Raw genomic sequence first — 54,217 nt, 5'->3', positions numbered from 1 at the left:
GAGGATGGGGCAGGAACCAGGCAGAGTTTTCACAAGGTGGGAATTAGGGACACAGAACGACCCCAGCAAAGTGGGAGGCCGAGGCAGGCGGCTCTCTGGATGGTCGACAGTTATAGGATTCAGCTGGGGCTGGTCCTGCTTTGAGCAGGGGGTGGGACTAGATACCTCCTGAGGTCCCTTCCAGCCCTGAGAGTCTGTGATTCTATGATATGGACTGGGGGTGGGGGAGAGCGGCTTTGTAGGTGCTCAGATGGGCACTCTGCTGCTGCCTGGTCAGGTAAAGGGCCCGGCCCAGTGGCTCCATGCCCAGGCCCACATTTCAGAGCCAGCGTCCAGCGCGTGACGCACGTTTTAGCCTGACTCCTCCAGCCTCAGCGTTTCTCCTAGAGCCAGAGGGCCAGCGACACCCGACAGTAAAGTCGCCAGGAGAGCAGGGGGCTCCGTGCACAGAGCACAGTGGCCGAGCTGCTCCCCAGCACAGAAACCCAGGCCTGGCTGCTTGGGCCCGCGGCGCCCTGCCTGGAGACACACGCGGCTCATTCCCCGCTGCCGTGTGCCGGGGGGAGGTGCCGCTGCAGCTGACGAGCACTCAGCATGGCTGACGCGAGGGTGGGTTAAAGTCTTGGGCTCCCCCTGCAGCGGGCTGGGGCCCTGTCATATGATACAGCCGCTGCCAGGAGTCCCAGGCGGCCCTGAGGGTCTGTGCTGGCGGCTGGGGGCAGCGAGGACATGGCAGCCACGTTCCCTTTCCGCAGTTCACACCCCAGGATAGAGGGTGGTGCAGGAGCCACTGGGATGGCTCTTGCCCACCAGACAGTGCCCTCCCAGCCGGCTACGCCTGCACTGGAGGGAGGGTCTGGCTCAATGTGGTTCTTTATTCCTGGGCAGCCAGTGGGACACGGGTGTAAAACACTGTTAGTCTGCCGGGAGGGTGTCCGTCACTCACTTTGTCCAGGTGCAAATGACAGCGCCAGGCAGGAGGGAACCAGGCCTGTCATCATTATGCTTCAGAGTCAACACTCCAATGAGCTCTCTAGGGCCAGCCACACCTCCTGGCTCATGTGTACAAACTGAAATGTGTGCAAAATGCAATGCTTTGATTGTTCCCCTCTCACCTGTCCCCTTGCAGGGTAAACTCACTGGAGGTTGGAGCTCTGTCAAGAATACTTTGTTCTTCTCTGGTGCCTTCCATCCACAGATCCCGGCCCCTTGGGAGGCAGCATGGCCTAGTGGCTGGGGCAGTCGGGAGAGCCGGGTTCTGATCTTGGCTCAGCTGCCAACCCGCTGTGGGATCTGGGTCCAGGCCTCTGTGCGCCTCTATTTCCCTTGAACACATTGACTGTAAACCCGTCAGAGCAAGGACCATCTCTCTCTCTCTCTCTCTCTGTCTGTGCTGTGGCCAGCACAACAGGGACCTGCTCAGCGTTGGGGGTCTCCAGGTGTTACTGCACTGGAAAGAACAGTGAATAATACTCCAGATCCCTGTGCCAAACTCAGCCCCTGGTTTGGGGGGCTAAGTTTGACCCCAAACGTCTTGAGATGCGTTGCAGGCACGTCCTGTCCTGGGAGGTTGCAGTTCTTGTGCCACTAGAGGGTGCCCAGACTGCTCTGGGAATGCGAGAGCAACCAGTGGAGGGCTCATAAACGCCGCGGGTTTATTGCACATTCAGATTGCTGCCCCTGAAAATACTTTCCTCTGTTCTGCCGAGAGACAGAGCAACAAAGGAATCCCGAAGCCCGCAGCTTCCCGCCCCAGATGGGCACTTGGGAGGCTATTACAACGCTCTAGCCGGCCTGAGGTCCGTGTGGGCCAGTGAATGGGCACTCGGGAGGCCGGGCAGCCCTTTGTGACTGGGAGGACAGGGAGTAGCAGTAAAGAGTGCCGGACAGACTGCTCAGCCTCCTCTGCGCCTCCTTTGTTCTGCCCCCTACTCTGAAAGATCAGATCTTGGCTTGCTAACGCCACATCCCATAACTAAGCAGTACGCAGGGAGGCAGTGTGGTCTAGCAGTTAGATCACATAATGAGCACTGCAAAGGTCTGGCGGTCTAGTTGTGTCCCTGTCACAGCCTCTTGCTGGGTGACCTTGGGCCAGCCTCAGTTTCCCCATCTGGGGTAATAGGAGTTGCCGTCATGAAAAAGTGCTTAAAAATCTACAGCCAAAATGTGATTCAGACGCGCTGAGCTTTACTAGCGGTATTGATAACCAGTACGTCGTACCACCCCCATGCTCGTCAGTCATGATGGTTTTATTCCAGCTCATTAAAACACGGCTGGTCTGAACAAACACAGAGCATTTCCACAAACCCAGAAGCCTGCTGACCTCGCCCAGGGCCGGCACAGTTCCTCTGTGCTGACGCCACAGGAACAAAGCACAAGTTACTTGGAGCATTACCAGGTTGCACAAAGGGCCAAATTCTGCTCTCTGTGAAATGGGGGTAAATCTGGAGCATTGCCATTCAAGTCAGTGGGGTTACTCCGGTTTACGCCAGTCTACATGAGAGCAGTTTAGTCCCATGATTGCAGGGTCTTTGAAATTCAGCCCCATGCAAAGGCCCAGGGGAAGGTCTGGGCCCCACTTAATTCGGTGAGGGCTTAACATGCCTAGGCCACGGGCTGGGCTTCGACACCAGGACCGAGCTCACGCTGCGTGAGGATCCCTCCCCAGCTTGTCATAAATCCCAAGGCCAGAAGGGACTGCTAGTGTGACCCCCTGTATGGCACAGGCCAGAGACCTGCCCCCAAATCATTCCTACAGCAGAGCGGTTAGAAAAACATCCAGCCTTGCCAGTGATGTAGAATCTGCCATGACCCTGGTAAATTGTTCCCATGTTAAAAAATTGCACCTTAGAAACTTCCAGTCTGAATGTGTCTAGCTTCAATTTAGACCTTTCTCTGCTAGATTGAGGAGCCCGTTGTTCAATATTTGCTCCCCACGTGTAGGTACTTGTAGGCTGTAATCAAGTCACCCCTTAACTTTCTCTTTGTTAAGCTAAATAGATTGAGCTCCTGGAGTCTATCACTGTGAGGCAGATTTTCTAAGCCTCTAATCAATCTCCTGGCTCTTCTCTGACCCCTCTCCAGTGTATCAACATCTTTCTTGAGTTGTGGACACCAGAACTGGGCACAGGATTCCAGCAGCCATCGCACAAGTGCTAAACACTCTGGTAAAATAACCTCTCTGCTCCTACTTGAGATTCCCCCGTTTCTGCATCTCAGGCTCACGTTAGCTCTGTTGGCCACAGCATCACGCTGGGGGATCATGTTCAGCTGATTATGCAGCATGACCCTGAAATCTTTTTCAGAGTCCCTGCTTCGCAGGAGAGAGTCCCCCACTGTGGTAGCGAGACCTGCAGGCTTTGTTCCTGGATGGAGACAGGCACATATGTTTGTCCAAAAGAAGATCGAGAATACACTTGATCACAGTGTATAAGTATCTTCCAGGGCAGAAAATACCAGACGCTAGAGACCTCGTAATCATAGAATCACAGAATATCAGGGTTGGAAGGGACCTCAGGAGGTTCTAGTCCAACCCCCTGCTCAAAGCAGGACCAACACCAACTAAATCATCCCAGCCAGGGCTTTGTCAAGCCTGACCTTAATAACCTCTAAGAAAGGAGGTTCCACCACCTCCCTTGGTAACCCATTCCAGTGCTTCTCCACCCTACTAGTGAAAAAGTTTTTCCTAATGTCTAACCTAAACCTCCCCCTCTGCAACTTGAGACCATTACTCCTTGTTCTGTCATCTGCCACCATTGAGAACAGTCTAGATCCATCCTCTTTGGAACCCCATTTCAGGTAGTTGAAAGCAGCTATCAAATCCCCCCTCATTCTTCTCTTCTGCAGACTAAACAATCCCAGTTCCCTCAGCCTCTCCTCATAAGTCATGTCCTTCAGCCCCCTAATCATTTTTGTTGCCCTCCGCTGGACTCTTTCCAATTTTTCCAGATCCTTCTTGTAGTGTGGGGCCCAAAACTGGACACAGTACTCCAGATGAGGCCCCACCAATATTGAATACAGGGGAATGATCACATCCCTCGATCTGCTTGCAATGCTTCTGCTTATGCAGCCCAAAATGCCGTTAGTCTTCTTGGCAACAAAGGCACACAGTTAACTCATATCCAGTTTCTCATCCACTATAACCCCTAGGTCCTTTTCTGCAGAACTGCAGATGTCCTGGAGAAAGACAGAACAAAAGCCAGTGGCTGGAAAGAAAAGCCAGACACATTCACATCAGAAATAAGGCCCAATGTTAAACAGTGAAGGTGACTAGCCATCGAATCAAACAACCCAGGGTAGTGGTGGGATGTCCAACTCTTGCTGGCTTCCGAGCCATCCTGCAAACCTTTCTGGGGGACCTGCTTTAGCCAGACACAAGCTCTTGAGCTCAATGCAGGAGTAACTGCATGAAAGTTACTGGTGTGTGACATACAGGAGGTCAGACTGGATGGGTTAATTATCCCTTCTGGCTTTAAACTCCATGAAAGCCTTGAATGCCCATAAGTCAGGCCAGGGCTTCAGGGTTTCAGTTAGCCCAGTAAGAGGGCTCAGGAGCAGCCATCTAGATGTAAGGACCATCTGGAAGAGATAAATGAAACAATAACATTTGCCATGTTCATAGAGCATAAGCAGCTGTCTAAGTGGCAGTTCTGCAGAAAAGGACCTGGGGATTACAGTGGATGAGAAGCTGGATATGAGTCAGCAGCGTGGGGTGATTTGATAGCAGCCTTCAACTACCTGAAGGGGGTTCCAAAAAGGATGGAGCTCGGCTGTTCTCAGTGGTACCAGATGACAGAACAAGGAGCAATGGTCTCAAGTTGCAGTGGGGGAGGTCTAGGTTGGATATTAGGAAACACTATTTCACTAGGAGGGTGGTGAAGCACTGGAATGGGTTACCTAGGGAGGTGCTGGAATCTCCATCCTTAAGAGGTTTTTAAGGCCCGGCTTGACAAAGCCCTGGCTGGGAAGACTTAGTTGGTGTTGGTCCTGCTATGATCGGAGGGTTGGACTAGATACCTCCTGAGATCTCTTCCAACCCTGAGATTCTGTGATTTTGTATTAAGAAATCAAAAGACCACTTGATGTACAGACACATGATTAAAATCAATTGCTACCCCACATACGGCCTGGCCTGAGCTAGGGGGATTATACCCTGGCCGAGAGCTGGTATGGGGGAAGGCCTGTGTGGTTAAGGCATAGGACTGTGAGCCTGGAAGTCTGGGTTCTCTTCACAGGTCTGACTTGGGTGAGTGGGCAAGTCAATGCCCCCCTCCGTGCATCGATTTCCCCATCTGTGAAATGGGGGTGATCATCCACCTACAACCACAGGGGGGTCCTCATCTACCCCGGCTCCCTGGCCATGGCTGTGAGGTGTGTGGCGGGCAGGTGATGCAGAAGGGGAGAGAAGTCGGTTTGTCAGACCTTGGCTCTGGTTGGTGAGGATGGGACAGTTCCTTTGCTTTCTTGTGAAATTAGGCCAAGATGTTCACCTCAAGGGGTGGAGGGGTGATTTTCAGATTGTGCTGAGCACCCACCTTCCTAAAGTTAGGCCCCTTTAAGGTTTACCAAACTCAGCTCCCTGGAAGTGGAGCGTCGCTAATCACCAGCCACTTCTGCATCCCCTGCTTTTTCACTCAATAAATCAATCCATTGATCCATCCGCCATTTGAATAACAGCAGCAGCTGTGGGTGAGCAGCAGTTTCTAGTGGAGCCCGGGGCCTCTCGCTTTGCAAGCCCTGGTTCAAATTTCAAATGGCTGAAAAATATTTGGGATGTTATGTGAGAACCCTGCCTCAGCAGCTCGGTTTCTGCTGCGTCAGAATTCTGACACAGCAGGAAAAGCAGCAGTTTCCAAGACAGGGCCTTATCTGTGCCGCAGTCACTTTCCTGTTCACCAGGCCCTGTTATCACCCTGCCCCAGCCGGGCAGCCCTCGAACCCGGGCGGTGTGTTTGCGGGGGGGGCATGACTCAGCAGATCAGGGAGCCAGCATTTGCAAAGTCATGGCACACTCCGCCCACACCCTGCAGAGTGGCTGGGGAAATCAGAGCCAGCGAGCCTCCAGCCCAACCTCTTGCAAACAAAGAGCAGCAATAAATAAAATATCCCAGTGCAGAAGGAGGAGTGAGTCGTGAGCATCACTGGAACGGTCCAAACTGAGTCTCCTCGGCCGGAGGCACTGGCTCCAGAGTGACATTCTCCCCATATAACCTTTGTCAAGTCCCAGGATAAGGTGACCATCTGGCTTTATGCAGGATGGAGTCTGTGGGCCAGACTCTGTGCCCAACCTCGGCTTAAGTGGGGACACAGAGATTCACATCGTGTGGGTTCTGGGGAGAAAGGGGACCCTCTGGGATTGGCTATTCCCAGCAATCAGAACCATCCTTTGGGGCTGTGGGCAGCTGGGTAGAAAAGCGAGCAACCTTCAGGCCATTCCCCAGTTTGCCCCAAGATCTAGGGACCACACAGACGGTTAAATCTCCCATCCATCACGGAATCATAGAATCTCAGGGTTGGAAGGGACCTCAGGAGGTCATCTAGTCCAACCCCCTGCTCAAAGCAGGACCAATTCCCAACTAAATCGTCCCAGCCAGGGCTTTGTCAAGCCTGACCTTAAACACCTCTAAGGAAGGAGATTCCACCACCTCCCTAGGGAACCCATTCCAGTGCTTCATCCTCCTCCTAGTGAAATAGCGTTTCCTAATATCCAACCTAGACCTCTCCCACTGCAACTTGAGACCATTGCTTCTTGTTCTGTCATCTGCCACCACTGAGAACAGCCGAGCTCCATCCTCTTTGGAACCCCCCTTTCAGATATTTGAAGGCTTCTATCAAATCCCCCTCACTTTTGTCTTCTGCAGACTAAATAACCCCAGTTCCCTCAGCCTCCCCTCGTAAGTCATGTGCCCCAGACCTCTAATCATTTTCGTTGCCCTCCACTGGACTCTCTCCAATTTGTCCACATCCCTTCTGTAGTGGGGGGACCAAAACTGGACATAATACTCCAGGTGCCAAATAGAGGGGAATGATCATGTCCCTCGATCTGCTGGCAATGCTCCTACTAATACAGCCCAATATGCTGTTAGCCTTCTTGGCAACAAGATCACACTGCTGACTCATATCCAGCTTCTCGTCCACTGTGATCCCCAGATCCTTTTCTGCAAAACTGCTGCTTAGCCAGTTGGTCCCCAGTCTGTATCAGACTTTCTGCAGGTGCAGCTTAGCCAGTCCAGGGGATCTAGCCTCAGAGTTTATGAAGATTTCATCTGAAGGCCTCCACCCGGAGTTCAGAAAACCTGAGAGTTGGACAAGGATATTCTGAATGCTCTCAGGATGAGACCCTGGGACTCCCAGTCGGTGTGACGTGCGTTTCAAGGCCAGACACCACTCTCAAACGCCTGTTCCGTGGATTGCAGAGTTTCCTTACAATCCATGGTCAGACAATTCAATTAGCAATGAACCAGGGTCACACAGGCAGGGAATCGGGTTTACTCTTTGCCTTCTGAGAAACTCCAAACACAAAAGGCCAGATCCAGCCATTTGGAGCATTGATGGAAATTGGGTCAGTGCAGTTAATGTTTGTGTTTAGAGATTAGGAGGAAAAGCCCGTTCTCATTTACACTGATCCAGAGTAACTCCACTGCTCTCTCTCTTGGTGTTACTCTGGATTGACAGCAGTGTCAGTGACAGCAGTTTTGGACCCAAACTCCCAGAGGGCATGGGCAGCAGTTATACATAGCCACCTAGGAATCACCAAACCGGGTGAGACCAGGGCTCCTTTTACCCCACACCCTGTTTCTGACCGGTGCCAGTACCAGCTGCTCTAGATGAGTAGCCAACAGTCCTTCAGTAGGGAATTATGGGCTAGCTGCCCTATAAGGAAAATGATTCCTGACCCCCAGGAGTGAGAGGTGGGCTGGTGCCCTGAAGCATGAGGGTATGTGACGTAGATTCACAGAGGTTCTTATGTGTTGCAGTGCTGAGTGTTGTAGCACCCAACCATATGGCTCCCCTTGTCAGGTGCCTGGGATCCCAGAAACCAACCCCAAAGCCCTCCCCAGACTCAGCACTGCAGCTTCCCCAGCCCCCAGGATAGAACCCCTCCCGCTGGTGGACACAGCTCAGCCTGCTGTGGGGAAAGGTGGCTTTAACGAGCAAAGGGCAGCTCATGGTAGGGCTGGAGGACACCGCTCAGAAAAAGATTTAAGCTCCAGGTTCATGGGAAAGTGCGCAGAGCAGGCAGCCCGTAGGGGCTCTGCGTCCGATAAAGGGTGCTAGACTCTCCCACAGGGAAGCCGGGCTGGGATTCAGTCTGCCTTCTCCATCATGTGCCCCGGTGCACCTGTGCAAAGTGAGTGTCAAATCCCAGAGCCCTGGTGCTCACTTACATCATGGCCCCTTTATGCTGCTCTGCCTTTAGGGTCCGTAACGTGGACACGTCTGGACATCGCCAGTGCAAAGGGGCCTCGGGGTAAATGGGCCCCAGACCCAGCCCTTCTCATCTGGTAATGTCATACCCTCACCTTGCACTGGTGTCAGTGGTGCAAGGTCATGGTGAACGAGCCCCTTTGAGCCTACCTGTCTAGCCTTGGCCATCTGCCCTCCATTCACCACCAACAGACTAGAGCCATAGAGCCACAGGGCCAGAAGGGACCCCAGGGGTCCCCTAGTCTAAGCCCCTGCCAAGATTCAGGGCTTGTTGTGTCTGAGGAATCCAGAGGCCAGGGAAATAGCAGGGCCCCCTGTGCCACCCCATATCTACACCGGTGTAACGCAGCTGGAAACAAGGGAGCCAGAGCCCCAGGAAATGACCCCAGCCCGCAGTGGGTCGCCTGTCTGCGGACGAAGCCGGGCTCTGCTGGCTTGTGAAGCCCCCGAGCAAACAAACGGGCCGGGCCACGGGGTATCTCCGAGGGCAGTCGTGCATCTTCTCCCAGCACCTTTATCGAAGCAGCCAGTTAGGGCGGAATGGGGTTCGCGCTCTCTGGGGGTGTGGCCCTGCTGTGCTGCTCCTGGGAGATAGGGAGGCAGCCAGAGAACGTGCAGCCCCCCGGCCAAGACTTCAGGGTGTGTTCCAGGGCTCTTTGCAGCTGATAGTTTGTCTGTGTTGCTAAAGTCAGGCTGAAAGGAGGCTGCTTTGCTGTATGCCACAGACATGGCAATGACAAAGGGGCCAGGAGGGGTATGGGGCAAGTGGCACCAGCTGAGAATCTGGCCCGATCTAGCTGCACCGTGCTGAAAAGAAGAAGCCTTTCCTCAGAAATGTTAGAGAAGGAAAATCCTATTGGGGTTCCCAGCCTTTTGTCCCCTTGGGAACATAGAATCATCGAATCTCAGTGTTGGAAGGGACCTCAGGAGGTCATCTATTCCAACCCCTGCTCAAAGCAGGACCAACCCCAACTAAGTCATCCCAGCCAGGGCTTTGTCAAGCCTGACCTTAAAAACCTCTAAGGATGGAGATTCCACCACCTCCCTAGGTAACCCATTCCAGTGCTTCACCACCCTCCTAGTGAAATAGTGTTTCCTAATGTCCAACCTAAACCTCCCCCTCTGCAACTTGAGATCATTGCTCCTTGTTCTATCTGCCACCACTGAGAACAGACGAGCTCCATCCTCCCTCACTCTTCTCTTCTGCAGACTAAATAGCCCCAGTTCCCTCAGCCTCTCCTCATAAGTCATGTGCCCCAGACCCCTGATCATTTTTGTTGCCCTCTGCTGGACTCTCTCCAATTTGTCCATATCCCTTCTGTAGTGGGAGGACCAAAACTGGACACAGTACTCCAGGTGTGGCCTCACCAATGCCGAATAGAGGGGAATGATCACTTCCCTCGATCTGCTGGCAATGCTCCTAGTAATACAACCCAATATGCCATTAGCCTTCTTGGCAACAAGGGCAAACTGCTGACTCATATCCAGCTTCTCGTCCACTGTAATCCCCGGGTCTTTTTTTGCAGAACTGCTGCTTAGCCAGTTGTTCCCCAGGACAGGTCAGGGCTTGGCCTGAGCTAGTTTTAGTAGATTTCCAGGCACTGAAAAAAACCAAACAGTTGGGTGGACATTTAGTTATGCTGGTTCTCAGCCCAAAGATGGGATCGCTGGTGGAATCCCACAGGCCTGGGCCCCCTACTTGTACCTTGTCTCATCATTCACACCTGTGCAGAGTGCAACACACTGTCCTAGCTGAAGGGTAAGGGCTTTCTGCGCCCTTTGCACAGGTGTAAACGATGACACAAGGTGCCAGGCAGGCGGGAATCAGCCCCACGAGTAACACAAAAGTGGCTTCATTTATTAAACCCAAAACCTGCCCCCGAGAGCACGTCCGGGTCTTTATTTAAACTTGCTGAGGGATCAGTTCTCAGCCTACTCAGGTGTTTGACACGGTGAAGGGAGTTTGGGTTAGGTCTGAGCACAGCCCGGGGAGCCCCTGCGGTCCAGGAATTCACACGTGGGGTCAAGTCAGAGCTTTTGTGGGTGCTGCTTCTCATGTGGGCCCTGGGTTCATAGTCAGTGGGAGCTGCGGGTGAAAATCAAGCCATGTGTTTAGGTGCCTGAACAGGGGCTCAGGCCAGAGTTGTCCAAGTTGGGTGCCTGAAGATAGACACCGAAATAGAAGCAAACCAGGGCTTCTGTTGCCTTCAGTGGTAGGTAGGAGGATGCAGGATGGGGCCTGAGCATTGCTCCTCCAAGGATCCATTGTCCTCTGATCGGCCCATCAATTATTAACATGTGGCACAGAGGACAGCGGCGCTTTCATAGCTCTGGTATCCCCTGGGGTGAAAACAGCCAAGCAAACGTCTCTGACCGTGGGATTAGTAAAGTCCTCAGCACTCTCTGGGCTTCAGTGGCAGCATGGGGCTGGCCTGGCGCTTTGAAGAACAAGGAAAAAGCATCATATGACAAGTCAGACTTTGTGCTGAAAGAATGTCGCTCCCGTGCCGTGCGTCGGTACTGACAATTGTGGGCTGTATTCTGCTCTCAGTGGCACCCCTGCAGCCCGGCTGCCTGCAGGGGGCTGGGACTGAGAGTTACATTGGGTCCCGGGTGTTTTGGACTTTAACTGCAAACTTTATACTCCTGCCTTATTGCTGAGCAACAAATACGGTGTGAGCAGCCTAGTGGGGAGAGCAACGGGCTTGGGGCAATGGTTGAGAACGAAACCTCTCTGCACACTTGCTGTAAGGCAGAGCCGATTCTGCTCCAACTCTGCCACAGGCCTTTCGCTTTTCTATCTGTCCCCCTTCCCTGCAACCCCCCACCCCCAACAGTATAAACTGCACCCTGAACAATGCCGCTTCTCTGCAATGGCACACGTTAGTAACTAAAAAGAAAACGCCTTGGCAGCGGAAAATTCCTTGAAATTGTGATTGTTCAGTGTTGCCTGTTGCGTTATTCTGGACTGGACTGGGGCAGACTGGTAGCAGGCTCCATTGCACACATTTTGCAGGGCTCTGCTATGAAGCCAGGGCACAGGACTGCAGCCCAGGGTGAGCTACAGCTGAGTCCTGGAACAGCCACATGCAGATGTAACACGGACAGACCCTGGTCGTTGGCGGGTGGGATCGAACCCGGGACCTCTGGAGCTTAGTGCCTACTGCATGAGCTAAAAGCCACCTGCTTGCTGGCTAAGGCAGTGGAGCACATGCATTCATCTCTCTCTAGTGGTCTCGGTGCACTGGCTGGGCAGAACACCACACCCAGAGGTGTGTGGGTCACGCAGAGTGTGTAGACCACTAGCATTTCCAGTCGTGTTGGTTAGCTCGGATTAACTGGCAACTGAATGAGAACAGGACATGAGCGCTGGTCTAGACAAAGCCACGGAGCCCTGGCTGTGAGAGTGGACAGCAGATTTGATGTGAGTCTACTCGGGCTATATACACAGAGCTATACATGGCTGTGACATGACCGGCTGGTTCCCCCCTGCATTATCCCAGCTTTACCAGTGTCACTCTGTTAAGAGATTAAGGAGCCCGTAGAGGGACAGAGGCCTTATGTAGCTATGGAGGCATAGCCAGGTCTCCGCACACAGGTGAATTTTCTCCAGAGACAGCCATGAACAAGCTACAATCAGCCCGGCTCTAGGCACCCTTGGAAGGAGATTGTCAGCGAGGCTGCACATGTATCGCGGAGCCCAGCAGCTGGACCTCCGCTCCCATCTCTACCAGCCACCCAGCAACTCCCAGGGGCCCCGATTCAGGAAAGCACTTCAGTGTGTGATTACCTTCCAGCATGGGCCTTCCTCCGCCAGGGCCAGCACGGGGCCCAGTCAGGCCACCCTGCAGACATGGCTAATGCTGGTAGCCACAGGCTGTGAGCATTAGGGGTGGGGAGAAATGTGTGTGTGTAGGTCCCTGGTGCTTGTGCAGTTCTCTCCCCAGCCCTGTTTGCCAAGCTCCCCTCCGGGACGTCACCTGGCTCATGAGACGGGGAGGGGAGGAATGGTCACGTTACCAACCCAGCAATATGGAACAGAGCCTTACTGAGCAACTGGGGGACGTTACAGCTGCCCCGCCTCCTTCCCGTCCCCCTCATGCCCCCCGCTTGTTGCATCTTAAGAGCAGAAGAGCTGCCCCACTGAGTCGGACCAGGGTCCATCTAGCTCAGAAGCCTGTCTCCAACGGCGGCCCGTACCAGGGTGTCAGGGGAACGTACCGAGCAGGGCAATCATGGATGGATCTGCCCCGTCTCCCCCTCCCAGCTTCCAGCGGTCAGCAGGCTAAGACCTCCCCGAGCCCTGAGCCTCTTGGCTACCAGCCAGGTTCTCGTCTGACCGTGGTTTGAATGCTGAACAGAGTCCCCATTCCCAGAACTGAACCAGACCCCTCCTGGAGCGAAACTTGGGCTCTGGGGCTCAGGCTCTGCGCACGAGGGCAGGAGCCGTGGCTTTGCCTGGCATGTTTTGGGGGCACTGCAGAGATTCACTGCGACAGTAATAAGAGCAATTATTAGGTTACTAATCTCCTTTGTGTGTGTATGGGAGAAGCAAACGCCAGGGAGCAGAAAGGGCATTTCTGGCCTGATTCGAACCTAAACGCCCCTCTGTCTCCCTCACCTCATATCCCTCCTAGAACTTTTGAACCCAAAGGCAGGAGCAAACCCTGTTACCTGGCAGCTTTTAACATTCAGCTTTGGGGGGGAGGGGAGATATGAAGCCCTTTAAAGTGCTGTCACAGCTCGAATTCAGATTAGGAAAATGTCTAATAAACGATAGATTCAAATGTCTGGGCTGATCTTTGATTTCAGTGGGAGCTGGCAGCAATCACAGGATGTTAGAAATAACAAATGGAACCCCCCGGTCCCGCTGTCTGGTCCCCATGGCGAGCCAGGGATGGGTCCTCACGGTGCAATGCCCAGGGTGTAGTCTAGCGTTCTTTACAGGGTGCGGGCTGAGGGCGGGTGTATGTCCGGGGTTGTGTTGAGAAGTGCCTATATAGGATTTAACTCTCTGTCTCCCAGGTCTTATAAAAAACACGGTCCTCTGAAGCCCGCAGGCCCCCTTAGAGTGTCAGGCATGTGTGTACCTCAGAGCTGGAAAACTCCAGCAAGCTCTGGCCAGCGGCTTGGTCGATTTATCTGCAATGTGCAGCCGCGGCTCCTCGCGAGTTATCAGCCCAATGGGACGGGGCTGAGCTGTTCTCTGAAAGGGGCCTCTTGAGCCGGCTCATGGGGCCCAAGTAAAATGGAGGGGTCCCTGGGCCAGCCTGTTCGTTAGGAGTGTAAGTCGGACACCATGTGAAATAGGCCAGGGGCTCAGCTGAGCTCAGTCTCAGCAGCTCTGCTGAGCTCAGTGGAGCTAGGTCAATTTGTGCCAGAGGAGGGTCTGGGTTTGGGTCTGTAGTCCCCAAAATACCTCTATGAAGAGCCAGATCCTGAGGTCTTCCCTGGGCACCATATTCTGCACTCGTTGACCCTGGGTTAAAGCCAGAGAAACACCACAAACACCCTGTGCCAGGGAATCAGCCTGGCAGCAGAAGGCCACCTGAAATTTTCACTCTCCCCTAAAAATACATTGAACCACTCAAAATCATGGGCCTGACCCTCTCCTCCCCTGGGCCGTCACTTGCACCTTTGTCCCGTAGGTGCAAAATGTGATCACACTGGTCTATCCTGATTTCGTGACCCATTCTCACCACACATTGTGTAAGGGAATGGAGAGCCCAGCCCTGTACTGGAAACGGTGTCAATGGGCCAGATCCTCTGCTGGTGTGAACGGGCGCTTCGCCGTCCACCTCGCCGGCACCCATTGACCCCACGGGGGAGCGGACACCAGGCCTTTGCATCCGCCAGAGGGTCAGGGCCAGTCACATGTCTGCGCTGCTAGTATGGCACACAATCAACCCCGTAAAACCTGCTCCACAGGCGAGCGCATCCCTTAGTCAGCCCCCTGCCAGCAGCGTCCCATGTACCATACCCGCCCGCAGACCCTCCACAGGGTCAGTGCTGGCCCCCTGGGATTCACCCTAATGCACCTAGGGCCAGATCCCTCACTGGACCCTTTTGAGTGGCACCTCAGAGATGTGTGGGGTTTGGGTCGCCCCTCTGGGCAGGGATGACTTTGCCCCCAATTTACAGATCCTGTCTGGCACCATCTGCAGGGGTCAATATCCCCCTGGGGACAGGGCCAAGGGTGGGGGTGGATGTGTGTGGTGAAGGCAGGAGAGTCCCATAGGTTGAATTTAGCATGTCCATTGAGCCAGCCCTGGGACCCAGACTCAGCCCCCTCCCCACACACACACACGGAGTGGCCTCTCCCCAGCCAGCGCAGACCCCACCCCAGGGCTGACCAATGGCCGTGTCCACAGAGAAGGGGAGGAGCTGAGGCTGGGGGATAAAGGTCTGGCCTGGGGTCTGCCGCTCAGCTACAGGTTCCTCCCTCAGCTGCATCTGCAAAGGCCCCTCGCTCGTCGCCATGGTGCACTGGACAGCCGAAGAGAAGCAGCTCATTACCAGCCTGTGGGGCAAGGTCAACGTGGCTGAATGCGGCGGCGAAGCCCTGGCCAGGTAGGCCAAGCCCCACGCCATCTGCCCCACTGTCCCCTCCCTCCCCCCAGGCTGGCAAACCTGCTGCTTCTGCAGGGAGGCTGCAGTAACCCTGTGTGTGTCTCTGCTCCTGTCTCCCCCTCTCTAGGCTGCTGATCGTCTACCCCTGGACCCAGAGGTTTTTCTCTTCCTTCGGAAACCTCTCCAGCCCCACCGCCATCATCGGCAACCCCAAGGTCCGTGCCCACGGCAAGAAGGTGCTGACTTCCTTCGGGGACGCCGTGAAGAACCTGGACAACATCAAGGCCACCTATGCCAAGCTGAGCGAGCTGCACTGCGACAAGCTGCACGTGGATCCCGAGAACTTCCGGGTGAGTCGGGCTCTGGGTCCCCCTCTTCGATCCCCCAGGACAGGGCAGGGCTGAGTGGGGTTCTCCCTTTGGGCCATGGAGGAGGCCACCAGTGAGCAAGCTCCCAAAGGGGCACTGGGCCACGGGTGAGAGAGAGAAAGTGACGCTGTATAATCCAGTACAAGGTGCCAGGCCTGGGGGGCAGGCTCCGGGGAGATTCTGAAGATGGCAGGATCCAGTAAAGCAGGTGGAAATCTGCTGAGATCGCCTGGGCCCGGGATCCGGTGTCAGGAGGGATGCAGAGAGGGGGTGGCATGCTCTGAAGGGGGGAGGGGGGGGTGATATGGGTTTGGTCCAAGAGACGTGAGCGGGAGGCTAGGGGGAGGGATCTGTGGGGAGAAGGGCACGCTCGGGCAGACCAGCCCCTTTGGTGGGTGCTAAGTGGGATGTCCAGGGAGTGAAAATGCTGCTCCCCCATGATGATCCCAGCCCCACAGCACTGTGTGCACAACCCCCCTTCCCGCCCCTTTGGGCAGAGGGAGGAGGGAAGGTGCTAAGGGTCTGAGGGAGGAAACCACGGGGCAGGCCAGGAGCGAAGCCAGAGAGGCGCTAGAGAGGGGGGATCAGCGGGGTGGTGTTAGAAAGGTGGAGAGACGCCAGCGACAGATGGATCCAGCGTAGAGGGCAGGGGGTGGAGGGGTCAGGGGAGCAACGGGGGCCGTGGGGAGGTGGTAGGAGCAAGGGGAAGGCTGGCAAGGGGTGGGGGCCAGGAGAGGGGAAGGGTTTGTGGGAGAGGAACGGGGTCAGAGCCAGGGAGGAGAGAGCTGGTCAGAGTGACATTCCCCTGCTGCAGGGCACACCCCGTAGGTCCCACTTAAGCCCTACTGTGAGGATTTAAGTAGCATATAGGCCTTGTGCTGGCCTGGCCCTGCACTCAGAGGGGTGGGGGGCCGGGAGGGGGGTCACCCCACAGGAATAGAGGAGAAGACGCGAGGAGCTAAGGTCAGAAGGACACAGAAGGGAGAGAGCAGGAGCTGGGGGATGCAAAGAGAGCAGAACACACGGATGAAACAGGTCCTGGGCTGGGGAGAAAGTTTTCTGGCAGTGCCAGTGCAGATAAAAGCTCAGAGCCCCAAACTCCATCATCCATTCATCAATCCACCACCCTGTCTCTCTCTCTCGCCCCCCCAGCAAGTATCTCCCTATCTCTCTCCCTGACCACCATGGTCGCTGAGCAGCAGCCCTTAGCGGCTAGAGACGTGGAGAGGTTCAGAACCCCACTGACGGGATTTTCCTCCTTCTCCCCTGCAGCTCCTGGGTGACATCCTCATCATCGTCCTGGCCACCCACTTCGGGAGGGAGTTCACCCCTGCCTGCCAGGCCGCCTGGCAGAAGCTGGTGCGCGTGGTGGCCCACGCGCTCTCGTACAAGTACCACTGAGCCCTCGGCAGGGACCCTGCTCCGTTCCAGGCGCACCCGTGTGCCTGGAAATGCCCTTTGGGTACCAATGGCTGTAACAGTCAAATAAAACCCGTCCACTGCAGTTGCTCATGGTCCGTGTGTCTGTGCTCATGGTGCGGGATCCTGGGGGACGGGGGCTGGGAGATTTTATAAATGGGAAAGGGTTTAGCTCAATGGCTAGTTTGTCTTTCTTGTTCTCTAAAGAGTGCTGCTGCTGGGATTTCCTGGCATTCCAGCTATCACCTTGTCATGCCAGAGACCTCCAAACTGGCTGTAAAATGGAGTTGTCACTCTCTGGACAGCTCTAGTCACCTGTAACTTCTTAAAAAACGGACATTTACGGATTTAGCCAGTCGATCCTCATGTACCATTCCCAGTTCCTCGCCCTTTGTCTGTTCCTTGGCCTCTTTGGATTCCAAGCCAGCAAACACGTCCCCACACAATTAGCTCTGGGCCTCTGGTCTTGGAGGCTGTGGATGTGTGAGTCCCCTGGTTCGTTCCCTCCCTGCATGGGCCATGGGGAAAACAGGATGGTTTGCATTTCCCTCAACAGCTGATAACACTTGCAGCTCTGCACTAAGACAATGACTATAATTCTCATGCTTCAGGGTTTCAGCCTGTCACCTGAAGAGGTCAGGAAGGAATCTCCTCCCCTTCCCCCATACTCAGTGTACCAGATATATTTTGGGGGGAGATTCACCTCTTTGAAGCATTAGAGATCAGCCACAGCTGGATGGGGTGGACCAGTGATCCGAGGTGGCCTGAAAAATCCTTTCTAGATGCCTGGCTGGTGGGTCTGGCTCACCCGCTCAGGGGCCAACTGATGCCAGGTTTGGGGTCAGGAAGGAATTTTCACCTAGGTCATTTTGGCAGATACCTTGGCAGGGGGACTTTTGCCAAGGCCTGGGGAACGGGGTCACCTGCTGGGATCATCTGGGTATCGCTCACCCAATCAATTCGCTGCCATTATAGGGGGCCTTGGGCGTTGGGGGGTTCCTTGGTGCATCCTGTTCTCGGTTTGGGGCACACTGCAGTAAGGACGGAAATGCTTTAGTCTAGCCCAAGTCAAGGGGCTCAGTAGAGGGGAAATGGTGGAATTCTCTGTGTGTGCAGGGTGATCTCCTGGTCCCATCTGGCCGTAAGCCCTGCGACACTGTGAAACCACCTCCTGGTGAGAGCGGGTGCCAGGCACATGCGTCACATTACACAGCTGTGTCTGCAGCCGCAGGCTCGGACCTTCAGGGCTCTGCCCTGCACTGAGGTGCAACAGCACAGGGTGGGCTGTCCCCGTGGGAGGGCCGCTTCCTTTACGGGTGCACGGTGTCCTGCACCTTTCGGGTGCTAAACATAACGACTAACCCCCACATGAATACGGGCGCCATTCCCTCCAACAGGGAACTGCGGGCCAGATGATCCCAATGGGCCCCTCTGCCGGGAAATCGACGGCTGGGATTGCAGGATGTGCCTGGCTTTCAGGCACCCTTGTGCCCGTGGGACTCCGGGGTGGTCAGGGACTGAGGTGATCCCTGGAATATCTAAGGCCCTCTAGGGAGTTCTACGTTACGCCAGCCCTCGCCAGGGGGTCTCCGAGCAGCTGTGCACCCCAGAGTGGCTGCAGCAACCCCTGACTCTAGCCTCCTTCTGCACTGGAGGTGGCCGGGGGCCTGGCTGTCCCTGGGTGGGGGTGGGGATTTTACAGCCCCTGAATACGACTGGAGGGACACACGGGGGCTGCAGCAAACGGGACAGTCCCTCCCTCTGAATCACAGAGCTGGAAGGCAAACAGCCAAAGGACTTGGGTTTGGGCAGTTTATGACCAATGCTCCCCTCCCCCACTTCCCACTGACCAGGCTGAGAGACAGGCCCCGCACTGACATGCCAGAATCACGAGTCAGGCCCTCCAAAGTTACAGGATTGGCTTCGAAATCACGAGATTTTAAAAATCTCTTTTGGATTCTTTCCCTTTGCCTTCAGGGGCTTGGCGGTTTCCAGGTTTTCTCTGCAACAGGGCCAGGCTGGGAACTTCTCATTTTCCTTTTAAATAAAATTTGAAATGTTCAACACCCCGCCACCCCTCCGCTGCCCAAAATGATGCTGGGAGCTGGGGCTTGAAGAAAAACACCAAAAATCAACAAACTGGGCAATAAAACAGAGAGACTTGGCAACCCCAGTCCAGCGCCCCGCTTCACACCTCACAGCTGGCCTGCGTTTTGAGGGATGCCCAGTGCCCCTACATGCCACACAAGTCTGGCACCCGCCTCAGTTTCCCTGCTCTTAGCAATCCCTCCCAGCCTTACCCGTGAAGCGGGACCGCAGGGCTGGGGGAACACAGGGCGCTCCCAGTCAGAATGGTGGCTGGCACAGAGCGGAAGGCTGCACTCGTGGGGAAGGTGCTGGCCTGGCCTCAGCTCTAACCAGGACCTTGGGCAGCCCATTTCATCTCGCTGGGCCTTAGGGCTCCCTCTGCAAACTGTGCGTCTTTTCCCCCCCTCCTGGTCCCGCCTAGCCAGAGGCCAAGCTCCTTGGAGCAGGGGTGTCACCCGGCCTGGTCTGTGTCAGTTAGACGTGCAAAAGAATCATGCTCCAACCGACAGAGTCATGACAGCTGAAGTCCCAGTGTAGACACATTTAGGCTGGTGAAAGAGCGCTTTCCCCGGGGTAGCGTGTTTTGTGTGGGGAAGTGGCATAGGCGATGCTGGCTAAGGTTGTCTTTGGCCGGTTTAAGCTGTGTCTCTATTGGGGGGTTGCCGATGCAGCCAGACCAGGGGAGCTCTATTGGCAAAGGCTTTCTAGTGCAGACAAGGCCTTGCTCTGCCTCTGGACAGGGGCTGGCTCAGCCCTGCTCTTGGCTGTGGGCCCTAGTAGCCAATGTAATGCACATAATTAACATGCTCCTCGTTAGGGGGGTTGGCAGCGCACTGCTGAGAAGGACCTGGGAGTCGGGGTGGATCACAATGTCAACAGGAGTCAGCAATGCGAGGCTGCTGCAAACAAAGCAAAGGCAATGTTAGGTTGCACTGACAGGCATAACATGAGAGGCACGGGAGGTGACAGGCCCGCTCTACTCCTGCCTTCAGCGGCCACAGAGATCGGGCCTCTTTAGAACCAGCTGAGAACTGTTATCCTGTCCCCCCTCAGCCCTCTCTTCTACAGGCTACACAGGGCCAGTTCTTTCAACCTTTCCGCACGGGTCAGGTTTTCCAAACCTCTGAGCAGTTTTGTTGCTCTCCTCTGGACTCTCTCCAACGGTCCCCATTTTCCCTAAAGCGCGGGGCCCACAGCAGGACACAGTATGCAGCCGAGGCCTCCCAATTATCTGCCTTGGCCTACAGGCAACACTCTTGTTAATCCGCCCCAGAATGAGGTTTGCCTTTTTCGCAACAGCATCACACTGTTGACTCGTTTCATTTGTGATCCACTATAGCCCCAGATCATTTTCAGCAGAGCGACCACCTAGCCCAGAGGTGGGCAAACTACAGCCCATGGGCCTAGGGTGACCAGACGTCCCAATAACATCGGGACCGTCATGATATTCAGTCATTTGTCCTGCGTCCCAACAGATGTATGGCCAGGACGCCATTTGTCCTGATATTCTGGCTTGGGGCTTTTTTTTTTGTTTTTGGCTTTGGTGGCGCTCCAGCTTGGCTTTTTTGTTGTTGTTGTTGTTTTGGCGGTGCTACAGACCTGGCCCCCCATGTGTCCCGATATTTTGTTCATGTCATCTGGTCACCCTATGCGGGCCACATCCAGCCTGCGGGACCCTCCTGCCCGGCCCCTGAGACACTGCCCCAGGAGGCTCGCCCCCCGGCCCCTCCCCGGCTGTCCCCTCTCCCCCGCAGCCTCAGCTCGCTCACTCCACCGCCGGCGCAAGGCTCTGGGCGGCAGGGCTGCGAGCTCCTGGGGCAGCGCGGCTGCAGAGCCCGGCCTGCCCCGGTGTCTGTGCTGCGCTCTCCACTCTCTTAGCCAAGTCATTCATGAAATGTAGAACAGCACCAGACCCACAACTGACCCTGGCAGGACTCCACTAGATACGCCCTCTGTGACGTTATTGATATAAATTGGGACCATATAGAACATGGGTTGCAACCAAGGTCCTGTAGTGGCACCAAATCTTAGGTAAAGGGGGTCATATAAGGTGTCTAAGACCAGGTTATGGGTTGCTGGTTATGATTATGCTGTCTGTGTGCATGTATCATTTTTAGTTGAAGATGTATATTGGCTCTATACTGTCTGTATTTCAAGTTGGTGATGTGCTTCTGGGTGATATCCCAGACAAGTTGGTGTTAGCTCTGCTTAGCCTGCTTGATGGCCCATTAAGGACCATCAGCTACACAATTGACCCATGGAGAGAAGGCAGACACGCCTTGTGACTCAGCGAAGTATGCAGGGACTGGCCCATGTGACTCCAGACTCCATTTTGCTGTAATTTTCCACAGTAAGGACAAAGAGGTTCTTACACCTGAAAAAGCCTATATAAGGCTGATGCCTCATCTCCATCTGGTCTTCAATCCTGCTTCTTACCTCTGGAGGGACTTTGCTACAACCTGAAGCTCTGCACAAAGGACTGAATGACCCATCCCAGCAGGGGATGTTCCAGAGACTTGATTTGAACCTGCAGTTTATGCCATCACTGCTGCAAGCCTGAACTAAGAACTTTGTCATTATTGTATGTAATTAATTCCATTTAACCAATTCTAGCTCTCATCTCTACCTTTTTCCCTTTATGAATAAACCTTTAGATTTTAGATTCTAAAGGATTGGCAACAGCGTGATTTGTGGGAAAGATCTGATGTGTATATTGACCTGGGTCTGGGGCTTGGTCCTTTGAGATCGAGAGAACCTTTTTCTTTTATTGGGGTGTTGGTTTTCATAACCATTCATCCCCAGGATGAGTGCACTGGTGGTGATACTGGGAGACTGGAGCAGTGAGCACAGTATCCAACGGGTGGTGCACCCACCATATAGTAATGTCATGTGACCGCACAGCCCTAGTTGGCATAGGAGAAAGTCATGTAGGAGTGTGGCAAAAGCCTCACCGTAATTGAGATCGCTCCTGTCTACTGCTTTCCCCAGCCACGAGGCCAGTTACTAAGGGGCCAGTTGAAAGACCCCCGCCCGTTCCCTCCAGCAGATGCAGGGGTGGGAGGGGTGATGTTAATTGCCACAACTCACAACCCCAGGCTTCGGAAGTACAGCTGGTGCCCTGCCCTGCCCGAGGATATCTGCACACACCCTTCCCTGCAAAGGGCTACAGAAGAAGGTTAGGCCACAGGTGAATTTTGGGATTCAGACTACATCTGGCTCCAGTTCCTGGCTCTGGCCTGTAGTGCAGGCGCTCCCGAGTTCCCATTCCAACTCTGACACACTCTCCCTCTGGGGTCTTGGGCAACTCCCATCCCTGCTTCGTGCCTCAGTTTCCCCAATAGTACAGTGGGGTGAAGGATCCTGACCCGCCTTACAGGCAGGGGAGGGTTAAGAAATGTGGCTTGGAGGAGGCCTATTGTGCCGCTGCCTTAAGTGACTAACTTACGATGCCATTAGCAACAGAGGCTGACACAAACACAGCCCCTGCGCCTCACGTGCCCCGCTGGCTCCCCAGACAGACCCAGGTTCCCGTTCTCAGGCCCTGATAACGCACCGGCCTGGGGCTCCGGAGAGAGGCGTCAAGTCCCGCTGCGGAATCCTGGGCAAGTCACTTTGGATTTCCCACCAGTTCAATGTTCAGTTCCCACCATGACACTGCCCAGCTGCCTCCTTCCCTGGAGAAGCAGCCGTTTCTGCAGGGAGGATGCTTAACCATGGGCCTGTCTCTGCTCCTGTCTCCCCATCTAGGCCAATGACCATCTACCCCTAGGCCCAGAGGTTTTTGGCTTCCTTCAGGAACCGCTCCAGCCCTACCGCCAGCCGGCACAAAGGTGCTCAGTTCCCGTATCTATGCCAGTGTGGGATGAACAGCGCACCCACGAGAGACAGCTCAGGGGAACTGCCAAAGACACGCTGCCGGTGCCACCCATGAAAGGGGTCGATGGCTGCAGACAGGCTGACTGGAAGAACCTGCTGTGCGGCGGGGACAGCGGAGGGAGTTGCAAGAGTGGGAGAAATCACGAGTGGAGGAGGAAAGGCGGCAGGAGGGGAAGGGAAAGGGGGAGAGCGAGGGGCCAGGAGGTGGTTAACCTCCAGGGCAGCGAAAGAGGAGGGGGGATGAAAAGTGACAGCCAGCGCTGGCGAAGGAAGAAGCGAGGAGGGACCGAAGCAGCCGGCGCTGGAGAGGGAAGGACAGCAGAGGCCCCGAAGGAGACGCTAAGGGGAACTGAGGAAATTCAGGATCCCGGTGAGTGCCCCACAGGAAGGGTGATGGCAGACCCCGGGGCTGTGACAAAACCGCTGCCAGCATCCACCGAATACTTGGATAACTAGAGGCTCATTCTTGTGCTGGCTCGGGAGGGGATTTACCACCCTCCTGAACAAGTCTAGAAGGTGCTTGAGCCCTTGTGTGATTTTTGCCTTTCCCTGCCTGGGAGGGAGGGCGAAGTCGAGGAGACAGAAAGGGATTTAAAGGGGGGGTATTTTCTTCTTCCTCCCCTCCAGCTCCCGGCTGACTCCTCATCGTCACCCTGATGGTGTTCGCTCCTGTGTGCCAGGCAGCCTGGCGAAAGCTGGTCCGTGTGGTGACCCACAAGGGCCACTAAACCATCCGCAGGGAGGGACCCACAAGAGGAGGACAGCCTGCACCTGCCAGGCACAGCTCCCCGCAGGGAAATACCGACGGCCGAACAGTCAAATAAAAACCAGTCTGCCTGCTGTCCCCTAGTCTGTGCGTGCTGCGGGGCCTAGGGCCCGGGGAGAGGCAGGCACAGGGGTGCTTAGACATTTCATAACCAGGAAATGGGTTAGCTCACGGCTTCTTTTCTAAGGGCTGGGGGAAATGAGAATTCCCCGCACTCTGAAAGGCAAACATCCAAGGCAGCGTTACCAGGGAGTAGTCAGGCCTGCCACAACTGAACACACACAGAAATACACACACACACACACACACACACAGAAATACACTCTCTCTCACACATACACACACAGAAATACACACACACAGAAATACACTCTCTCACACATACAAACACAGAAATACACACACACACAGAAATACACACACACAGAAATACTCTCTCTCTCACACACACACACACACAGAAATACACTCACACAGAGAAATACACACACAGAGAAATACACTCTCTCTCACACACACAGAAATACACACACACACTCAGAAAAATACATACACACAGAGACACACATAGAAATGCACACACAGAAATACACTCTCTCTCTCACACACACACACTGAAATACACACACACACAGAAATAAACTCTCTCTCTCTCTTTCACACACACACGGAGATACACACACAAAGAAATACACACACACACACAAATACTCACTCTCTCTCTCACACACACACAGAAAATACAATCTCTCACACACACACAGAAATACACACACACACACAGAAATACACACACACACACACTGAGATGTTTTAACGAGACAGTGCATAATACCACACAGGTGTCATGCTGCAAGACTGCTGCTTCCGCAGGCACCAGGGGGCTGCTCACGTGTGTAAAGTTACTCGCACGCACGAGTGTTGGGGGGACAGGCCCTGAGACTGGGAGGGGAGTGCTCCTTCTTTCATGTGTGCCCCAGCATGGTCAGCTGAAGAAAGACATCACTGAACGTTCAATTTACTACCCATGAAAATACCCAGGGGATGTTCACTGCACCCGCCCGTGACAGACGCTCCCTCCCCCTCGCCCCTGCAGATGCCTGCCCGTTAACGTAGCACAGAGACAGGCAACGGGGCAATCACCAGTCCCCAGCCCCCCTCTCAGCGCTCGCTAGGCCATGGTAAGGGGGGACGGGGCAGTGTCCGTACCCCGTAGTGTGCACGCTCTTCTCCGCTCCGACGCAGACACACGGTAATCGGCCGAAGGGACAGATCACCTGGCCCAAAAGCAGGCCCTGAAAGTAGCTGCACGTGTTTAAATAAGTGAATCACAATGAATCCTGTGCTGCCGTCTCCCCACAGAGCCTGAGCCCTGCCTGGCTGCCCCCAGCCCAGCCTCTCCTTCGGAGCCTGACCCAAAGAGCAGGGCAGCCACAGGAGAGATTCCCACTGACTCCTGCTGGCTCTGGGTCGGCTCGCAGCCGCTGTGTCTCGGGTGATCCAAGGCCCGTGCCTGGGGCTGGATGGAGGTGGAAGCAGACGCAGCCCACAGCTGGGTGCCTAGTTTAACACAAGCATGTCCGCCCTGTGCCCTGCCCCGTCCATGGCTCAGGGCAGCACGCAAGGGCGTTGTCCTGCTCGCCAAAGCACTTTACCAGTGTGGCCGGGGCCACCCAGAGCCGGGCTCTCACTGCGTGGCCCCTGGACGGCTCCACTCCAGAGGTCAGACCCAGGTGCCAGTGAGCAGGCCCCGGGACCGGAGCAGCCCTGCCACTGGCTGTGGAGAGACGGGGTTGTTTTCAGTTCTGCTACAGACTTTCTGGGTCACCTTGGCCATGTCCCTTCCCCTCTCTGTGCAATGGAAGTGCCGATCCTTCCTGTCTCCTGCCCTTCATCTGTATTTAGCGTGCAGGGCCTGCTCTGCCCTGCCTTGCCGGAGGGGCTCGCTCCTACCCTGCCTGGCAGGACAGGCCCCGGGACTGGGCAATAAATCATAACTCATCTGACTGGCGATGATACGAATACGAGACCGCGGTGTGCCCAGAGCCAGCCGGGTTCAAATCAAGGGGGAAAGCAAACGTTTTCATCCAGCCTTCCCCCGGGACTTGCTGCTCAGGGTGAGCCTTCCTTCGAGGGGGTGAGCGGGGCGGGTGTGGTCCTTTGCACCACTCTTTGGCAGCTGGGTATGGGAGCTGCCTGGCCGTAGCCGGGACAACAGAAGGAAGGGGGCCTGAGCTCTCCTGCTGCGTTATCCCTGGGCACTTTGCCCCGCAGACCACACCCCGACACACAGTGCCTCCTCCTCCAGGCTGCCCGGGCAGCGTTGGCCCCGGGCCCAGCCAATGGCCGTGTGGGCTAAGATGAGGAGGAGCCTTGGTTAGGGTATAAAAGTCCCCGAAGGGGACTTCAGCTCAGCTACCGGTTCCTCACGCAGCTGACGTGCCGAGCAGACCCACTCTTGCCACCATGGTGCACTGGACAGCCGAAGAGAAGCAGCTCATTACCAGCCTGTGGGCCAAGGTCAATGTGGAGGAGATTGGTAGCGAAGCCCTGGCCAGGTAGGCCGAGCCCCACGGCAACTGCATGGTTGCTTCCTGGGCTGGAGAAGCCGCTGCTTCTGCAGGGAGGCTGTGCTAACCTGGTGCCTGTCTCTGCTTGTGTCTCCCTCTCTCTAGGCTGCTGATCGTCTACCCCTGGACCCAGAGGTTTTTCTCTTCCTTCGGGAACCTCTCCAGCCCCAGCGCCATCCTCCACAACGCCAAAGTCCATGCCCACGGCAAGAAGGTGCTGACTTCCTTTGGGGAAGCCGTGAAGAACCTGGACCACATCAAGCAAACCTTTGCCCAGCTGAGCGAGCTGCACTGCGAGAAGCTGCATGTGGATCCTGAGAACTTCAAGGTGAGTCCGGCTCTGGGCTGACCCCTCTTCCCAGCCCCCTTTCCATCCCCGGAGCATGGCCAGCAGGAGCAACCATGGCCAGCCTTGGTTCTGGGTCAGCCCCTTGCAGGCAAGCTCCCAGGAGAGCAGTGTCAAAGGTGGCCTCCTGGGCAGTGGCGTCAGCAGCTCCTTACCATCCAGGGAACTGACACCAGGCTTCGATGATCAGGGTCTTCACCAGGGAGGGCTCAAGGGGAAACTCTGAGTCGTCTCAGGTTCAGGGACCCCTGTGACAAATCCACGGATGCCACGTGCGGGAGGGGACTAAACGTGAGAGGGATTCAGACGGGGAGGGGAAAGCTCTGAGTGGGGGAAACGTAGAGAGGTGGTGAGCAGGTGAGGGGACGCGCCCGTGGGAGGGAAATCTCTGTGGTCAGGGCATGCGCAGCCTGCTGGGTGGAGTATCCGTGGTGGGTGAGGACTGCTGTGCCACCATGCGGCCAGGGCTCTGCGCGGCTCCCTACTTAGCACTTCTCCTGCGGGCAGGAGGTTCACGCGCGTTGGCAGCAAAAGCCTCAAGGGACGGGGTGAGGAAACCACAAGGCGGGAAGGAGAGAGACGAGGGGAGCATGAAGCAACGATATGGGAGGGGGAAGAAGTCAAACCACGTTACAGAGTTCGAGGTGCAGGCAGGCGACTGGAGGAAGAGGAGGCGTGGAGGCAGGAGGGGAACGGAAAGGCAGCGAGGGATGGCGAGGAGGTGGGTAAAGTGAGGGCAGCCAGGAGGAAGGGGAAGGAAAAGTGAAAGCAGCTGTGGGAGCCATGGGATGTCAGGAGAGAGACCATCCGTCTGGAGGAGACAGAAGGACAGTGTAGGAGTCAGAGACAGGAGAGACGCAGGAGGAAGGAAGAGTGAGATTTGGGGACAAGACAACCCAGGCGTGCCGGTGAGTGGCAGGAGCTTTCTGGGGTGAGGTGCATTTTGGGGCAAGCTTTGGTCTCTGGTAGCACAAATCCCCACTTCCCTGAATCCTGATATTGCAGTAACTGGGGGCTTGCTGCCTGGCTTTGTGCTCTGGGGTGGGTGTGGGAGGTGAGCCTCCCTGGCTTGGCAGGCGTCCTGAGGCTCAGAACCTCACGGAGCATTTTGGAAGGTGCCAGGTGCCCAGTTTCATGTCATTCTGCAGAGACACGCAGGCTCCTGTGAGCAAGGAAGGGCAGTGAGAAATTCCACTGGCCGAAACAGCCCAGCGCCAGAGTCCCCCCAGGGTTTGTAACACCAGCGAAAGAGGATGGTCATGCTGGGGTGAGGCCAGTGTGATGCAATGGAGGCTCAGGCCAACAGTCCATATACTCTATATAGGGCCCCCAGGAGTGCCCTTGAGCTACAAAACCAGGTTGCAGGTTAATTTTCTTTAATGGGCTCTCCTGGGGAGGGAGGCAAGTGAGTTTATATTGCAGAGTTGAAGGGAGCACGGTCTCCAGCTAGTTTTACAAACCCCCAGAATAGAGAGGGGTGGGAGTTCAGAGCGGTGCTGACCCAGGTGTATCTTCTTCCTTCTCCTCCAGCTCCTGGGCAATATCCTCATCATCGTCCTGGCCACCCACTTCGCGAAGGAGTTCACTCCTTCCGCCCAGGCTGCCTGGCAAAAGCTGGTTGGTGCGGTGGCCCATGCTCTGGCCCTCGGGTACCACTGAATCATCTGGAGGGACCCACCAGCGGGAGGTCTCCAGCTACCTCCCAGGCTCCTCTGCACCTATGGGAATCCTCTCCTGGGAGTGACAGGCTGTAACAACCCAATAAAAACCTTCTGCTGAAGCTTCCCTGAGTCCCTGTGTCTGTGTGCGCGTGGGGAGGGTGGGTGAGGGCTCTGGGTGGCGAGAACTGGGGGGTGCTTGTAGATTTCATAGAGCGACCATGGGTCAGCACCTTCGCTGGTTTGTCTGTCTGCACTTAAGGGCGAGTGCCCTGCGCTCTGAAAACTCGCCTCACAAATCCCCAGGGCCAGGGGACCTACAGGCCTGGCACAAGTGAGCACACTAAGAGAGAGTGTCACACACACACACACAGCTTTCGTGGGTGAATACCCACTTCGTCGGATGCAAGTGGGCATCCGGCGAAGTGGGTATTCACCCACGAAAGCTCATGCTGCAAAACGTCTGTTAGTCTATAAGGTGCCACAGGATTCTTTGCTGCTTTTACAGATCCAGACTAACACGGCTACCCCTCTGATACTTCACACACACACACACACGCCTCACTAAGGAGCACCTTGAATGAGAAGTCGCATAAGGTGCCCAAAGCAGAAAGCCCGGAGTGAGTGGACCCCCCTGGTGTATTTCAGTGCACTATTTATTGATTGATTTATTGTATTTCTAGCAGTAGGAGCAAATAAGAGCTCCCCCGCCCCCCAGGGAAGGTTTTTATCAGCCCAGGCTCTCTGCTGGCATGCTGCCTCCCAGCAGTTTGCTGACTCACACCGGCTCAGTCCAGGCATGGGTGGGGGCAGTTTTTAGATAAATGGTTTAAAGGGAGCTATCAAGACCTGGCCAGACTTAGTTCAGTAGATCCTTTGCCAACACCCTTTGGCCATTGCGTGGCCTCCTGGAGCCTGATCCTGACAACCGTTATGCGTATGAGTAAAGATGCAGAGGAGTAGCTGCCATCAGGTTCAAGAAGCCCCCTCTCCCCTGCTGCTTCCCTCTTCTGTGTGAAGTTATTCACATATATAAGCGTTCACAAGATGGGACCTGTAGGCTGTAAATAAATGCAAAGTAATGTAGTTGGAAAACATAATCCCCACTGTGTCAAGTATCAGAGGGGTAGCCGTGTTAGTCTGGATCTGTAAAAGCAGCAAAGAATCCTGTGGCACCTTATAGACTAACAGACGTTTTGCAACATGAGCTTTCGTGGCTGAATACCCACTTCTTCGGATGCAAGTAGTGGAAATTTCCAGGGGCAGGTATATATATGCAAGCAAGAAGCAAGCTAGAGATAACGAGGTTAGTTCAATCAGAGAGGATGAGGCCCTGTTCTAGCAGCTGAGGTGTGAAAACCAAGGGAGGAGAAACTGGTTCTGTAGTTGGCAAGCCATTCACAGTCTTTGTTTAATCCTCAGATGATGGTGTCAAATTTGCAGATGAACTGAAGCTCAGCAGTCTCTCCTGAGACAGTCCCGCTGACGCCCAGGAGCATGGCATATAAAATGATGGGATCCAAATTAGCTGTTACCATGCAAGAAAGAGACCTCAGAGTCAAGGCGGAGAGTTCTGTGAAAACATCTGCTCTATGGGTAACAACAGTCAAAAAAGTGAACAGAGTTTTAGAACCTTTCGGGAAGAGAGAGATAATATGACACAAAATATCATATTACCTCTGGATAAATCCATGCGATTTCCAAAACCTTGAATACTACATGCAGAAGTGGTTGCCCCATTTAAAAAAAAAAGATGTATTGGAATTGGAAAAGGTTCAGAAAAAAGCAAAAAAAAATGATTAGTGGTACGGAACAGCTTCCATATGAGGAGAGATTAATAAGACTTGGACTGTTCAGCTTGGAAAAAAGTTGACTAAGGGGGGATATGATAGAGGTCTATAAAATCATGATGGGTGTGAGAAAAGTAAATCAGGAAGTGTTATTTACTCCTTCTCATAACAGAAGAACTAGGGGTCACCCAATGAAATTAATAGGCTGCATGTTTAAAACACACAAAAGGAAGTATTTCTTCCCACAATGCACAGTCAACTTGTGGAACTCCTTGCCAGAGGAAGTTGCAAAGGCCAAGACTATAACAGCATTTAAAAGAGAAGTTCATGGAGGACAGGTCCATCAGTGGCTATTAGCCAGGATGGGCAGGGATGGTGTGCCTAGCCTCTGTTTGCATGAAGCTGGGAATGGGCCACGGGGATGGATCACTTGATGATTCTCTGTTCTGTTCATTCCCTCTGGGGCACCTGGCATTGGCCACTGTCAGAAGACAGGACACTGGGCTAGATGGACCTTTGGTCTGACCCAGTCTGGCTGGTCTTATGTAACCTGGCCTGGGAGCGGGACAGCACTTTCCTTCCTGGCTGCACAGGGCCTGCTGCTTTCAGGTGAATAACCATGGGAGTAACAGAGACAGTCTTTACTGTCAGGGAGAACTGGAAAGAACAGAGGAAAATGGCATCCCATAGCAGCAACATGCAATGGATATTCCCCCCACCTCCACCCCCGCCTCCCGCCAGCCTCCTTCCCACTACCGAAGGTAGGAGACACTTACACCTGCCCCGCCAGTCAAACACAGGGAATAGACTAAGGGGTGGTTGCCACCCACCAGCCCCCTATGGCAGTGAAGGTTGTCGAGTTCCCTGACTTCCCCAGGAGGGGGCAGTCAGACCCTCCTCTGCGCCACGCCCTCCACACACCATGCCGACGTCCGCAGTGGACGCATTGACACGATCAGGCGATATTAGCCGAGGTGAATGTCGCCCCAGAGGCCAGAGTGGCTGTGGCTGGGGGACTCCTTGTGTGAAGAGGCCAGGATGAACCCCAGGCTGACTGGGTATGACATACCCTTCCAAGGCAGCCTTTGTCCCGAATCAGTGCTCCCCAGAGTCACACGCCAGTGCCCGCGGGAACCCAGCTGGTGCGATGGACTTTGCGGGCTCCGGGATTTCGAGCAGGCGGTGAGAGGGTTGGTGTCAGCAGCGCTTTGCAGAGGGGAGAGCAGGACTGACGGCCAGGCCCCGGTAGCCGGCAGCATGGGTAGCTGATGGGCTGCCATGAGGCCCTCTGGCACCAGCAGGCAGAGCGTGGTGAGGGGGGAGCTTTCTGCCCACGCTGAGTGGAGCCGGGAGAAAGGGGGAAATTCCCCGCTGCACAGAGCAGCGGTGCCTGCTTATGCCTCTTTCAGAGGGCTTAGAGAGCCCGTGTGCTGCGCCTCGGGGCGGGGGGTGGAGAGAGGTTATTGACAGAGAAATTCACGGTAAAGGGTTCCCCAAGGGTCCTAGGGAAACTCGTCCCCGCAGCCACGACTTGTGTGAATGATTATTGCAGGGGAGCAGGTTTTGCTGCTCGCGTCGGGGTTCTTCTGACACAGGCTGTGCCGGCCCCTGGGGCATTCGCCCCTGGCCCAGGCCGAGCGCAGGACTGGCCACCAGCCAGCCCAGTTCTGAAGGGCTAAGTGGGACCGAACTGGTGCCTATCCTTCGGGCCAGCTCCCTGCCCGGGGTCACAGCAGTGGGCTGCAGGTATAGAGAGTGGGGCCTAGCGCAGAGCCCTGCCCCCATCTGGCCTGGGGCCCCCTCCTCGGAGATCACACCCTGCCCAGACCGTCCCCACCCCAGGCAGCGCAGACCCCGCCCCAGGGCTGACCAATGGCCATGTCCACAGAGAGGGGGAGGAGCGGAGGCCGGGGGATAAAGGCCCCGCTGGGGGTCTGCCGCTCAGCTACAGGTTCCTCCCTCAGCTGCATCTGCCAAGGCCCCTCGCTCGTCACCATGGTGCACTGGACAGCCGAAGAGAAGCAGCTCATTACCAGCCTGTGGGGCAAGGTCAACGTGGAGGAATGCGGCGGCGAAGCCCTGGCCAGGTAGGCCAAGCCCCACGGCATCTGCCCCACTGTCCCCTCCCTCCCCCCGGGCTGGCAAACCTGCTGCTTCTGCAGGGAGGCTGCAGGAGCCCTGTGTGTGTCTCTGCTCCTGTCTCCCCCTCTCTAGGCTGCTGATCGTCTACCCCTGGACCCAGAGGTTTTTCTCTTCCTTCGGGAACCTCTCCAGCCCCACCGCCATTATGGGCAACCCCAAAGTCCGTGGCCACGGCAAGAAGGTGCTGACTTCCTTCGGGGACGCCGTGAAGAACCTGGACAACATCAAGGCCACCTACGCCAAGCTGAGCGAGCTGCACTGCAACAAGCTGCACGTGGATCCCGAGAACTTCAGGGTGAGTCGGGCTCTGGGTCCCCCTCTGCCCAGCCCCCTAGGGACACGGGGCCGCCCTTTGGGGCAGGGAGGCATCGCTTAGGGGGAAGCTCCGGGGCAGGGTGGGGGGACGACACTGAGATGCAGTGAGTAAATAATATGGCAGAGAGATGCCAGCCTGCCATGAACGGCGTCTCCTCCGAAGAGGGGGAATTTGCAGCGCCCCATGGTCAGTAATCGTGCAGTGAAGGGGTCAGGTATTTGGGCAGGGCAAAGGGCTAGGGGGAGCAGAGGGTTAGGGGGAGCAGCAGTGGGGTGGGACTCCGGTGGGAGAGGGCAGAAGGGATCCTTTGAGGAAGGGAGGGATTGCCACAGCGTGATGGGCTCAGCTCCAACCCCACTTCCTCCCACCCTGTGTGATCCAGAGCAGATCTCTGCTTAGTCCCAGCTGCACACCGCTGGCAGCGGGAGCCAGGCAGTCTGGCTGCGAATGGCCATTTCTGGTTCTTTTTCATGTTAACTTGGTTCCAAATTTGCCAGGTTTCCATCAACAAAAAACAACCCAAACCAGATTATTTGTTAAAAACAGACCGTTTTCAGTTTGGCCCTTTGAAAATCTTTCAAAAACAAAACAAAACAAAAATATTTTCAGCCAACCCAGGTTTTTTCCCCCTCCAGAAATGTCCGGCTTGTCTGCTGTAAAACCACGTGGGTGGTATTTTTTTGGACCGGCGTCAGGAAGTGGCACCAGAATGGGTCCCCATAACCGAGCTGCAGACAGGGGGCCAGTCGGGTTGGCCAGGGAAGCGGGGGGCTGTGGGAGGAGGGTCTATGGAACAGAATCATTGAAACCGGGGAAGCCCGGGTGGGTGCAGAGAACCAGGGGAGAAAGGCAGGTGTAGGGTGGTGGGTAGCAGGTGAACTAGGGCCAGTAGGGCTGGGGGATGCAGAGAAGCAAGGGGTGGAACGAGGCATGTGAAGAGAACACGTGGCTCTGGAGGGGGCCCCCTGGGGCTCACGTGGGACTTAGACACAGGGACAGGAAACGGACTACTGCAAACAAGGCCCGCGGTCTATATGCCCTAGAGAGGGACCCCGGCTGGGCCAGCACGTGTCTGACGGGCTCCTGTCCCCCTAAGCCATGGCCCGGGCGGGTTTGAAAAGAGACAGGAGATGAGCAGAAGTGACCGAGGAGAAGAGTTGGGAACCCTGGCACACGGGTGTGCAGCGGTTCAAGGGGGTATTTTCTTCCTTCTCCCCTGCAGCTCCTGGGTGACATCCTCATCATCGTCCTGGCCACCCACTTCGGGAGGGAGTTCACCCCGGCCTGCCAGGCCGCCTGGCAGAAGCTGGCCGGCGTGGTGGCCCACGCGCTGGCCCACGAGTACCACTGAGCCCTCGGCAGGGACCCGCGGGACGGAGAGAGCTTGCTTCGTTCCAGGCCCCTCCGCACCCCGGAGGCCGGCAGGCTGCAAGAGTCAAATAAAAGCCTTGCACTGCAGCCTTCCCCATGTGTCTGCGTCTCTGAGTGCACCGGGGCGGGGGGGACACACACGGGAGGTCTGGGGGCAGCTGCTGTTGCCCACTGATGAGTTTGTTTCTTGTTCTCTAAGGGTTGGTGCAGCCAGAATTCGCTGCCCCGCGGCACCAGGTCTGTGCAAACCGAGCCCCACTGACCCCCTCCCTCCATGCCAAAACACGGCAGCTCCTCAGGACAGGCCAGCAAAGGACCTGGCTGATGCTGCAAATCAACAGGACTGACACAGAAACAAACCCAGTTCTCCCTCGCCCTGGGGTTCATCAGCAGATCACTAGGGATGCCGGCTACTTTACAGCTGAATTGCAAGGACAGCCAGCAGCTCAAGCGATGCACTCTACGAACCCAGCCCAAGGGCTCTCAGCTGCTCCCCCACCCCTCAAACCAATTCACCCCAGTACCTCGCTGATGAGCGTCCTGCACCCCTTGGAATCCAGACCCAGGGGCAGCAGGCACCCTCCTCCCCACCCCTCAGCAGTTAGCACCTCACCCTCCCTTCTCTCCAGGTCCATTTGCTCCCCAGCCGTCCTGAGGAGCAGTCACCTCCCCCACTACCCTCTGCCAGGCTAACCCCCTACAAATTGTGTCGGGCCCAGGACATCCTCCAGCCCAGGGATGTCCCCCGCTGTGCTCTGTGGGTCATGCATCCAAAGCAGGGAATTTTGCTGGGGCCAGGCAGGCTGCGACCTACCACAGGCGCATCCAGGCGCTTCCTTCTCTGGGACGCTGGGGCCAGGTTTTATTTTCTCTCCCCTCCATTGTTTTAGAGCTTTTAGGATTTTCGTTTGAAAAAATGACCATAGCAGAGCCGCTAAGGGGCCAGCGGCTGCCTGTCACCGCACCTGCCGGGCAGGGAGAGGGGTCAGCCGGGCAGCCCCTGGGGATGGGGAGAAGGCCAGGCCTTGGCTGCGTGCGGTGGTCTGGCTAGCACTGGAGGTGGCCGGGCTGTTAGCAGCTGGCCCTCGCTGTCTGCACGGGAGGAGAGAGCTGCTGTGAACGGCACTGGTTCCCCTGATTCTTGGCCTGCAGGCCGCTGGCGGCTGCTTGGCCCCAGGGCAGGGGTGCTGAGTCGGGCAGGGCCGGGGCGGGTGTGCTAACCCGCTCCTCTCCTGCTCAGAGCGGGGCCTGGGGCTTTGCATGTGGGCAGCTCCAGCCCCTCAGGCAGCCTGGAGGACATTTGCAGCTGCTTTCCCCCAAGTACCCTTTGCTCCAGCCCCTCAGGCCTGGCAGAGGGGCTGGGGGAGTCCCGGGCTATCCCATCCCCCCAGGACCTGGCTGGAAACAGAGAGGGGTTCTCCCCTGGAGAGCAGAAGAGGGAAATCACCCTCGGTGCAGCCTTCTTTCCTAACTTTCTGTTCGCTTTTTTGACTGATGCTGCACACTGAGCGGATGTTTTCAGAGATGTGTCCACAATGACCCCAAGATTTCTTTCCTGAGTGGTAACAGCTAATTTAGACCTCAGCATTTTCTGTGTAGAGTTGGGATTATGTTTTCCAACGTGCACTACTTTGCATTTCATCTGCCATTTTGTCGCCCAGTTTTGTGAGATTCCTTTGTAACTCTTCGCGGTCTGCTTTGGATTTAAGTATCCGGAGTAATTTTGTATCATCTGCAATTTTTTTCCCTTACTGTTTACCCCTTTTCCCAGATCATTTGTTGAATAAGATTGGTCTCAGTACAGATCCCTGGGGGACACCACTATTTACCTCTCTCCACCATGAAAACTGACCATTTATTCCTACCTCTGTCTCCTGTCTTTTAACTTACTTTGCTTAAGAGCCTTTAGTGAGGGACCCTATCAAAGGCTTTCTGAAAGTCTAAGAGCACTATAGCCCCTGGTCCCCCTTGCTCCGCTGATTGACCCCCTCAAAGAATTCTAGTAGATTGGTGATGCGTGATTTCCCTTTACAAAAGGAGGAGGAAGAGGGTAAGAATGGCAGGAGTGGGCAGGAAGCTGACTGAGTGGGTGACAGGCTCAGAGGCATGGGGAGTAGTGTGGGGGAGCTGGAACTTTCTGGGGGAGGGGACCCTGGGGGACCTGAGGGAGGGGATCTGAGAGATCTGGGGCCTGTACTGAGCCCACCCCACATTCTGTCCTTGCCACCTCCCTTCCTGGTCCAGCCCAGCAGGGATGCAGTGAGTAGGGAGGCTGCTGATTCAGCAGCCAAACGGATGGAGAGCAGGTTCAGGGCTATGCCTGCTGCCCAGTGAGAGGGCAGAGGTCCCTGCTGGGCTCGGGGGCGGTGTGGTAGGGTTGCCTGGTGACAGTGACCTACAAGATCCCAGAGTCTCGGAGCCCTGTGTCTTCAGAGGATGAGGGACCAGCCCCACAGTCAGAGCTGCTGGCTGAGGGGCTGGCTACATCTAGGGAGCACCCAGCGAGCCGCTGGTTGGTTTCCTTGACGTCCGCCTGGGCCTGTCTTGACGGGGCGGGCAGGGCCAGCCCCTCGACGGTGTACATTATCCAAATCCACAGCGGGCACTAACGTGACAATTGACCCCGCCCAAGAATTCAGCCTAGTGCTCAGCAGTGTCCTGCAGGGAGCAAAGCAAAGCCAAGAGGCCATTTCTGTAAACGGCCTCACCCAGCGGCCTCCCCCCTGGTCTGTCTCCCCCAAGCACGCCATCCTGAGAGCCTCTGTCACCCCCTTCTGCCCTGCTCCCCCTTCGGGAAAGGCAAACCGGCTCCCTCCTCTCGAGGGAGACTCAGTGGGGACAGGGAGGACAAAGAAGGAATTTTTACCTAGGTCATTTTGGCAGGGACCTTGGGGGAAGGACCTTTCCCAGGGCCGCCCGGGGGGGGGGGCAAGTGGGGCAATTTGCCCCAGGCCCTGGGCCACGCAGGGGCCCCCAGGAGAGTTTTTCCGGGGCCCTGGAGCGGGGTCCTTCACTCGCTCCGGAAAACTCTCACGGGGCCCGGGTTCCCGGAGCTTCTTCGCTCCAGGTCTTCGGCAGCGGGGGGTCCTGCTCCGGGGCGGAAGGACCCCTGGCCGTCAAATTACTGCCGAAGTGGGACCCACCGCCGAAGTGCAGCCCGGTCTTCGGCGGTAATTCGGCGGCGGGGGGGTCCTTCCGTTCCGGGACCCGCCGCCGAAGGGCCCCGAAGACCCGCAGTGGGGACCCCCCGCCGCCGAATTACCACCGAAAACCGGGCTGCACTTCTGCGGCGGGTCCCGCTTCGGTGGTAATTCAGCGGCGGGGGGGGCCCCCGCCGCGGGTCTTCGGGGCCCTTCGGCGGCAGGTCCCAGAGTGGAAGGACCCCCCACCGCCGAAGACCCCAGGCCCCCGGAATCCTCTGGGCGGCCCTGCCAGGGCCTGGAGAGCGGGGTCACCTGCTGGGATCATCTGGGTATATCTCACCCAACCGATTCGCTGCCATTATAGGGGGCCTTGGGCGGTTCCTTGGTCCATCCTGTTCTCGGTTTGGGGCACACTGCAGTGAGGACTGAAATGCTTTAGTCTAGTCCAAGTCACTGGGCTCAGTAAGGCTGTGCCAGGACGCGCTGTCTCTCTCAGCTCTTATAATTAATGCTCACAAGCCAATGTAATTCCCCAGACCTTACAGCTGGCTTTGCCCTTCGCAATATCACCCCAGCGGAGATTCCCATGTGACTCGGTGACTAGGGCTGGGAATTTGAGCCGGCATTATAAACACTGACTGTCTGCCCTGCACGTAGGAACGCACAGGCAGGTACGAGGTGTTTTATCGCTTTGATTCTTCTCTTTGGCACTTGGGGACAATTTAGACAAGTTTCTAGCAAGGCAACATGTTTCAGTTCCGTTCCAGGTCACCCTTCAGTGTTTTAATTATAAAATGTCATTGTTTGACGTTTGTAATGAGGAGCTGGTTTGGGGTTAGAATCTACCTACCTGCCACCATATCTATCTATCTATCCCCATACACCCCCTCTATCTATCTATCTATCTATCTATCTATCTATCTATCGCCATCCACCCCCTCTACCTATCTATCCCCATACATCCCCTCTATCTATCTATCTATCTATCTATCTATCTATCTATCTATCTATCTATCTATCTATCGCCATCCACCCCCTCTACCTATCTATCCCCATACATCCCCTCTATCTATCTATCTATCTATCTATCTATCTATCTATCTATCTATCGCCATCCACCCCCTCTATCTATCTATCTATCCCCATACACCCCCTCTATCTATCTATCTATCCCCATCCACCCCCTCTATCTATCTATCTATCTATCTATCTATCTATCTATCTATCTATCTATCTATCTATCTATCTATCAAATTAACAATGAATGTTAAGATCCATGAACGAGGGAATGGATAGCTCTATGGATAACAAAACAAGAATATCTAGAATCAGAATGATTTTTTGGTAAGGGATATAAAACCTCATGGTTCAGGTCTTCAATCAGTGTCTTACTATTAGGGATTAGCCTGAGACCTTCATGGGCAGGGGAGGGAAAGAATCTTATCCCACATCTGTTGAGCGTTTGTTGCACTTGCCTTTGGAGTATCAGCTGTTGGCCACTGTCAGAGACAGGAGACTGATGGAACACGGGTCTGACCTGGTCTGACAATTTCTAGGTTCATTCTGATTCTAAGAGGTTATGCTGCCAAGCACAACCAAGCAAGGATGAAATTATTGTGACTAAGGGCTCTCGATCTTCACGCTTCTGGGTATATGCTGGTTTCCGGCGGAGTCCAGGAAGAAATCCTGCTCCTCTCCTGTGGTGCAGCACTGCGCAATTCCACACTTTAGCTGGGCTGGGATGCACTGCTCACGCATCTCACAGCTGTCAGGAAGAAGTGAGCGCGAGGGGAGAGACGCGTACTATCTCCTCCATCCCCCTTCCAGTGTTCCAGCACTGGAATAATCAGCACTGGCACAGGATCAGGGATGAGCTAGACCACTGGGCTGTGGCAGTGCATTTGTGTCTGTGTTTCTTAGTGGACATCTGAAAATTAACCTAGCCTATGCCTCAGTTTCACACATATTCACCCAGATCAGAACCAGTGACCTCCTTGAGGCACAGAAGGGCATTGACAGGTAGGGGAGCTGAGCCTCTCACAGGGTTTTCCAGCCTGGGTACCAAAAGTCAAGACCCCAAAATCCATATTTTGGCACTGAAATAAGTAGCCTGATCTTCAGAGCTGCTGCTATTGAGAAGTCAGCGGGAGCTGCTCAGCCTGCCCTGGACATCAAGCTGCCTTAAGCTTGGGGCACAGCCGGGTTGGAGTTTTTTCAGAAGTGGTGCAGGAGTAAATTGATTAATTCCATTGTCCATCCCAAGTGAGCCAATGCAGTCACAGGCCCTGAGGTCAAACAATGCCACTTTGCCATTCTTATACGTCCAGACCAAAGGGTGAGTGCAGAGCGCGAGAAGCTCCAGAACACATGTCCTGGACGTACCACAAGCGGTTGTTCTGGCTCTCCCCAAAAGTGTTGGAACGGCACTCTGGAGTGATCCAGCATGCCTTGAGTGCTGGTCCAGGCGCAATAATTAACTCCTTGTATGGTAATGGCTGGTAAACGCTGACTTTTTAATAACAACTGCAGTTAAACCAGGCAAATCTGTCTCTCTCTGTGGAGAAATAGAGCTTAGAGGCTCATGGAGGAAACAGGAGGTTGGTACATGTTCACACCAGACATTTTAATCTCCCACAGTCTGTATAGGAATGTATATGGTGTCCTCACCATAGACTCTGATCAGCTCCCAGCTACTAATGGATGTTTGCTTGCCCACCTCTGTGAAGTAAATCAGGATTCTTAGCTCCACTTTCACATGGGAAACTGGGGCACAGACAGATTAAGTGACTTGCTCACATTCATACAGGAAACCTGTGGAAGAGATGGGAACTGAACCCAGATCTTTTGTGTTCCAGCCAATGCCTTGATTGCAAAACGATCTGTTTTCCCCAGCAAGAGAAAAAGACTCTGACTCTTTATCCTGCTCTGTTGCATCTAACTGGAGCTTTAAATGTATATTTCTCCATTACTATTTCAGGAAAGGGAGATTTGAACCCAAATGGGACAGAGTCCATAGCACAGCATGTCAGCAGCAGATGGTACCAACCTCAGCAGCACCTCAGTGTTCCTCCTAACAGGCATACCGGGACTGGAGCATGTACACCACTGGTTTGCTGCTCCTTTATCTTTCATGTACGCTATTGCAATTTTGGGAAACGGCACCATCCTGTTTGTTATAAAAGCAGATCGATGGCTCCACCAGCCCATGTACTATTTCCTTTCTATGCTGGCCTCCACGGACCTGGGTCTGACTCTATCCACGCTGCCGACGGTGCTGCATGTGCTTTGGTTCAACTCCCGAGAAATCAGCTTCAGCGCCTGCCTCCTCCAGATGATCTGCATCCACTCATTTTCCTTCATGGAGTCCTTGGTGCTTCTGGCCATGGCGTTTGACCGCTACGTGGCCATTTGCAACCCTCTGAGATACACCTCCATCCTGACCAGCCCCAGGATTGCTAAAATAGGACTGATGATTGTCTGTAGATGTACGTTGGTGCTGGTCCCATTAATCTGTTTTCTTACACTTCTGCCATTCTGCAGGTCTCGTGTGCTCTCCTATTCCTACTGCTTGCATCAGGATGTAATACGACTGGCATGCTCAGATACCACCTTCAATAGTATCTATGGCTTAACTCTAATCCTGCTCATAGTGGTACTAGACCCATTGCTGATTATCCTGTCTTATGTTATGATCATTCAGATGGTCTTAAGCATCACGTCCAAGGAAGAGCGCATCAAGGTCCTGAACACCTGCGTCTCCCACATCTGCGCCGTCTTGATCTTCTACATCCCCATGGTTGGCTTGTCGATCATTCGCAGGTTTGGGGAAAATGCCGCCCCCATCATTCACGTTCTCATGGCCAACATCTATCTTTTTGTGCCCCCGGTGCTCAACCCTGTCATCTACAGCATGAAAACCAAACAGATTAAGGAAGGGATCCAAAGGATCTTGTGTCAAAAAAAGGCCTGACCTGGGCATGGCCAGTGGCTTAGGTGTTATTCCAGGATATGTGTCCTAAGTCTTCACAGAATGGTGAGACTGGGTGATAGATAGATAGATAGATAGATAGATAGATAGATAGATAGATAGATAGATAGATAGATAGATAGATAGATAGATAGATAGGAATATAAGATCGGCCATACTGGGTCAAACCACAGGTCCATCTAGCCCACAATCCTGTCATCTGACAGTGGCCAATGCCAGGTGCCCCAGGAGGAATGAACAGAACAGGTAACCATCAAGTGATCCATCCCCTGTCGCCCAGTCCCAGCTTCTGGCAAACAGAGGCTAGAGACACCATCCTGCCCATCCTGGCTAATAACCATTGATGGACCTAGCCTCCATGAACTTATCTAATTCGTTTTGAACCCTGAGTCGTGGCCTTCACAACTTCTTCTGGCAAAGAGTGCCACAGATTGACTGTGCGTTGTGTGAAGAAATACTTCCTTTTTTTGTTTGTTTGTTTGTTTTAAACCTGCTGCCAGTTAATTTCATTGGGTGAGCCTTAGTTCCAGTCTTATGAGAAGGAGTAAATAACACTTCCTTATTGACTTTCTCCACACCAGTCATGATTGTATAGACCTCTATCATATCCCCCATAGTCATCTCTTTTCCAAGCTGAAAAGTCCCAGTCTTATTAATCTCTCTTCATATGGAAGCTGTTCCATACCCCTCGTCATTTTTGTTGCCCTTTTTTAACCTTTTCCAGTTCCAATATATCTTATGATCTGTCTTAAGATAGACAGATAGATAGATAGATAGATAGATAGATAGATAGATGGAGTGGATGGGGTTAGATAGAGAAGGGGGAAGGAGATAGATAGATAGATAGAGTGTATGGGGGGAGAGAGAGAGATAGATCTAAGAGAACTTCCTCTGTATGGTAGCAAGTATTCATCCTTATACAGCCCCTTGATTTTTATGCTTCACGTGACTGATTAAAAACCAGAGCTGTGGCTTAAAATATTGAGTGCTATTTCCCTCAGCTACTGACTTCAGTTTCCAGGCACTCGCAGGATTATGCGGCAGAGGGCAAGGCACAGGGCAGGCAGTTTCGGAGCAGGTGTGTAGCAATTGCTGCCGCCACACACTCTCCTCCTCCTTTGTGCAGGCATAACGCCCCCAGGAGCCCCTGTCTCTCTCCCCTGCCCCCCAGCTCTGGGTGGCTCACAGAGCGATAGCCGAGCCCGGAAACCCTGCGTGGGTTGCAGAGATTGGCAGGGCTGTGGCTCCCGATAAGGAGCGGAGGGAAAGGCAAGTCAAGCCCGCGGCCCTGCTCCTTAGCCAGGAACGGGGACGGCAGCTTGGTTAGTTTGTGTTAACAAACCACACCAGGCACCGTTAAGGCATTTGAAAGTCCCAGCTCATCTGTGGGTCTCACCCTGACCATAAATGTGATTTCTTGCCCCTGGCTTCCTGGCACAACGTCTTGCTTGTTTAATTATTAAACATTTGTTGGATTTTTTAAAACCAGTTGCTTCTGGGAGCCGCTTGAGGTAAGCACCACCTGGAGCCTGCATCCCTGCCCCCCTCCCGTGCCCCAACCCCTGCCTCAGACCTGATCCCCCTCCAACCCTCCGAATTCCTCAGTCCAAGGCCAGAGCACCCTCCTGCACCCCAAGCCCCTCATCCCCAGCCCCACCCCAGAGCCCACACCCCCAGCCGGAGCCCTCATCCCCTCCCTTCCCCACATCCCAACCCCCTGCCCACCTTTGCTGTAGTGCCTAGGCCATGGACCAGGCCCATCCTGTGCTAGGTGCTGTACAAACAGAACAGAAAGGCTCTGGTGCATTTCCCCTTCCCTGAAAAGCCTCAGCAGTGAAAGGTGAAGAACAGGGACCTTGCTGGCTGCATCCTTGCGCTTGGGGCTAGCTGCAGCCCAGAGATCTGTGCACAGCTGAGGAGCCAGGTCGGTGGAACAGCTTTTGGCAGGAGCCAGCAAGAGCATGGATGTCACTCAGGTGGGACCGGGAGGTCAGTTCTCTTATTCCAAGGTGCAGCCCCAGTGCTGTGGGAGATGGGGAAGGCAGGAGGCTCCATCACTCAGATACAGAGGGGTCCCTGTTTGTACTGTGTGAGGCTCTGCTGCTTCCAACCATGTTTTCTTGGTTTCAGCCCAGGCTGATTCTTGTCTCTGCATCTTGCTTTGAGTTTAGATGTTGAATAAGCTCAAACCAAAACCACCAAGTTTCCCCTGGACCCAGCCTCGTAGAAGTGTCACATAAATGTCCGAGCTGGGGCACAAAATCTTCTCACCCACTTTCGCACAATGATACATCAAAATGAGCAAACTAAGTATACTTTACTCCCCGCTCAATAACCAATTACTCAGCCCTGGTGAGAGAGGAAGGCTCTTGTAGTTAATTAGCCACCAGAACTGTAGTGTGCAGATCATTTTGCTGTGTATTAGGAAACCATTATCTCACATCATTGGGATCAATTCTGAACATGCCCCATCCATTAGGCCTTGTCTTCAGGGAAGGGCAGGGACGGTTGCTTTCTACATGTGTTTACAACATGTAAAGGAGAGGAGAGGCTGAGGGAACTGGGGTTGTTTAGTCTGCAGAAGAGAAGAGTGAGGGGGGATTTGATAGCTGCTTTCAACTATCTGAAGTGGGGTTCCAAAGAGAATGGAGCTAGGTTGTTCTCAGTGGTGGCAGATGACAGAATAAGGAGCAATGATCTTAAGTTGCAGTGGGGGAGGTCTAGGTTGGTTATTAGGAAACACTATTTCACTAGGAGGGTGGTGAAGCACTGGAATGGGTTCCCTAGGGAGGTGGTGGAATCTCCATCCTTAGAGGTTTTTAATGCCCAGCTTGACAAAGCCCTGGCTGGGATGATTTAGTTGGGGTTGGTCCTGCTTTGAGCAGGGAGTTGGACTAGATGCCTCCTGAGGTCTCTTCCTACCCTAATCTTCTATGATTCTATGATTCTATGAACACCGAGCATGATGGGTTCTGACCAGATGTGGTACTACAAGAAGAAGAATAATAAACTGATATTCTTCCTGCGTGAACAAAATACTATAGGAGCATTTCCCCCTTTCTTTCCTGCATGGTTTTAAGGATGAAAATGGAATATAACCCCCGCACACGCATTTCCTCATTAAACCCAAGATAACGATTTCTCCTTATGAGTTTCTCCTGTACCTGCAGCTTGTAAAACTGTGGGAGAGAACCTCATCATTCACCCGTGCGCCTGTTCTGATCGGTGCACTCACCGCAGGACTCCTGTGGAAATTGACTCCTTTGTCACCTCAACCGTGAGGAATGGCGTGGTGGGACCTGCCCAAGTGGTTCGCTCCCAGCCTCCCACGGAGGGTGCCTTTATACTGCAGGCATATGAAACCCCATTGGGGTGACAGGGTTGCATGGGGCTTTCTGCTGGTCTGGTGTGTAACAGGAAATAACTGGCTTGAAGCTCTAGAGGCCGGACGTTCACCAGTGACTATAACGGTGTCTGGATTGGCACCAGAGTAGCTCAGATCAGGATCTGTCTCTGTGCAATAGATGTGGGCTGGACTGAACACGCCCTGTTCGAGGAAGAGGCAGTTCATTGCACCGGGAGTGCTGGAGCCAGCCCTCCTGCCCCACCTACCCACAGTGACTCCGCTGCTCCTGTGGGTCAGTCCTGCGCTGGAGAGCCCACCACGAGGTGGCAGAGAGTGGACAGGGCTCCAGGCCTGCTCAGTTCTTGGTCACCTTCTGCAAATCCTGCCGACACAGCGGTGTGCCTCGTCCCGCAGCGGACATAGCGTTGTAATCGCTTTGAGATGAACAGGCCTCGGGGGGTAACACTCACCACGGGCGCACAGACGCCGTGGCTCACTAGGTTAACCATGATCCCCTCAGGGTCCCCTTGCCGTCCCCACCGACCGGCTCCTCCTTGGGCTGTCAGGGGGCGTCTCTTGGATCCCTAGGCAGGGGATTGACTTGGCCACATGAGCTACCTGTCCTGGGGCTGCGATCGCTTTTGCCACCTGGGGAGGTGAGTTGAAGGAGGCCCATTACCTCTTAAAGGGCCAGTCTACCTATGTGTTGTCTTCCTATTCCACGTGAGTACAGTGCCTAACGCAGCGGGCTTCTGACCCCGACTGGGGTCTGCCACCTCTCACGTGCGTGCCCGGACCACAGGGCTATGGGGGATCTGATGTGGGCACCCACAGGCTCTCCTCTTGAAACTGTTCCACCTGAATTCAGTAATTGAATATTAACTGGACCGGAGACCGAGTTAGAATGATGCCACCTCCCGGTGGTTGGGGCATTCACCTGAGAGGTGGCAGATCCCCAGTAAAATCCCTTCTCCCCGTCAAGAAGAGAGAGGATAAAACTTGGGGGAGTTCTCCTGAAAGCTGACTGAGTGCTGGAACCACTGGGCTAACGGTTGTAAGGGAAGGTGCCTCCCCCTCTCCCTGGCAGCCTCGGGACACACCCACCAGATGGACTTAGAATCGCACCGGCACTTCCCCGTTCACAGATTGTGCCAGGAGTTAGGTGCCTGGGCGCCCAGAGAGAGGCAGCAGCAGGCCTGTACTGAGGCAGAAACATGGGCACCGAGGAACTTGCCATGCAAACACTGAGTGAGTTTGGGCACCGACTGGGACAGGCCGCAGCCAGAGGCGCATTTTGGGAACCACAATGGCACATCAAAATGGGACTCAGGTGCCTACGTCTGGGGGTTAGGCACAAAGGACCCCCCGCTTTGGAAATTAATAATAAATAATAATAATGAATAGCAGCCTCATGGCAGGAAAGCAACCCTGCCGAGGGACGGGCGCAGGTCCATTCTGTGTTGCTGTAGCCGTGTGGGTCACAGGACATTAGAGACACAAGGTGGGGGAGGGGATATCTTTCACTGGATCAGCTTCTGCTGGTGAGCGAGACCAGTATGTGCATAACTTTAGCATCCCATATAAGCCAAGTGCTCCTGTGTTTCCTGAACGGAGCTGGGTTTAAACCTGAGCTTAAGCATTTTCCGAAATCAGGGCTCACAGTCATCCTAATTCTGTCCCATTTGCTGTATCGCCTGCCAGGCTGTTTGCTTTTCAGCCTGCATCCTGTGTCTTTTGTCCTCCAGGGGTCCCCCCCAGCCTCAGACCCCCAGCTGGCCTCTGGTTCCCAGTGACAGCCAGGCCAGAGCCCCTGCCTGGGCTGTAGAGATTGCCAGGGCTGTTACGCAGGATAAGGAGTGTCGGGGAAGGCCAGGCAAGCCCCACGCCCTGGGCTGGACCCATGCCGGGGGCTGCCGAGTTGTTCAGTTTGTATGAAGAAAGCGGAGCTGGTTAAGGCATTGGACTGTCACAGCTCGTGTTTGGGGCCCAGCAAGAGCTTCCATTTCGTGCAGCTCCCTGCTTTTTTCTGGTACCTTGTGCCTCGGTTATTCGCCGCTAGCTTGTTTGTTGGGGGTGATTGAACCATCTTGAAAAATTATCATGCTTTCTATTTTGTCTTGCCATAGTGCCCGAGAGCCCCAGCCCTGGGCCAGGCCCTCACGGTGCTAGGAGCTGCACAAACCCAGAACAGAAAGCTGGTTTCTGCCATAAGAACATAACATAAGAACATAAGAACATAAGAACGGCCGTACCAGGTCAGACCAAAGGTCCATCTAGCCCAGTATCCTGTCTACCGACAGTGGCCAATGCCAGGTGCCCCAGAGGGAGTGAACCTAACAGGCAATGATCAAGTGATCTCTCTCCTGCCATCCATCTCCATCCTCTGACGAACAGAGGCTGGGGACACCATTCTTACCATTCTGACAAACTGACAGGCTAAGCATAGGACGAGAGACAACAGATGGCTACAGATGGATGGGGGAGTGCAAAGAAACCATGAGACAATATTGGTCAGCGAGATGGCCTATAAACCTGCTGTACGTCTGCAGTAGGTTGTTCCATGCAATGAAATCAGGAAGGATTTTTGCATTTTTAAATGGTTTATGTTTACAAGGGTCCCGCTGCAATTTTATGGTACACGGTGTCCTGACATTTTATTCACGTTCTGCTCCTGGGCAGTCACCCTGGTGCTGTCATGTAGTGCAGCACATGGCGCGATCAGCATATCACAAGAGTCGGCGGCTGGAAGAAAAAGCCAGGCAAATTCAAATTAGAAATGGGGGCGTGGGGGGGAGGGAGACGTGAGCGCAGCCTAACATGATCCGTGAATCGTCCACGGACATCCGACTCCCACTGGGCCCTGGCTGTTCTTATGTTAGCAGTGATACGATTCTAGTAGCCGCTAAAGGCTCCAGCTCAGATCAGGGCCCCATTGTGTAGACTCTGCAGAGACAGTCCCTGGCCAAAAGGGCTTAGAGTGACTATTATCCCCATTGTACAGAAGGGAAACTGAGGCACGGGCAGGGGAAATGACTTGCCCGGAGGTCTGTGGCAGAGCTAGGAACTGAACCCAGGTGTCCTGCATTACTCCAGCAGTCCCGTAACCAGACCGTCAGCCTCCTGCTCAGCAGGCAGTCCCCTAACTCTTTGCACTTACGCACGCTTTTGTAACTGGGCCGTCACTGCCTCGTGTCTCGGTGAGCCACTCCGCAGAACAGAGCCAGCGCCTGCCTCACAAAGGTGCTGCGACTGGAGAGGTTCAGTCCAGCCCTGTCTGTGAAGGGCTTTGAGATCTCCAGATGAAAGGGGAGGAGGCTGGGTGAAAGGCATGAGTGTAAAGCTGCCCCAGGGTGCTTTACTTCAGTGCTTCCCGCTACGACAGTGGTAGGCGGAGATCGGGGCTGACCCAAAGCCATGGAAGTCACTGGGAGCCTTGTCCCTGGCTTCTGGGAGCTCTGGCTCAGACCTCGGCTAAGGTCTGAATAAAGTGCAGAACGGGGGCCCCGTTTCCATGGCAGTCAATGGCAGAACGCTCACTAACTCCGCGGGGACCCAGCTCTCCGCCAGCAGCCAGGCAGGTGCAGTGCCTGGGGGGTTCAGGTGCTCAGCTCTGATCCTCAAGTGTGGCTTTGGGTCTCCCTTCATCTTACACTAAAAGGCTCCCTCTGGTTCCCTCAGCCACACAACGGGGGCCCGCTCCGAAGGCAGCTGGCTCCAGACTCCCAGCGTGAGACGTGTGCGGATTACTGGGAACTCGACTATCCTGTACCAGGAGATTGCTTCTCAATCCATTGGCAGATCATCTAGTCTGACCTCCTGCTCCTCACAGGCCACAGCACCTCCCCCACCTGCTCCTGTAAGAGACCCCAACCCTTCTGGCTTTAAAACCGATAAGTGTATGAGACTGGCTAGCCACGCAGCCATGTCCTGGGGCCCCCTGCCACTGGCTCATCGGGCTGCTGGGTTCAGACACATCAGCACCCAAGGGAGGGATGGGCCAGCATCGTAGCCAGCTGCCTTCGGAGTGGGGTTTTGGGCAGCTGGACTGGCGGGGTGGCCAGACCTTCAGGTACCCACAGCCACCAGGATGCCTGATGGGCTGGGCAAGGCAGATTCCGGTCCCTCCTGCTGCTGAGGTACCATGTGGGGCTGACGGGTTATCGCCCTGCAGATGTTCAGGGGCTGGCGCTGTCCTGTGGAAAGCTGCTCTCGAAGCCGGTAAAAAGTCCAGCCCAGCCTCTGCCAGACCATGGTCTGGGGAGAAATAAACAGGCCCAAGTTGAAGTTAAAAGACCTGGGCACAAGGAGTCATCAAGGCTGCTGGTAAAGTCCTGGATTGACACGACAACGAGTGGCAAGAGTCTAGAATGGGGAGTTAATGTTCCGGGCTGAAATCAGTGACAGGTGATTGGGGACTGTCCATGGGGGGAGGGGGCTGCCCCTTCTTGGGCTTTGGTTCTCGGGGGGCAGCGAGTGGGAGTCAGAGGGATGCATGAACTGGAAGAGACAAACATTCCCAGCACAGCTGCTGCCACCACCCCAGTCTCCTGGGACCCTGGCTGTATCGTGCTGATCCTGAGAGACGTCCTTTCAGGGACTGGGCCAGAGAGGGGTTTGAAATGTGGTTTCATTCTGGTGCAGAACAAAAGTGAGACCTTTAGAAAGTGACCCCCAGCGGTCAGGGCTCTCACCTGGCGAATGGGAGACTCAGCTTCAAATCCCTTCCCTGGATCAGGGACTGCAAAGGGGAAAAGGGCTTTTGCTACACTCAGAACTTTTCTTAATACTTTATATTTCAAGGGCTTTAGCTGATTCCTTGGTGTCTGTCTGTCCTTGACAGAAGGCTTCGAGGATTTGTAATGGTGGCTGTTACACTCCGCTGCGCTGAACTGTTGAATGATGAAATATAAACAAGGGCTTTGTTAACATTTTATCCCTTCGGGGGCCCAGACCGTCCCCTTCTCAGTCCAGCAGGGCTGCCCTGTGCAGACCCGGCACACGCTCAGCACTGGAACCTAAATCGGAAGAGGCCCCTGGTATTTGCATGCATAGGTAGATACCATGCCTGAGAACAGGACAGTCGAAGGGGAGAGGGAGGTAGGAGTGAGAAGGTTAATTTGCTTTGTTGTTGCTCTTAGGGCAAGACTCAGGGGACCAATCTCAAGCCCAGTGGATTTGAAGGACAATGTATAAATCCTCCCTGATCTCCAACAGCTACAGAGCCTGAATGGTGCCTGGGCTCCATCTGCATTTTGCTGCACTTGTCAGAGATAAATACAGCAGCCCCTGACCTGCCGGAGAGCGCCGCTTACCCAAACCAAGCACAGGTATTTACTATTACTCGGCTCAGAGCAGGAGATACTCAGACCAAGTGTTCACCAGAGGCTTAACTAGACACTTTGCTACTGTTTGGTAAAGTGCTTTGAGATCCTTGGATGGACGAAGCTATACGCAGGAGGCGGAAGACTGGAAATATAGAAATATGAATCTAGCCAACAGAACAGGCAGGGCTTTGCTATAGCTTAGACAGATAGATCGACGTCATGGCAGGAGTTTAACACCAACTAACGGGAGGGGAATTTTACGTTTTTAATCTTCCTTTATGAATTAAGGCCCTGCCCCTGAAATCACACGTCTAAGTAACTTTGCCCACTTCCCATTGAACTCAGTGGACGTGCACTCAGGTACAAAGTCACTGATCTCTGGGAGTTTAGTCAGGGTGTTAATCTCTGGTACCTCATGAAATGAGGACGGTGATACGGACTGGCCTCACAGGGGGGTGGGGAAGATATAGCCATAAGCAAACAGGAGGAGCACAGATAGCAGGAGGCCAGAGAGGTACCTTGGCAGAAGCATTTCAGCAATAAGATTGTCTTCAACTATCAGCCAAATGCAAAATTTCTCCTCATCTTGATCTTGCAGGAAGCAAAATTTTCAGAAGTGGCCTAGGATACAGGATGCCCATCGGGTCAGCTATCAACAGCACTGACGCCAGCTCAGACGTCTTCATCCTGCTGGGCATCCCAGGACTGGAAGCTGCCCACATCTGGATCTCTATCCCCTTGTGCGCCATGTACATCATTGCTCTGTTCGGGAACACCGGAGTGCTAGTACTGACACTGGTGGAGCGAAGCCTGCAGCAACCCATGTACCTTTTCCTCTCCATGTTGGCTATCTCTGATCTCATTCTCAGTTCCACCACAGTGCCTAAAATGTTGCTCATGCTCTGGTTCAAGGCTGGAGAAATCTCATTTGCTGCCTGTCTCACCCAGATGTTCTTCGTCCATGCCGTTTTCGCTCTGGAGTCGGCCATTCTGCTGGCCATGGCGTTTGATCGGTACGTTGCCATCTGCCACCCCCTGAGATACAGAGCTGTAGTAACAAAGCCCCTGGCAGGGAGAATAGGGGTAGCAAGCATGCTCAGGAGCGTGTGTGTAGGCCTCCCGTTTGTCTGGTTTCTTAAAAGGTTGCCATACTGTGGCCACCACATCGTCCATCACACCTACTGCGAGCACATGGGCATAACCCGGCTGGCCTGTGCCGACATCACAGTAATTACTGTGTATGGTTCGATCGTCACTTTCTTAGCCATAGGGTTAGATGTTATCTTTATCGCTGTGTCCTACACTCTGATCCTCAGGGCCATCTTCCGGCTTCCCTCCAAGGACGCCCGGCTCAAGGCTCTCCGCACCTGCAGCTCCCACCTCTGCGTCATATTAATATTTTACATACCGGCCTTCTTCTCCTTCTTAAGCCATTGCTCTGGGCGCCATGTCCCCCGCCACATCCACATTCTTCTCACCAACCTCTACGTGCTGGTTCCACCCACACTGAACCCCATCATTTACAGGGTGAAAACCCAGCCGATCTGGGCCAGGGTGCTGAAAACATTCGATCCTCAAAGGCGCAGCCCCTGAAAACTGTCCTAGAATTCTCAGCTGTCTGCTCGGAGTTGCTAATACCCAGGCCCTGGTCTGAAGCCTTGTGAAGTGTTGGGTTTCAGTGGGTCAGGCCGTTAGGATCACAGACAGAAATGCTGAGTTCAAGGTGACGGGAATATTCATGGATTTTAGGAAGAAGGAAAGATCTAAGTGTGACCTTCTGGCTATCACAGGCCCTTACATTTACCCCTGTGTTAAGCCCAATAACCTGAGTTTCATTAATCATTTTGAGAAAGGATCCAGTTTTGATCTGTAAACAGCAAGAGATGGCGAATCCACTGCTTTCCCTGGCACTTTGTTCCAATGGTGAATCACATTCCCTGTTACGAATGTCTCTTCTGGTCCATATGCTGAAGCTCACCCTGTTTTACTGTGCTCCCCTGCCAGGGTTAGTAACCCCTTTGTGTGCTAGAAGAGGGTAGAAAACAAAGGCGAAAGAAAACCCCTTTCCCCAGTGACCGGGGACACCACAGCGATCAGTGCGTGACAATCACATATGCCGGATCCCTGCACAGGGCGGGATTTCACCCGGAGAGCTTGATTGTAGCTGGAGTGGATGGGACCTGGGTAATATCCCTTTCAAGAGGTGTCGTGCCCTCTAGTGTCTTCCATGTCAAAAGCCAGCAGAACCCTGCTGCGGCCGCGGGGCCCAGAGATAGCCGGGCTGCTGTGTTCGGACATAGTCAATAAACATGGGGATTTGGAAGCCAGCTGTCCATGTGGTTTCCCCGCACTCTTCATGTTGTGCAGCGAGCGAGGGCTGGTGTGTGGGGCACTGCAGCTCAGCATGGCCTCGAGCAGGGGGGAGCAGACGGGGGAGCATCCCCTCCATTTCAGGGTAGCTGGGGACGCTGTCTCCATGGAGTCCACACACTCTGGGTCACACAGGCACCGTGACTGTGCCCATGGGGGCAGGAAAGCTGCTTGGTGCCAATGAAGGGTTTCTTGGGGGAGGAGGGGTAAATACAGGCAAGAGGGTGGGATGAGGCAGCTGGATTAACACAGGTACTTTTGCGATCAGTATTTACCCCACACGCATGCCAGGGGTTCTGGTAACCACCCCAAAGCTCCTTTGCTTCTGCCATGCTTGGCTTCACCTGTTTTCATCCTGCCCGTGGGGCCACAGCTCCTGCCCTCTGCCCTGTCCTCTGCCCCCTCGGGCTCTGCCTGCCCCTGTCCTGACACCAGCGTGTACGGATCCTGCCGGGGGACAGGGCGACACTGGGGAGCTGGGCTGGACTCAGAGCTCTCGGTCGCCCTGGGCACCCTGGAAGGAGTCCAGCTCTCACACCTGCCCTGAGGAGGCAGAGGCCCCTGGCCCTGTCCTTGATGGCATCCAGGACGCCACTGACAGTGCTGAGTCACTGAGCATGGGAACCCCCCTGCGCAGCAAACCCAGCCCCCGGGGCGCGGATCTGCCGTAGCGGCTGGACGAGCCCCTGCAGAAGTCGCTGTGTGGGGAAGGGGAAGTGGCCCTGGGTGCTGGATGTCCAGTGACAGCCCTGCGAGCAATGCAAAGGGGTCGGTGCGTCTCCCCTTCTCCCTGCCCTGCTGTCGCTGGCGGCGCGGGCTGGGACCTGCCGGTGCCCTGCTGCCACTGGCGGCACGGGCTGGGACCTGCCGGTGCCCTGCTGCCGCTGGCGGGGCGGGCTGGGACCTGCCGGTGCCCTGCTGCCGCTGGCGGGGCGGGCTGGGACCTGCCGGTGCCCTGCTGCCGCTGGCGGCGCGGGCTGGGACCTGCCGGTGCCCTGCTGTCGCTGGCGGCGCGGGCTGGGACCTGCCGGTGCCCTGCTGCCGCTGGCGGCGCAGGCTAGGACCTGCCGGTGCCCTGCTGTCGCTGGCGGCGCGGCCTGGGACCTGCCGGTGCCCTGCTGCCGCTGGCGGCGCGGCCTGGGACCTGCGGGTGCCCTGCTGCCGCTGGCGGCGCGGGCCGGGACCTGCGGGTGCCCTGCTGTCGCTGGCGGCGCGGGCCGGGACCTGCCGGTGCCCTGCTGCCGCTGGCGGCGCGGCCTGGGACCTGCCGGTGCCCTGCTGTCGCTGGCGGCGCGGGCCGGGACCTGCCGGTGCCCTGCTGCCGCTGGCGGCGCGGGCCGGGACCTGCCGGTGCCCTGCTGCCGCTGGCGGCGCGGGCCGGGACCTGCGGGTGCCCTGCTGCCGCTGGCGGCGCGGGCTGGGACCTGCCGGTGCCCTGCTGCCGCTGGCGGCGCGGGCTGGGACCTGCTGGTGCCCTGCTGCCGCTGGCGGCGCGGGCTGGGACCTCTCTGGTGCTGCTCTGCGGTTGCTGCTTGGGCTTGTTGTTATGCACCATTAGTATTTGATTTAAATCATACAGGGGGCTGGGGAGCTGCAGCAGCTGCTGGAGTCAATAGACAGTGACCCTGCCAGGTGGCCGGACCAGGACGTGCCAAGGCAAGGCAATAGAGATTTGTCTCTCGGATGCACTCCTCCGTGTGTCACACCTACATTGCACCCACCATGTACAAACACACATACACACACACACCCCCCGGCCCGCGGCAGCTGTCTGTCTGTTGAGATGGGTTCTGCCCGGCGAGGTCTCCCCAGGATCTTTGCTCCCCTCCTTTAGCTAGTAACAACGTGCCCTTTCCTCCCCCCGGCCTTAGTTCTTAGTTCTGGAAGCTGCAACAAAGAGCGGGACCCCCTTGTGCACAGCCACACGGGCGAGGTCTGGGAGGCTGGGCAGACACATAGGATCACTGCACAAGCCAACGGGCTAAAGATAGCAGCACGGCCGCAGCGGCACAGGCAGCGACGCAGGCTGGCCACCGCCTACGCACCCAGGGGGTCGGGTGGGACTGTACTGACCCAAGCCGCCATTTTCTGTGTGTTGGCTGAAGTGGAGATGGTGCGTGGCTGGCTCTGCATGCAGGGAAGCCCCCACCCTGCTGCGGTGTGGCCCCAGGCATAGTGAGAGAGTGTCTCTGCCTCCCAAGAGCGTATTGCATGGAAAAGAAACACGGAGGGAAACTGAGGCACAGAGAGATGGCGTGACTTCACCAAGGTCTCACAGGCTGTCAGTGGCATAACCAGGAATAGCACTGAAGTCTCCTGACTTGCAGCCGAGGTCCTGG

At 55.1% G+C, this 54,217-nt stretch overlaps 5 protein-coding genes across 5 annotated transcripts; all 5 read left to right on the top strand.

Moving 5' to 3' along the window:
• The first annotated feature begins 14,864 nt into the window (after positions 1–14,864).
• On the top strand, positions 14,865–16,856 carry LOC123374637 (hemoglobin subunit beta). The gene is made up of 3 exons (XM_045024810.1): positions 14,865–14,997; positions 15,125–15,347; positions 16,638–16,856. The coding sequence occupies exons 1-3, from the start codon at positions 14,906–14,908 to the stop codon at positions 16,764–16,766; spliced, it is 444 nt and encodes a 147-aa protein (XP_044880745.1). The 5' UTR covers positions 14,865–14,905; the 3' UTR covers positions 16,767–16,856.
• Positions 16,857–25,910: 9,054 nt separating this feature from the next.
• Positions 25,911–28,210, top strand: LOC123374624 (hemoglobin subunit beta). The gene is made up of 3 exons (XM_045024790.1): positions 25,911–26,072; positions 26,190–26,412; positions 27,961–28,210. The coding sequence occupies exons 1-3, from the start codon at positions 25,981–25,983 to the stop codon at positions 28,087–28,089; spliced, it is 444 nt and encodes a 147-aa protein (XP_044880725.1). The 5' UTR covers positions 25,911–25,980; the 3' UTR covers positions 28,090–28,210.
• Positions 28,211–31,832: 3,622 nt separating this feature from the next.
• Positions 31,833–33,776, top strand: LOC123374628 (hemoglobin subunit epsilon-like). Its single transcript, XM_045024800.1, has 3 exons — positions 31,833–31,965; positions 32,093–32,315; positions 33,559–33,776. Exons 1-3 carry the CDS (start codon positions 31,874–31,876, stop codon positions 33,685–33,687), a joined length of 444 nt encoding a protein of 147 aa, XP_044880735.1. The 5' UTR covers positions 31,833–31,873; the 3' UTR covers positions 33,688–33,776.
• Positions 33,777–39,872: 6,096 nt separating this feature from the next.
• LOC123374557 (olfactory receptor 51G2-like) lies at positions 39,873–40,820 on the top strand. Its single transcript, XM_045024630.1, has one exon. The coding sequence runs from the start codon at positions 39,873–39,875 to the stop codon at positions 40,818–40,820; it is 948 nt and encodes a 315-aa protein (XP_044880565.1).
• A 9,321-nt stretch (positions 40,821–50,141) lies between these two features.
• LOC123362684 (olfactory receptor 52D1-like) lies at positions 50,142–51,101 on the top strand. The gene has a single exon (XM_045003111.1). The coding sequence runs from the start codon at positions 50,142–50,144 to the stop codon at positions 51,099–51,101; it is 960 nt and encodes a 319-aa protein (XP_044859046.1).
• The last annotated feature ends 3,116 nt before the right edge of the window (positions 51,102–54,217 follow it).

The sequence above is a fragment of the Mauremys mutica genome, chromosome 1 (assembly GCF_020497125.1).
Source record: "Mauremys mutica isolate MM-2020 ecotype Southern chromosome 1, ASM2049712v1, whole genome shotgun sequence".
In the NCBI taxonomy this organism is placed as follows: Eukaryota; Metazoa; Chordata; order Testudines; family Geoemydidae; genus Mauremys; species Mauremys mutica.
The sequence above is the reverse complement of the archived record's forward strand: the minus strand, read 5'-3'. Positions and strand labels throughout refer to the sequence as shown.

Excerpts from the sequence above, each read along its gene's own strand:
- LOC123374637 (XM_045024810.1), top strand. The coding sequence starts at position 14,906 with ATGGTGCACTGGACAGCCGAAGAGAAGCAGCTCATTACCAGCCTGTGG. Across the intron at positions 14,998-15,124 it reads GGCGGCGAAGCCCTGGCCAG|GCTGCTGATCGTCTACCCCT; the intron begins GTAGGCCAAGCC and ends CCCCCTCTCTAG. Across the intron at positions 15,348-16,637 it reads TGGATCCCGAGAACTTCCGG|CTCCTGGGTGACATCCTCAT; the intron begins GTGAGTCGGGCT and ends TCTCCCCTGCAG.
- LOC123374624 (XM_045024790.1), top strand. The coding sequence starts at position 25,981 with ATGGTGCACTGGACAGCCGAAGAGAAGCAGCTCATTACCAGCCTGTGG. Across the intron at positions 26,073-26,189 it reads GGTAGCGAAGCCCTGGCCAG|GCTGCTGATCGTCTACCCCT; the intron begins GTAGGCCGAGCC and ends CCCTCTCTCTAG. Across the intron at positions 26,413-27,960 it reads TGGATCCTGAGAACTTCAAG|CTCCTGGGCAATATCCTCAT; the intron begins GTGAGTCCGGCT and ends CTTCTCCTCCAG.
- LOC123374628 (XM_045024800.1), top strand. The coding sequence starts at position 31,874 with ATGGTGCACTGGACAGCCGAAGAGAAGCAGCTCATTACCAGCCTGTGG. Across the intron at positions 31,966-32,092 it reads GGCGGCGAAGCCCTGGCCAG|GCTGCTGATCGTCTACCCCT; the intron begins GTAGGCCAAGCC and ends CCCCCTCTCTAG. Across the intron at positions 32,316-33,558 it reads TGGATCCCGAGAACTTCAGG|CTCCTGGGTGACATCCTCAT; the intron begins GTGAGTCGGGCT and ends TCTCCCCTGCAG.
- LOC123374557 (XM_045024630.1), top strand. The coding sequence starts at position 39,873 with ATGTCAGCAGCAGATGGTACCAACCTCAGCAGCACCTCAGTGTTCCTC.
- LOC123362684 (XM_045003111.1), top strand. The coding sequence starts at position 50,142 with ATGCCCATCGGGTCAGCTATCAACAGCACTGACGCCAGCTCAGACGTC.